Raw genomic sequence first — 72,089 nt, 5'->3', positions numbered from 1 at the left:
AAGAAAAAGTGGTCCATGTACACAATGGAATATGACTCCAATAAAAAAATATAAATTCAATTTATAAAACTAACATAAGTAAGGACACATCAGGTTTTGGGGTCACATTCCACTCTAATATATAACCGAGGAACACCACTGTCAGGAGGGTCTGTTTCCGTAGTTACCAGATTGGGAAAAGCAGAAATGCTGACGCCCTCTGGCCATTACCTGCAACAGCAGCTTTAAAACGTGTGCTGAGGGTCACTTCTTATGCACCAGTACTGGAGGTCTGTAAATGAAACCTGCCCTCAAAATATCTTGAGGGAGGTAATGGCCAAAATATTTCTAAATGTCACACCTACTTCACGAAAACAATTTGGAGAGGTAAGCTGTACTCACAGTTTGAAGCAAAAAAGGACATGCCAGAAAGCTGAATTTCAAGTGATTATGAGACGCATGCAAATCCAACCACAAAGTGGTATCAGCTCACATTAGTCAGAATAAACATCAGCAAAAAAAATCTACAAACAGTAAATGCTGAGGGTGTTGTGGAGAAGTGCATACCATCAACTTTAAGTGTGACATAACCTGGTAAGAGCCACTAATGAGAACAGAATGGAGGTGCCTCTATAAGGTCAACATTTTGCTACCATATGATCCAGCAGGCCCACTCCTGGGCCTATAACCTAAGAAGACAGAATTGCAAAGACACAGGCAGGCAAATGTGCATTGCCGCAGCATTACAATAGCCATGACATGGAAGCAACCAAAAAGTCCATCAACAGATGAGTGGACAAAGAAGAACTGGTACATGTACAGACGGAATATTAGCCAAGGAAAGAAAGGACACAATGCCATGTGCAGCACCATAGATGAGTCTAGAGGTAATCACATGACTTGTAGTAAGTCAGAAAAAGAAAGACACATATCATATGATATCACTTAGAGGTGTTACATAAAAATTGATACCAGTGAAGATACTTCCACAGAGAAGGGCAATCACAGATTCATTAAACAAACTTATGGTTCACCAATGGAAAGGTGTGAGGATTGGATACATTAGGATATTGGCGTTAAGAGACATATACAAACACAGGTGACATATATAATCACCAAGACCTACGAAATACCAAGAGAAGACTACTCAACATTCTGTCATAAGGTACGTGGGAAAAGGATCCCAGGAAGAACAGACATAGGTATATGTGTAAAGGAACCATATCTTGCACACCTACAACAAGCCAAACATTTTACTCAAACTTGCTGTGATATAAAAATAAAAATTAAATTTAAAGAAAGAACAAGAATAGTGAGACAAACATAAGGGGCTTTCTCCTGGCACATTCCCTTCTAAATTACAACCTAGAACACGACTTCCACTGAGGCTCTGTTGCCCTAGTAACCAGATTTGGTAAAGGAGAACTGCTGCCACCTTGTGGCCGTTTCACACAACAGCAGCTTTAATCCCAGCGCTAATGGTCAGTGGATATTCAAAATAATTGCAGGCCTGTAAATGACACCTGCTCTGAAAACAAATCCTGGGGTCGTATATCGACCAAAAATTTCAAAAGACGTCCACATTTCAAAACGACAGTTTCAAGAGACATATTTTATGCACATGTGTGTTCTGCATCTTTTTCTTTCTTTCTTTTTTTGTTAAAACAACGGGAATGGAAAAAGGCAACCCTCAGAATGGGAGAAAATATTTGCAAACGAATCAATGGACAAAGGTTTAATCTCCAATATATATAAACAGCTCATGCAGCTTAATATTAAAAAAACAAACAACCCGATACAAAAATGGGTAGAACATCTAAATTGACCTTTCTTCAAAGAAGACACAGAGATGGCCAAGATGCACAGGAAAAGCTGCTCAACATCACTACTTATTAGAGAAATGCAAATCCAAACTACAATGAGGTATCACCTCACACCTGTTAGAATGGGCATCATCAGAAAATCTAGAAACAACAAATGCTGGGGAGGGTGTGGACAAAAGGAACCCTCTTCCACTATTGGTGGGAATGTAAATTGATACAGTCACTGTGGAGAACAGTATGGAGGTTCCTTAAAAAACGAAAAATAGAATTACCATATGATCCAGCAATCCCACTTCTGGGCACATACCCAGAGAAAACCATAAATCAAAAAGACACATTCACCACAATGTTCATTGCAGCACTATTTACAATAGCCAGGTAATGGAAGCAACCTAAATGCCCACAGACAGAGGAATGGATAAAGATGTGGTACATATATAAAATGGAATATTACTCAGCCATAAAAAGGAGTGAAACTGGATCATTTGTAGAGACGTCGATGGACCTAGAGACTGTCATACAGAGTGAAGTAAGTCAGAAAGAGAAAAACAAATATTGTATATTAATGCATATATGTGGAACCTAGAGAAATGGTACAGATGAACAGGTTTGCAGGGCAGAAATAGAGACACAGAGGTAGAGAACAAACCTATGGACATCAAGGAGGGGAAGCCATGGGGTGGTGGTGGTGGGATGAGTTGGGAGACTGAGATTGACCTGTATACATGTATATGTATAATATAGATAACTAATAATAACCTGCTATATAAAAAATAAAATAAAATATCAAAAATTTTTAAAATAAATAAAATTTAAAAATAAAACAGAAAAATGTTCTTCCCTTCACAAAGATGTATTTATATGAATGAATAATTTCCATGCTTATATCTATAAATACATTAAAGAGGAATAAAATCTACCTTGAACCAAAAAAGAAAAAAAAAAAAACAGACACCACCAGTTATACAGAGGAAAATCCTATCAGGGCACTTGCTCCAGTGGTCAACAATTCTGAACATCTGCCATGCAGCCAGCAGCCCCCCGCAAGGAGCGTCCTCATTGCAAAGCTGGGGGACCGTGCCGAGGCGTCTGTGAGTAAACGTGAGTTGAGCCCCAGGCCAGCTGCTGCTGAACTGTTCCCACCCTTCCCAGGTAAAACAGCTGAATATGTACAAGGACTTGAAAGCCTAGAGGAAGGGCCCTGGAGCCACACCAGCGACAGCACGCAGGCCGACTTGGTGCCTGCAGTCCAGCCACGATGGTCCTGGCCCCGGGCGCTCTTCTGGAAGCTTTCCATTTCCTTGCCTGAGATACCCCTCCTGTCCCGGCCCCCACTGCTTTTTTTCCTTCCTCACCTCTGCCCGGGGAGCAATTCCAGCGATAGGTATGGGTGACACATCCTCTTCTTTAGCAGATGGCAGCCTGGCAACTCCTGCAGAAAGTCCAGCAGAGCCCCACTGACACCGGGCCTCCCACAAAGCTGTGGCCCCTCGCTCACTCCCACCAGCACAGCCCCGAGACTGCTGACGGGGCAGAGAATATGGCGTCAGGCACAGCTGCAGGGGCTCTTGCTGCCTGGAGCGGTGTTTATATTGACCTCAACCCAGGCACACCTGGGGAGGGCTGGCCGGCAGGGTCAGGCTGCCCAGGTCAGCCAATCCTCACCCCTCAGGGGCTCACATTGCCGAAAATGGACCTCGCTGAACCGGCCACGTCCAAGGAACAGGTGTGGGCTCCTGAGAGTCACGATACACAAGGGGCTGCAGCTCCGGCTTGTTTTCTAATCATTTTATCTGGCCCATGAGTGGGAGACAACTTCAAGAAGACCCTCTCCTAATGAGAGGAACTCAGGAGTCAGGGAGAGGAGGGGTGATGGGTGGAGACAGAGGCTTGGTGCCCCGGCTGCAGTGGAAGTCTCTGGAAGACCAGGCAGAGTGAAGCCACACAGAGTGATGCCCAGGGTCACAGACATGTCAGAGCTGCTGTTTGTTAGTTCAAGTCTGCTCTGAGGTGCTCTGTGTCAGCTCTGAGTGACAGGCGATCTGGGGTGCTCTGCAATGAGGGCTATGTGCATGGTTCCTGTGTGCCAAGCCCTGCCGGGGTACCTGCCAAGGGGAGCTCCGTATCCTGGGAAGGGCCTGACTATGAGAGCCCCATAGGCTGCTGGGTAGATGCACAGGTGAGCTCCATAACCTGGGAGTGCCCTGACCATGAGAGCCCCGTTGGCTGCTGGGGACCTGCCCCGGTGAGCTCCATATCCTGGGAGGTGCCTGACCACGAGAGCCCCATGGGCTGCTGGGTAGATGCACAGGTGAGCTCCATAACCTGGGAGTGGCCTGACCATGAGAGCCCCGTGGGCTGCTGGGGACATGCCCAGGTTAGGCCCATATCCTGGAAGGGGCCTGACTACGAGAGCCCCATTTGCTGCTGGGTAGTTGTGCAGGTGAACTCCATAACCTGGGAGTGCCCTGAGCATGAGAGCCCCGTGGGCAGCTAGGGACCTGGTAAAGGATGTCAGGACAGTCAGTGAAGCCACCGAGGATATACATCCAGTAGTTCCTAATTCCTACACCCTGCTGCTCATTCTACCATCCACCAGGACATGGTATTCTGTATTAGAATTCAATGATGCCTTCTTCTGTATTCCATTGGTCCCAGAAAGGCTCTGCTGCCCTAGTAACCAGATTTGGGAATGGAGAAATGCTGCCGCCTTGTGGCCGTTTCCCACAACAGCAGCTTTAAACCCAGTGCTAATGGTCACTAAATATTCACACTCATTGCAGGCCTGTAAATGACACCTGCCCTCCAAAACAATCCTGGCGTCGAAAATTGACCACAAAATTCAACAGAGGGCAACCATCCAAGAAGACAATTTCAAGAGGTTAATTGTACTCTCCGTTTTTTTCTGTTTTTCTGTAGCAGAAATTTTAAAAGGCGTGGAAAAATGCTGAACATTAGCAATAATTAAAGATATGCAAATCCAAATTACAAAACCCTATCAGCTCATACCAGTCAGAATGGCCATCAGCAAAAATTCTGCAAACAATAAATGCTGAAGGGGTTCTGGAGAAATGCCTACCCTTGGTTCAACGTGGGACATGAGCCAATAATGTAAAGGTAAATACTGAGCTACCATTCAATCAAGCATACCCGCTGCTGGGCCTATCGCCTGAGGGGATGAGAATCAAAAAGACACTGGCTGGGCTTCACTGGTGGCGCAGTGGTTGAGAGTCCGCCTGCCAATGCAGGAGACATGGGTTCATGCCCCGTTTCGGGAAGATCCCACATGCCATGGAGCGGCTGGTCCCGTGAGCTATGGCCGCTGGGCCTGCGCATCTGGAGCCTGTGCTCTGCAATGGGAGGGTCCACAGCAGTGAGAGGCACACGTACGACGCAAAAAAAAAAAAAACAGTAAATAAAGACACAGGCTGGCAATCCTGCACTCCAGCAATATTTACCATAGCCAACACTTGGAAGCTACGAAAATGTCCATCAACAGAGGAATGCACCAAGAAAAAGTGGTCCATGTACACAATGGAATATGACTCCAATAAAAAAATATAAATTCAATTTATAAAACTAACATAAGTAAGGACACATCAGGTTTTGGGGTCACATTCCACTCTAATATATAACCGAGGAACACCACTGTCAGGAGGGTCTGTTTCCGTAGTTACCAGATTGGGAAAAGCAGAAATGCTGACGCCCTCTGGCCATTACCTGCAACAGCAGCTTTAAAACGTGTGCTGAGGGTCACTTCTTATGCACCAGTACTGGAGGTCTGTAAATGAAACCTGCCCTCAAAATATCTTGAGGGAGGTAATGGCCAAAATATTTCTAAATGTCACACCTACTTCACGAAAACAATTTGGAGAGGTAAGCTGTACTCACAGTTTGAAGCAAAAAAGGACATGCCAGAAAGCTGAATTTCAAGTGATTATGAGACGCATGCAAATCCAACCACAAAGTGGTATCAGCTCACATTAGTCAGAATAAACATCAGCAAAAAAAATCTACAAACAGTAAATGCTGAGGGTGTTGTGGAGAAGTGCATACCATCAACTTTAAGTGTGACATAACCTGGTAAGAGCCACTAATGAGAACAGAATGGAGGTGCCTCTATAAGGTCAACATTTTGCTACCATATGATCCAGCAGGCCCACTCCTGGGCCTATAACCTAAGAAGACAGAATTGCAAAGACACAGGCAGGCAAATGTGCATTGCCGCAGCATTACAATAGCCATGACATGGAAGCAACCAAAAAGTCCATCAACAGATGAGTGGACAAAGAAGAACTGGTACATGTACAGACGGAATATTAGCCAAGGAAAGAAAGGACACAATGCCATGTGCAGCACCATAGATGAGTCTAGAGGTAATCACATGACTTGTAGTAAGTCAGAAAAAGAAAGACACATATCATATGATATCACTTAGAGGTGTTACATAAAAATTGATACCAGTGAAGATACTTCCACAGAGAAGGGCAATCACAGATTCATTAAACAAACTTATGGTTCACCAATGGAAAGGTGTGAGGATTGGATACATTAGGATATTGGCGTTAAGAGACATATACAAACACAGGTGACATATATAATCACCAAGACCTACGAAATACCAAGAGAAGACTACTCAACATTCTGTCATAAGGTACGTGGGAAAAGGATCCCAGGAAGAACAGACATAGGTATATGTGTAAAGGAACCATATCTTGCACACCTACAACAAGCCAAACATTTTACTCAAACTTGCTGTGATATAAAAATAAAAATTAAATTTAAAGAAAGAACAAGAATAGTGAGACAAACATAAGGGGCTTTCTCCTGGCACATTCCCTTCTAAATTACAACCTAGAACACGACTTCCACTGAGGCTCTGTTGCCCTAGTAACCAGATTTGGTAAAGGAGAACTGCTGCCACCTTGTGGCCGTTTCACACAACAGCAGCTTTAATCCCAGCGCTAATGGTCAGTGGATATTCAAAATAATTGCAGGCCTGTAAATGACACCTGCTCTGAAAACAAATCCTGGGGTCGTATATCGACCAAAAATTTCAAAAGACGTCCACATTTCAAAACGACAGTTTCAAGAGACATATTTTATGCACATGTGTGTTCTGCATCTTTTTCTTTCTTTCTTTTTTTGTTAAAACAACGGGAATGGAAAAAGGCAACCCTCAGAATGGGAGAAAATATTTGCAAACGAATCAATGGACAAAGGTTTAATCTCCAATATATATAAACAGCTCATGCAGCTTAATATTAAAAAAACAAACAACCCGATACAAAAATGGGTAGAACATCTAAATTGACCTTTCTTCAAAGAAGACACAGAGATGGCCAAGATGCACAGGAAAAGCTGCTCAACATCACTACTTATTAGAGAAATGCAAATCCAAACTACAATGAGGTATCACCTCACACCTGTTAGAATGGGCATCATCAGAAAATCTAGAAACAACAAATGCTGGGGAGGGTGTGGACAAAAGGAACCCTCTTCCACTATTGGTGGGAATGTAAATTGATACAGTCACTGTGGAGAACAGTATGGAGGTTCCTTAAAAAACGAAAAATAGAATTACCATATGATCCAGCAATCCCACTTCTGGGCACATACCCAGAGAAAACCATAAATCAAAAAGACACATTCACCACAATGTTCATTGCAGCACTATTTACAATAGCCAGGTAATGGAAGCAACCTAAATGCCCACAGACAGAGGAATGGATAAAGATGTGGTACATATATAAAATGGAATATTACTCAGCCATAAAAAGGAGTGAAACTGGATCATTTGTAGAGACGTCGATGGACCTAGAGACTGTCATACAGAGTGAAGTAAGTCAGAAAGAGAAAAACAAATATTGTATATTAATGCATATATGTGGAACCTAGAGAAATGGTACAGATGAACAGGTTTGCAGGGCAGAAATAGAGACACAGAGGTAGAGAACAAACCTATGGACATCAAGGAGGGGAAGCCATGGGGTGGTGGTGGTGGGATGAGTTGGGAGACTGAGATTGACCTGTATACATGTATATGTATAATATAGATAACTAATAATAACCTGCTATATAAAAAATAAATAAAATAAAATTTCAAAAATTTTTAAAATAAATAAAATTTAAAAATAAAACAGAAAAATGTTCTTCCCTTCACAAAGATGTATTTATATGAATGAATAATTTCCATGCTTATATCTATAAATACATTAAAGAGGAATAAAATCTACCTTGAACCAAAAAAGAAAAAAAAAAAAAACAGACACCACCAGTTATACAGAGGAAAATCCTATCAGGGCACTTGCTCCAGTGGTCAACAATTCTGAACATCTGCCATGCAGCCAGCAGCCCCCCGCAAGGAGCGTCCTCATTGCAAAGCTGGGGGACCGTGCCGAGGCGTCTGTGAGTAAACGTGAGTTGAGCCCCAGGCCAGCTGCTGCTGAACTGTTCCCACCCTTCCCAGGTAAAACAGCTGAATATGTACAAGGACTTGAAAGCCTAGAGGAAGGGCCCTGGAGCCACACCAGCGACAGCACGCAGGCCGACTTGGTGCCTGCAGTCCAGCCACGATGGTCCTGGCCCCGGGCGCTCTTCTGGAAGCTTTCCATTTCCTTGCCTGAGATACCCCTCCTGTCCCGGCCCCCACTGCTTTTTTTCCTTCCTCACCTCTGCCCGGGGAGCAATTCCAGCGATAGGTATGGGTGACACATCCTCTTCTTTAGCAGATGGCAGCCTGGCAACTCCTGCAGAAAGTCCAGCAGAGCCCCACTGACACCGGGCCTCCCACAAAGCTGTGGCCCCTCGCTCACTCCCACCAGCACAGCCCCGAGACTGCTGACGGGGCAGAGAATATGGCGTCAGGCACAGCTGCAGGGGCTCTTGCTGCCTGGAGCGGTGTTTATATTGACCTCAACCCAGGCACACCTGGGGAGGGCTGGCCGGCAGGGTCAGGCTGCCCAGGTCAGCCAATCCTCACCCCTCAGGGGCTCACATTGCCGAAAATGGACCTCGCTGAACCGGCCACGTCCAAGGAACACGTGTGGGCTCCTGAGAGTCACGATACACAAGGGGCTGCAGCTCCGGCTTGTTTTCTAATCATTTTATCTGGCCCATGAGTGGGAGACAACTTCAAGAAGACCCTCTCCTAATGAGAGGAACTCAGGAGTCAGGGAGAGGAGGGGTGATGGGTGGAGACAGAGGCTTGGTGCCCCGGCTGCAGTGGAAGTCTCTGGAAGACCAGGCAGAGTGAAGCCACACAGAGTGATGCCCAGGGTCACAGACATGTCAGAGCTGCTGTTTGTTAGTTCAAGTCTGCTCTGAGGTGCTCTGTGTCAGCTCTGAGTGACAGGCGATCTGGGGTGCTCTGCAATGAGGGCTATGTGCATGGTTCCTGTGTGCCAAGCCCTGCCGGGGTACCTGCCAAGGGGAGCTCCGTATCCTGGGAAGGGCCTGACTATGAGAGCCCCATAGGCTGCTGGGTAGATGCACAGGTGAGCTCCATAACCTGGGAGTGCCCTGACCATGAGAGCCCCGTTGGCTGCTGGGGACCTGCCCCGGTGAGCTCCATATCCTGGGAGGTGCCTGACCACGAGAGCCCCATGGGCTGCTGGGTAGATGCACAGGTGAGCTCCATAACCTGGGAGTGGCCTGACCATGAGAGCCCCGTGGGCTGCTGGGGACATGCCCAGGTTAGGCCCATATCCTGGAAGGGGCCTGACTACGAGAGCCCCATTTGCTGCTGGGTAGTTGTGCAGGTGAACTCCGTAACCTGGGAGTGCCCTGAGCATGAGAGCCCCGTGGGCAGCTAGGGACCTGGTAAAGGATGTCAGGACAGTCAGTGAAGCCACCGAGGATATACATCCAGTAGTTCCTAATTCCTACACCCTGCTGGTCATTCTACCATCCACCAGGACATGGTATTCTGTATTAGAATTCAATGATGCCTTCTTCTGTATTCCATTGGTCCCAGAAAGGCTCTGCTGCCCTAGTAACCAGATTTGGGAATGGAGAAATGCTGCCGCCTTGTGGCCGTTTCCCACAACAGCAGCTTTAAACCCAGTGCTAATGGTCACTAAATATTCACACTCATTGCAGGCCTGTAAATGACACCTGCCCTCCAAAACAATGCTGGTGTCGAAAATTGACCACAAAATTCAACAGAGGGCAACCATCCAAGAAGACAATTTCAAGAGGTTAATTGTACTCTCCGTTTTTTTCTGTTTTTCTGTAGCAGAAATTTTAAAAGGCGTGGAAAAATGCTGAACATTAGCAATAATTAAAGATATGCAAATCCAAATTACAAAAACCTATCAGCTCATACCAGTCAGAATGGCCATCAGCAAAAATTCTGCAAACAATAAATGCTGAAGGGGTTCTGGAGAAATGCCTACCCTTGGTTCAACGTGGGACGTGAGCCAATAATGTAAAGGTAAATACTGAGCTACCATTCAATCAAGCATACCCACTGCTGGGCCTATCGCCTGAGGGGATGAGAATCAAAAAGACACTGGCTGGGCTTCACTGGTGGCGCAGTGGTTGAGAGTCCGCCTGCCAATGCAGGAGACATGGGTTCATGCCCCGTTTCGGGAAGATCCCACATGCCGTGGAGCGGCTGGTCCCGTGAGCTATGGCCGCTGGGCCTGCGCATCTGGAGCCTGTGCTCTGCAATGGGAGGGTCCACAGCAGTGAGAGGCACACATACGACGCAAAAAAAAAAAAAACAGTAAATAAAGACACAGGCTGGCAATCCTGCACTCCAGCAATATTTACCATAGCCAACACTTGGAAGCTACGAAAATGTCCATCAACAGAGGAATGCACCAAGAAAAAGTGGTCCATGTACACAATGGAATATGACTCCAATAAAAAAATATAAATTCAATTTATAAAACTAACATAAGTAAGGACACATCAGGTTTTGGGGTCACATTCCACTCTAATATATAACCGAGGAACACCACTGTCAGGAGGGTCTGTTTCCGTAGTTACCAGATTGGGAAAAGCAGAAATGCTGACGCCCTCTGGCCATTACCTGCAACAGCAGCTTTAAAACGTGTGCTGAGGGTCACTTCTTATGCACCAGTACTGGAGGTCTGTAAATGAAACCTGCCCTCAAAATATCTTGAGGGAGGTAATGGCCAAAATATTTCTAAATGTCACACCTACTTCACGAAAACAATTTGGAGAGGTAAGCTGTACTCACAGTTTGAAGCAAAAAAGGACATGCCAGAAAGCTGAATTTCAAGTGATTATGAGACGCATGCAAATCCAACCACAAAGTGGTATCAGCTCACATTAGTCAGAATAAACATCAGCAAAAAAAATCTACAAACAGTAAATGCTGAGGGTGTTGTGGAGAAGTGCATACCATCAACTTTAAGTGTGACATAACCTGGTAAGAGCCACTAATGAGAACAGAATGGAGGTGCCTCTATAAGGTCAACATTTTGCTACCATATGATCCAGCAGGCCCACTCCTGGGCCTATAACCTAAGAAGACAGAATTGCAAAGACACAGGCAGGCAAATGTGCATTGCCGCAGCATTACAATAGCCATGACATGGAAGCAACCAAAAAGTCCATCAACAGATGAGTGGACAAAGAAGAACTGGTACATGTACAGACGGAATATTAGCCAAGGAAAGAAAGGACACAATGCCATGTGCAGCACCGTAGATGAGTCTAGAGGTAATCACATGACTTGTAGTAAGTCAGAAGAAGAAAGACACATATCATATGATATCACTTAGAGGTGTTACATAAAAATTGATACCAGTGAAGATACTTCCACAGAGAAGGGCAATCACAGATTCATTAAACAAACTTATGGTTCACCAATGGAAAGGTGTGAGGATTGGATACATTAGGATATTGGCGTTAAGAGACATATACAAACACAGGTGACATATATAATCACCAAGACCTGCGAAATACCAAGAGAAGACTACTCAACATTCTGTCATAAGGTACGTGGGAAAAGGATCCCAGGAAGAACAGACATAGGTATATGTGTAAAAGAACCATATCTTGCACACCTACAACAAGCCAAACATTTTACTCAAACTTGCTGTGATATAAAAATAAAAATTAAATTTAAAGAAAGAACAAGAATAGTGAGACAAACATAAGGGGCTTTCTCCTGGCACATTCCCTTCTAAATTACAACCTAGAACACGACTTCCATTGAGGCTCTGTTGCCCTAGTAACCAGATTTGGTAAAGGAGAACTGCTGCCACCCTGTGGCCGTTTCACACAACAGCAGCTTTAATCCCAGCGCTAATTGTCAGTGGATATTCAAAATAATTGCAGGCCTGTAAATGACACCTGCTCTGAAAACAAATCCTGGGGTCGTATATCGACCAAAAATTTCAAAAGACGTCCACATTTCAAAACGACAGTTTCAAGAGACATATTTTATGCACATGTGTGTTCTGCATCTTTTTCTTTCTTTCTTTTTTTGTTAAAACAACGGGAATGGAAAAAGGCAACCCTCAGAATGGGAGAAAATATTTGCAAACGAATCAATGGACAAAGGTTTAATCTCCAATATATATAAACAGCTCATGCAGCTTAATATTAAAAAAACAAACAACCCGATACAAAAATGGGTAGAACATCTAAATTGACCTTTCTTCAAAGAAGACACAGAGATGGCCAAGATGCACAGGAAAAGCTGCTCAACATCACTACTTATTAGAGAAATGCAAATCCAAACTACAATGAGGTATCACCTCACACCTGTTAGAATGGGCATCATCAGAAAATCTAGAAACAACAAATGCTGGGGAGGGTGTGGACAAAAGGAACCCTCTTCCACTATTGGTGGGAATGTAAATTGATACAGTCACTGTGGAGAACAGTATGGAGGTTCCTTAAAAAACGAAAAATAGAATTACCATATGATCCAGCAATCCCACTTCTGGGCACATACCCAGAGAAAACCATAAATCAAAAAGACACATTCACCACAATGTTCATTGCAGCACTATTTACAATAGCCAGGTAATGGAAGCAACCTAAATGCCCACAGACAGAGGAATGGATAAAGATGTGGTACATATATAAAATGGAATATTACTCAGCCATAAAAAGGAATGAAACTGGATCATTTGTAGAGACGTCGATGGACCTAGAGACTGTCATACAGAGTGAAGTAAGTCAGAAAGAGAAAAACAAATATTGTATATTAATGCATATATGTGGAACCTAGAGAAATGGTACAGATGAACAGGTTTGCAGGGCAGAAATAGAGACACAGAGGTAGAGAACAAACCAATGGACATCAAGGAGGGGAAGCCATGGGGTGGTGGTGGTGGGATGAGTTGGGAGACTGAGATTGACCTGTATACATGTATATGTATAATATAGATAACTAATAATAACCTGCTGTATAAAAAATAAATAAAATAAAATATCAAAAATTTTTAAAATAAATAAAATTTAAAAATAAAACAGAAAAATGTTCTTCCCTTCACAAAGATGTATTTATATGAATGAATAATTTCCATGCTTATATCTATAAATACATTAAAGAGGAATAAAATCTACCTTGAACCAAAAAAGAAAAAAAAAAAAAACAGACACCACCAGTTATACAGAGGAAAATCCTATCAGGGCACTTGCTCCAGTGGTCAACAATTGTGAAGTTGGTCACTGGTGAGGAATCAACTCCCATGCAACCAGCGTCCCCCACCCCCCTGCAAGGAGCGTCCTCATTGCAAAGCTGGGGGACTGTGTCGAGGCGTCTGTGAGTAAACGTGAGTTGAGCCCCAGGCCAGCTGCTGCTGAACTGTCCCCACCCTTCCCAGGTAAAACTGCTGAATATATACAAGGACTTGAAAGTCTAGAGGAAGGGCCGTGGAGCCACACCAGCCACAGCACGCAGCCCGACTAGGTGCCTGAAGGCCAGCCAGGATGGTCTTGGCCCTGGGCGCTCGTCTGGAAGCTTTCCATTTCTCTGCCTGAGATACCCCTCCTGTCCCGACCCCCACTGCTTTTTTCCTTTCTCACCTCTGCCCGGGGAGCAATTCCAGCGGAAGGTATGGGTGACACATCCTCTTCTTTAGCAGATGGCAGCCTGGCAACTCCTGCAGAAAGTTCAGCAGAGCCCCACTGACACCGGGCCTCCCACAAAGCTGTGGCCCCTCGCTCATTCCCACCAGCACAGCCCCGAGACTGCTGACGGGGCAGAGAATATGGCGTCAGGCACAGCTGCAGGGGCTCTTGCTGCCTGGAGCGGTGTTTATATTGACCTCAACCCAGGCACACCTGGGGAGGGCTGGCCGGCAGGGTCAGGCTGCCCAGGTCAGCCAATCCTCACCCCTCAGGGGCTCACATTGCCGAAAATGGACCTCGCTGAACCGGCCATGTCCAAGGAACAGGTGTGGGCTCCTGAGAGTCACGATACACAAGGGGCTGCAGCTCCGGCTTGTTTTCTAATCATTTTATCTGGCCCATGAGTGGGAGACAACTTCAAGAAGACCCTCTCTTAATGAGAGGAACCCAGGTGTCAGGGAGAGGAGGGGTGATGGGTGGAGACAGACGCCTGGTGCCCCGGCTGCAGTGGAAGTCTCTGGAAGATCAGGCAGAGGGAGGCCGCACAGAGTGATGCCCAGTGTCACAGACCTGTCAGAGCTGTTGTTTGTTAGTTCAAGTCCTGCTCTGAGGTGCTCTGTGTCAGCTCTGAGTGACAGGTGATCTGCGGTGCTCTGCAATGGGGGCTATGTGCATGGTTCCTGTGTCCCAACCCTGCTGTGGTACCTGCCCAGGGGAGCTCCGTATCCTGGGAGGGGCCTGACCACGAGAGCCCCATGGGCTACTGGGTAGTTGCATAGGTGAGCTCCATAACCTGGGAGTGCCCTGACCATAAGAGCCCCATTGGCTGCTGGGGACCTGCCCCCGTGAGCTCCATATCCTGGGAGGTGCCTGACCACGAGAGACCCGTGGGCTGCTGGCGACCTGGTAAAGTATGTCAGGATAATCAGGGAAGCCACCGAGTATATACATCCAGTAGTTCCTAATTCCTACACCCTGCTGGTCCTTGTACCATCCACCAGGACATGGTATTCTGTATTAGACTTCAATGATGCCTTCTTCTGTATTCCGTTGGTCCCAGAAAGTCTCTGCTGCCCTAGTAACCAGATTTGGGAATGGAGAAATGCTGCCGCCTTGTGGCCGTTTCCCACAACAGCAGCTTTAATCCCAGTGCTATTGGTCACTAAATATTCACATTCATTGCAGGCCTGTAAATGACACCTGCCCTCAAAAACAATCCTAGGTTCGAAAATTGACCAAAAACTTCAAAAGAGGGCAACCATCCAAGAAGACAATTTCAAGAGGTTAATTGTACTCTCCGTTTTTTTTTCCGTTTCTCTGTACCAGAAATTTAAAAAGACATTGAACAATGCTGAACATTAGGAATAATTAAAGATATGCAAATCCAAATTACAAAAACCTATCAGCTCACACCAGTCAGAATGGCCATCAGCAAAAATTCTGCAAAAAATAAATGCTGAAAGGGTTTTGTAGAAATGCCTACACTTGCTTCAGTGTGGGACATGGTAAGAGCCAGTAATGAAAACAAAAATGAGGTGCCTTGTAAAGGTAAATACGGAGCTACCATTCAATCAAGCATACCCACTGCTGGGCCTATCGCCTGAGAGCATGAGAATCAAAAAGACACAGGCTGGGCTCCACTGGTGGTGCAGTGGTTGAGAGTCCGCCAGCCAATGCAGGGGACACGGGTTCATGCCCCCGTTCGGGAAGATGCCACATGGCACGGAGCAGCTGGTCCCGTGAGCTATGGCTGCTGGGCCTGCGCGTCCGGAGCCTGTGCTCTGCAATGGGAGTGTCCACGGCAGTGAGAGGCCCAAGTAACACACACACACACAAAAAATTTCACAGGTTGGCAATGCTGCACCTCAGCAATATTTACCATAGCCAACACTTGGAAGATACGAAAATGTCCATCAACACAGGAATGCACAAAGAGGTGGTCCATATACACAATGGAATATGACTCCAATAAAAAAATATAAATTCAATTTATAAAAAAAACATAAGTAAGGAGACATCAGCTTTTAAGGGCACATTCCATTCTCATATATAGCCAAGGAACACCACTGTCAGGATGGTCTGTTTCCCTAGTTAACAGATTGGGAAAAGCAGAAATGCTGCCGCCCTCTGGACGTTCCCTGCTACAGCAGCTTTAAAACCTGTGCTAAGGGTCACTTCATATGCACCAGTACTGGAGGGCTGTAAATGAAACCTGCCCTCAAAATGTCTTGAGGGAGGTAATGGCCAAAATATTTCTAAATGTCACACATACTTCATGAAAACAATTTGAAGAGGTAAGTTGTACTCACAGTTTGAAGCAAAAAAGGACATGCCAGAAAGCTCAATTTCAAGGGATTATGAGACGCATGCAGATCCAACCACAAAGTTGTGTCAACTCACACTAGTCAGAATAAACATCAGCAAAAATACTACAAACAATAAACGCTGAAGGTCTTGTGGAGTAGAGCATAACCTCAACTTTAAGATGGATGTAACTTGGTAAGAGCCACCAATGAGAACAGAATGGAGGTGCCTCTACAAGGTAAACAGTTTGCTACCATATGATCCAGCAGGCCCACTCCTGGGCCTATAACATAAAAAGACAGAATTGGAAAGACACAGGCAGGCAAATGTGCATTGCCACAGCATTAAAATAGCCATGACGTGGAAGCAACCAAAAAGTCCATCAACAGATGAGTGGACAAAGAAGAACTGGTACAGGTACAGACAGGATATTAGCCAAAGAAAAAAAGGACACAATGCCATTTGCAGCTGCGTAGATGAGTCTAGAGGTAACCACGTGACTTCTAGTAAGTCAGAAAGAGAAAGACACATATCGTATGATATCACTTATAGGTGTTACATAAAAATTGATACCAGTGAAGATATTTCCACAGAAAAGGGCAATCACAGATTCATTAAACAAACTTATGGTTCACCAATGGAAAGGTGTGAGGATTGGATACATTAGGATATTGGTGTTAACAGACATATACAAACACAGGTGAAATATATAATCAGCAAAGACCTACGGAATACCAAGAGAAGACTACTCAACATTCTGTCATAACGTACATGGGAAAAGGATCCCAGGAAGAACAGACATATGCATATGTGTAAAAGAACCACATCTTGCACACCTACAACAAGCCAAACATTTTACTCAAACTTGCTGTGATAAAAAATAAAAAATTAAATTAAAAAAAGAACAAGAAATAGTGAGACAAACTTAAGGGGCTTTCTCCTGGCACATTCCATTTTAAATTACAACATAGAACACGACTTCCATTGAGTCTCTGTTGCCCTAGTAACCAGATTTGGTAAAGGAGAACTGCTGCCACCTTGTGGCCGTTTCACACAACAGCAGCTTAATCCCAACGCTAATGGTCAGTGGATATTCAAAACAATTGCAGGCCTGTAAATGACACCTGCCCCGAAAACAAATCCTAGGGTCGTATATCGACCAAAAAATTCAAAAGACGTCCACATTTCAAAACGACAGTTTCAAGAGACATATTTTACGCACATTTGTGTTCTGCTTCTTTTTCTTTATTTATTTTTCTTTGTTAAAAACCGGGAATGTAAAAAGGCAACCCTCAGAATGGGAGAAAATATTTGCAAATGAATCAATGGACAAAGGTTTAATCTCCAATATATATAAACAGCTCATGCAGCTTAATATTAAAAAAAAACCAGCAACCCAATACAAAAATGGGTAGAACATCTAAATTGACATTTCTTCAAAGAAGACATAGAGATGGCCAAGATGCACATGAAAAGCTGCTCAACATCACTACTTATTAGAGAAATGCAAATCCAAACTACAATGAGGTATCACCTCACACCTGTTAGAATGGGCATCATCAGAAAATCTAGAAACAACAAATGCTGGGGAGGGTGTGGACAAAAGGAACCCTCTTCCACTATTGGTGGGAATGTAAATTGATACAGTCACTGTGGAGAACAGTATGGAGGTTCCTTAAAAAACGAAAAATAGAATTACCATATGATCCAGCAATCCCACTTCTGGGCACATACCCAGAGAAAACCATAAATCAAAAAGACACATTCACCACAATGTTCATTGCAGCACTATTTACAATAGCCAGGTAATGGAAGCAACCTAAATGCCCACAGACAGAGGAATGGATAAAGATGTGGTACATATATAAAATGGAATATTACTCAGCCATAAAAAGGAATGAAACTGGATCATTTGTAGAGACGTCGATGGACCTAGAGACTGTCATACAGAGTGAAGTAAGTCAGAAAGAGAAAAACAAATATTGTATGTTAATGCATATATGTGGAACCTAGAGAAATGGTACAGAGGAACCAGTTTGCAGGGCAGAAATAGAGACACAGAGGTAGAGAACAAACCTATGGACACCAAGGGGGGGGAGCCATGGGGTGGTGGTGGTGGGATGAGTTGGGAGATTGGTATTGACATGTATACATGTATATGTATAAAACAGATAACTAATAATAACCTGCTGTATAAAAAAATAAATAAAATCAAATTTCAAATTTTTAAAAATAAATAAAATTTAAAAATACAACAGAAGAAAGTTCTTACCTTCACACAGATGTATTTATATGATTGAATTATTTCCATGCTTGTATCTATAAATACATAGAAGAGGAATAAAATCTACCTTGAACCAAAAAAGAAAAAAAAAAAACAGAACCCACCAGTTATACAGTGGAAAACCCTATCAGAGCACTTGCTCCAGTGGTAAACAATTGTGAAGTGTGTCAGAGGTGGGGAATCATCTCCCATGCAGCCAGCAGCTCCCCCCGCAAGATGCGTCCTCATTTCAAAGCTAGGGTATCATGCCGAGGCATCTGTGAGCAAACGTGAGCTGGGCCCCAGGCCAGCTGCTGCTGAACTGTACCCATCCTTCCCAGGTAAAACACCTGAATATGTACAGGGACTTTAAAGCCTAGAGGAAGGGCCGTGGAGCCACACTAGCCACAGCACGCAGGCCGACTTGGTGCCAGCCAGCCAGCTAGGATGGTCCTGGATCCGGGTGCTCTTCTGGAAGCTTTCCATTTCCCTGCCTGAGATACCCCTCCTGTCCCGGCCCCCACTGCTTTTTTCCTTCCTCACCTCTGCCCGAGAAGAAATTCCAGCGGAAGGTGTGGGTGACACAGCCTCTTCTTTAGCAGGTGGCAGCCCGGCAACTCCTGCAGAAAGTCCAGCAGAGCTCCACTGACACCGGGCCTCCCACAAAGCTGTGGCCCCTCACTCACTCCCACCAGCAGAGCCCCGAGACTGCTGACGGGGCAGAGTATATGGCGTCAGGCACAACTGCAGGGGCTCTTGCTGCCTGGAGCGGTGTTTATATTGACCTCAACCCAGGCACACCTGGGGAGGGCTGGCCGGCAGGGTCAGGCTGCCCAGGTCAGCCAATCCTCACCCCTCAGGGGCTCACATTGCAGAAAATGGACCTCGCTGAACCGGCCACATCCAAGGAACAGGTGTGGGCTCCTGAGAGTCCGGATAGAAAAGGGGCTGCAGCTCTGGCTTGTTTTCTAATCATTTTATCTGACCCATGAGTGGGAGACAACTTCAAGAAGACCCTCTCCTAATGAGAGGAACCCAGGTGTCAGGGAGAGGAGGGGTGATGGGTGGAGATAGAGGCTTGGTGCCCCGGCTGCAATGGAAGTCTCTGGAAGACCAGGCAGAGTGAAGCCACACTGAGTGATGCCCAGGGTCACAGACCTGTCAGAGCTGCTGTTTGTTAGTTCAAGTCCTTCTCTGAGGTGCTCTGTGTCAGCTCTGAGTGACAGGCGATCTGGGGTGCTCTGCAAAATGAGGGCTATGTGCATGGTTCCTGTGTGCCCAGCCCTGCCGTGGTACCTGCCCAGGGGAGCTCCGTATCCTGGAAGGGGTCTGACCACGAGAGCCCCATGTGCTGCTGGGTAGTTGCACACATGAGCTCCATAACCGCGGAGCGGCCTGACCATGAGAGCCCCGTGGTCTGCTGGGGACCTTCCCAGGTGAGCCCCATATCCTGGTAGGGGCCTGACCATGAGAGCCCCATGGGCTGCTGGGTAGTTGCGCAGGTGAGCTCCATAACCTAGGAGTGACCTCACCACGAAAGCCCTGTTGGCTGCTGGGGACCTTACCAGGTGAGCTTCATATCCTGTGATTGCCCTGACCACGAGAGCCCTGTGGCCTGCTGGGGACCTGGTAAAGGATGTCAGGACAGTCAGTGAAGCCACCGAGGATATACATCCAGTAGTTCCTAATTCCTACACCCTGCTGGTCATTCTACCATCCACCAGGACATGATATTCTGTAGTAGAGTTCAATGATGCCTTCTTCTGTATTCCATCAGTCCCAGAGTCACAAGAAATTTTGGCTTGTGAGTGGCAGGACTCAACATACAACAAAAACAATAGTGCTGGGCCGTCCTGCCCCTAGGGTTCAAAAATTCCCACACCATCTTTGGTGAAACGTTATCTAAAGACCTAAAAGTTCTACCTATGGAAACGGAAACCCTCCTTCATTATTCAGATGACATTCTGATCTCCAGCCCTACTAAGGAGGCCTCTGAACTACCTAGCCAATAAAGGATAGAAGGTGTCCAAGAAAAAGGCTCAAATATCACAGACTAAGCTGACCTACCTGGGCTTCATTCTCACGGAAGGTCAGAGAAACCCATCCCAGGAAAGGAAAGAAGGCATTTGCAGCCCTACCCCTTCTAAAACTTGAAGACAGCTTACGGGTTCCTGGGGAGGTCGGGGTTTGCTGCATCTGGATCTCTAACTACAGTCTAATAACTGGGCCTCTATATGAAACAGTGAAAGGAAAAATGATGATCCTTTTGAATAGAATCCAGAAGCAGCCTTTAAAGAATGGAAAGAGCAGTCAATTCAGACTCTTGCCCTGGAAGTCCCTAATTTAGCTAAACCCTTTGACCTTTACATTCCCATTCAAAGATGAATCGCTCTTGCAGTATTAGTGCAAAAACTGGGTCCAGTTGAAATGGAAAAACGCAAGAATGCCTTCCAGGTAGGATAAACTACAGTCACCAAGGGCTTGGCCCACTGCCCCATCCGGCCAGGATACTGGGGGTATCTAAAAACCTGGAAATCAGCAGCCCGCAAGGCCAGCTCCCTCCTAAGGGAAAAGGACCCCACGTGGTGATCCTAACCACCCACCATGCCCTGAAGTTGCAGGGGTCGCTCCATGGGCACACAGACCTCGAGAGAGGAGGCCCTCCAACTCCAACCTCCAGAGAGACAACCGGGGGCAACAGGCTCCCATGACGACTCATGTGACCATCAGTTGACCTGGAGCTTCTCTCAGAAAACAACAAGATTGTGCCCCAAAAGAGCAGACTACTGCTTGCAGGACTTACTTCACCCAGAGGGGAGCTTATAAGCTTGGCGGGGGAACCACGTATCACGCTGTCACCATAGAAAAGCCTACAGACACTGCGGTGATGGTGGCCAATAAGACCGGCTGGACTCCTGGCTACTTCAAAAGACCATTGACTCAGTGGCCGCCATGGTCCTGGATCACCACCGACCCCGGACTGTCTGGGAGTTGAGCGGGCAGCGCTCTGACACATGGTGCTGTTTGTACATTAATTCAGGGGCCTAACTGAATAAAGTGCAGACTACTGGTCAGAGCATCTAGGCTGGCAGAAACCGTCAGCCTAAGGTGGCCAAACAAATGTGGGGCGGAGTAAAACCGCCCCCCCCCAGCCTCTCTGCATATCTCTTTTGTGGACCCTTAAAGGTCATTAGAGTCTATAACACTTCCAATGCTGGTGCTCAGGCGGACGAGCAGTGAGGCAGGAGGCCTGGGGACAATCAACCTCACCTGGAGGCTGCTGGGGAGAAGTTCTGCCCCTCCCCTCCCTGGAGTATGAGGACTCCCAACTCAGCATGAAGCACTTACAGAAGAGGGGTCTGCACCCTTAGCACCCCAAGAATGAGGAACGGGACAAAAGGTGGAGGAGGGGTTTGTCACCGGCAAAGCCCATGAAAAATACCTGGGGGATAAAAATAGAATCTGGGCAATAAAATAAAGTCTAAGCATTTTTTCCTTTGTGCTTTGTCTAATTTCACGTGTTCCTAGGGTTCCGCATGCAGAGGTCCCACACCCGGCACTTCAGACCTGATTTCCTAGTGCAGAATGGCTGGGTTGACACCTAAGCTCGCGGGGCCCCTTGCAGACTCCGCGACATAGAGCCTGAGCTGCAGCCAACCTGGCCCTCGAGAGATCTGTCCCCTCCCTCCCGCTGATGATGCCGGGATCCCAACACAGAAGCCCCGTCCACAGCCTGCAGGGGAGCGCAAGCTTTCACCTCTCCATTCTCTGATCAAAATATAAAGTTTCCTTTGCTTCTGAACCAAACTCAGTTTCGGTTTGTTGGCTCCAATGACACTGAGCAGGGGGACCCTTGTTGGGGCTCACTCTGGAGGATCAGTAACAGAAATTGAGAACATTGTAACTTCAATGAACAGATGTGTGAGCCAAAGTGTAATTAACATAGAGCAGTGTATAAGGCTCGGGAAAAATAAGATGTTTCTAACACTTCCATTTGATATTTCCATCACTTTATTATAAGCAAGTTCAGTGAAGAGGTTTGTCTTATTTGTCAGGTCAACATTAGAGAAATGAAGTGATTTCTTTCCAAGGATGTACATCTAATAATCTTGCCTGAAGCTTCAATCTTGGTTTGAATGCTTTTCCATTGAAAATGATACCTCTCTTACAGCTCACCCATTTCTGAGATGCATAAAATCTTATAATTTATTATTACCAAAGGGGAAAGGTGGGAGGAGGGATGAATTAACAGGTTGGGATTAACACATACACACTGCTATGTATAAAATAGATCATCAACAAGGAACTACTGTATAGCACAGGGAACTACACTCAATATTTTGCAATAACATATACGGGGAAATAATCTGAAAAAGAATAGATATTTTTATCGACATCATCTATCAATGACATAAAATGTAACCTAAGGGAAGCCAATGGTGAGCATTTCTGACACTGAAGACTTCAATCATCTAAAGTTCGGACTCTGCCTACTTCCCAAGGCCCTTAATGAATATACGTGTAGCCGTAGCTTAAAAATTCCCCAGTTTGGGGTTCAGGGAGACCCTGATTTGGAAAAATCCCTGGTGTTCTCCTTACATGCACGGGACCCTTCCTACGGCTAAAACATGCCTGTCACACCCAGAGGATGGTACACCATTTGATCGGGAAGAGTTTGGAAAAGGCATCTCATCTCCTCATCTCCTGGTGCTCAGGTTCACCCCTCCAGCGTCTTTCCTTACAGTCTCCCCACTTGGGGATGTCAGCACCGTCAACATCCTGTTGCTCACAGTTTGGAATTTTCCAGAGGATGAAGCAGAAGGATGAGAAACAATGTGAGACAAGTCCTAGGTGTTCAGACAGGCACATGTCACTCTAATTTCCAATCAGGAAGACGAATTGACCAAAGGCTAGGATTGCCCACGGAAACAGAATAGGGCTTGAGGAAATCCCGCTGTTTTGTGGCCAGTTCCCAAAAACACAAGTTGAAAAATGGAACTCAGGGGCACTAAAATTCACGAAACTGCAGAGTTGAAAATACCTATTGTAGCACGGTAACTGAGGACATGGGAAAAGACGTGACCCAAGAGTCGGCTCACCTAACAAGCTGGGTGCGTGAGAATGTTTCAGGACTGCAAGCAGTACTGATCGCTCTGGGCACTGATCCACGCATGTCCTTGGTATAATTGGGAGCGTAAGAAAGTAAGGAGGTGCATTGCTTAGATGTTCAAGGACGACACAGCCTGTGAAAGAATCTTTTTGTTTTGGATAAAACGTAAATAAATATGCTATAGCGGACTGAGGTCTTTGCTGTTTTGCCTGAGCGAGCTGCAGCCCTCTACCACTGTGCTTTAACGCATACATCTCGTGTGTTGGACTCATTTTCGTCCCTGACTGAACAACTACAACATCTGGCGCCCGAACAGGGACCTGAAGTTGAGTACCGGAACCACACGGGACCAGAGGGGATTTTTTTGTACGCCAAATGGAAGAGGCGAAACCTCCGGCAAGGGTAGAGTCATGGGGAATTCCCCCTCAGTAGAAAGTCAATATATTAGGCTCCTGAAATAATTATTACAGAGTTCAGGGGTAAAAGTGAAACAGGAATCATTTAATGAATTATTTACAAAGGTTCGAAAACATTGCTATTGGTTTCAACACATGGGCCGTAATCAATTAAATTTAAAGGTCTGGAAACAGGTTGTACGAGCATTGCGGCGAGCTCATCAATACGGGGATCCTATTTCAGTGCAAGTTTGGTCACTTTGTAATTTAATTTCCTTGGCACTTGAACCGCTGCAATCTGAGACAGAAAGTGAAAGTGAGGTACGGCCTCGAAGGCCAAACTCGGCCCGTGACCATTCTGCTGCTTTTCACACTCTTTTTTGTGAGTTACCTGCGGGGGATTTTCCACCACTTCCCATCTCTGACACTGGGGAAGGTCTCCTTGAATCGAGTGACGAAGATGCTTTTTCTGATGATTATAAAGATAAGGACTGTGTTGATAGTAAGGATTGTGCTATGCCTTCAGGTCAGAATGAATTTTCTGACTTACTCTTTAAAATGAAACATTTAGTAACTAAGCTAGAAGAAACTAAGAATAAAATTGCAACTCCTTCTCATCCGGAGCCTTGTTCAACATTTCCTTCGGCTCCTCCTCTAAAGTTAGCCACATATCCCATCAGTTCATCTCGCCGATTTCAATTCCCTTTACAACCAGAGCTTAATAAACTTATATTAGAGGAAGAAATAAAAAAGGAAGGGAAACAATTATCTGAGCCTTTCCTATTGCTTGTCAAGCTATGCCCGCTAATGACCAATTTCCGCAGGGATATATGAATGTTGAATATACTCATGATTTAAAAATATTTTAAATGTTGAAAGAGGCTATTAACGCTTACGGAATACATTCCACTTATGTGCAAGACTTCTATCTAATTATGCTAATGAAAGTATTTTAATTCCCCAAGATTGGGAATTGCTTGCCAAAACTGTCCTTGAGCCAGGACAATACATGCACTTTAAAACATGGTGGAAGGAGGAGGCAGAGGGTATGGCCTGGAATAATGCAAACAGGAATCCTCCTGGACCAGCAACTGATGAATTAATAGGAGCTGGACCTTATAGTGATTTACAAGCTCAAGCTCAGTTTGATGATTTGCGAATAATTCAAATTCACATGTGCTGTTTATGGGCTTGGCTAAGAGTGGAACCACCTGGAAAAATGGCTCAGTCATTTACTAAATTAATGCAAGGACCAGGTGAGCTTTATAATGATTTTTTATCTCGGTTGCGAGCAGCTATTCAAGGAGCAATGGCCCTTAACACAAGAGAAGCTACAAGCTTTGCATCAATTAGTACAAGAACAGCTAGAAGCTGGACATATTGAACTGTCCACTAGTCCGTGGAATTTCCCGGTTTCTGTAATAAAGAAAAAGTCAGGAAAATGGAGAATGCTTATAGATTTAAGAAAAATTAATGAGGTTATCCAGCCTATGGGAGCATTGCAGCCTGGTATCCCGTCTGCTACTATGCTCCCTCGTAATTGGGAACTTGTAATTATAGATTTAAAAGATTGTTTTTTTACAATACCATTGCAACCACAAGATTGTGAAAAATTTGTATTCACTGTGCCGGCAATATACCAAGAGCAATCAGCACAACGATTTCAATGGAAAGTTCTTCCTCAAGGTATGTTAAATAGTCCCACTATGTGTCAATTTTTTGTTCATCAACCTTTAGAAGAGTTACAGAAGGATTACCCTGATGCATGCATTCTCCATTAAATGGATGATATTTTATTTGCTCACCCCAATTATCAAACATTACAACATATCTTAACACAAGCTGAACATAAATTTAAAGAATGGGGCTTACAAATAGCTCCTGAAAAAATACAGAAACATGCTCCCTGGCAATATCTCGGCCAAGTTATAACGAACACTCAAATTATTCCTCAGAAAGTACAAATTAGGCGAGATGCACTTGTAACCTTAAATGACTTTCAAAAATTACTTGGGGATATCAATTGGCTGCGACCTAGTTTGGGTATTCCTACATATAAATTACAAAATTCATTTTGAACACTAGAAGGTGATCCAGCATTAAATAGCCCTCATCAGTTATCTGCAAAAGCCGAGCAAGAACTTAAATGGATTGAAGAGCATGTTCATAGGGCACAATTGGATAGAATAGAAACACTGGAAGATTTTAAACTCATTGTATTTCACACTCCTCATTCTCCTACTGGTTTGTTACAACAAAAGTCAAATATTATAGAATGGATATTTTTAGCACACAAATCACAAAACAAATTAAAGTCTTATTTACAAAAAATTGCTGACATTGTTATAAAAGGACGATTGAGATTAAGACAATTATGTGGTCAAGATCCACATGAACTCATTGTCCCTTTTTCTAATAAAGAAATACAGGCATTATTCCAATTAGACGATGATTGGCAAATTGCTTGTGTGCTTTCTTAGGAAAAATACATAATCATTACCCCTCAGATAAAAGTTTACAATTTTTAAAGAAAACTTCTTGGATTTTACTGCGAGTGGTCCAATTAAGCCCTGTAACCGGACCAACTTTTTTTACTGATGCTAATAAATTAGAAAAAGCTGGATATACAAATTATCAATGTCAAAAGGTATTACAATCTCCTTACAGCTCAGTACAAAAGGCAGAATTATTTGCTGTCATTTTGTTACTTCAAGATTATGCCACAGCCATCAATATAGTTACTGATCCACAATATGTAGAATTTACAGTTAGACATATTGAAACTGCTATGATTCCACATGATGGATTAGAATTACATCTTTTATTTTTACAACTACAAAAATTACTTAGATCACGTATATCTCCTCTTTATATTACTCATATCAGAGCTCATTCTCATCTGCCAGAACCGATGGCTTTTGGTAATGATCTTATTGATACTCTAGTTGGTTCAATACAGCTTGCTACAGCAGAACATCATAAATATCATACTAATGCTCGAGGACTGAAAAATAAATCTAACATTACCTGGAAACAAACAAAAACTATTCGTCAAACATGTCCTCAATGTGCTGCTATTAATCAACCTTTTTTACCTGTTGGAGTCAATCCTAAAGGTCTACATAATAATGATATCTGTCAATGGATGTAACTCAATATTCTACTTTTGGTAAACTAAAATATATTCATCATTCTGTAGACACTTATTCTTATTTTTCCTGGGCAACCCCCTTATCTTCTGAAAAGGCTGATGCTGTTATTACACATTTATTAGAAACCTTTGCTGTTATGGGAATTCCTACTACTATTAAAACTGATAATGTTTCTGCCTATCATTCACAAAAATGTCAAGCTTTTTTTACAGCACATTCCATACAACATCTTACTGGTCTCCCTGGTAATAGTACAGGACAGACAATTATTTAATGTCAAAATAGAACTCTAAAAGAAATGCTAACAAAACAAAAAGGGGGAGATGAAATGAAAAGTCCTAGAAATAGAATACACATGGCCTTATTTACCCTTAATTTTCTGAATCATGGAGAAGACAACAATAGTGCGGCTGAAAGGCATTGGAAAAGAGTAAAAACACAAGAGCTTAGGCAGCCTGTATTTGTGTTAAATGAGAATACTAATACATGGGACCCAGCCGAAGTTCTTCAGTGGCGCCGGGGATATGCTTATGTCTCTACAGGAACAGAATCTTATTGGATACCTGCAAAGAAGATAAAGCTTCGAGATGGCTGCTAAACGTCCATTTGATGTAACTGGAATGACAGATGAGTTTGCATGAATGGATCTCAAGAGGACGTCCATCTTGTTGCCATTAAATCAAAGCAAAAAAGCACCATTGTTAACATGGGGTCAAATAAAGAAATTTACAGGCACCACTGAAAACCTTGTTATTACACAAGGCAAACTACTTACTAATGTCTATCTCTTTGTGGCTATGTTGGTGATATTGTCAACACAGGTAATGGTTGTGGAGACTTCTGAAGTGAATTGTACTAATCATACATATTGGGCTTATATTCCTAATCCTCCTCTTAATTTAGGGGTAACTTGGTGGGATGCCCCTGTTATTGTATATAAAAATGAGTCTGGATGGTTACCTGGTCCATTCAATAATAGAGGACCCCTGAAACCAGAGGAAGAAGGGAAAATAGTGGAAATTATACTGTTGGGGTCAATGGACCTGCAATTTGTATGGGAAAAGGAGATCATTGTCTTAAAATGAGTTATCAGGCATGGTTGAGTATTGTTAAGAATAATAGTCAGGGCTTTCCTGGTGGTGCAGTGGTTGAGAATCTGCCTGCCAATGCAGGGGACATGGGTTCGAGCCCTGGTCTGGGAAGATCCCACATGCCGCGGAGCAGCTAGCCCCGTGAGCCACAATTACTGAGCCTGCGCGTCTGGAGACTGGGCTCTGCAACAAGAGGGGCCGCGATAATGAGAGGCCAGTGCACCGCGATGAGGAGTGGCCCCCACTTGCCACAACTAGAGAAAGCCCTTGCACAGAAATGAAGACCCAACACAGCCATAAATAAATAAATAAAATTTTTAAAAAAAGCAAAAGAAATCTGAATGAAGTATGGTCTTAAAAAAAAGAATAATAGTCACCATCAAAGTTTGTATCTCTTAAGCACCTATAGTTTTGCCAATCACAGTTTTATTGATAATATTTCAGCACCATATATGCCTCCATGCCATGTGCCTATCATGGATCAACTTTCGTATTGGATCCATTGGACTCAATGTCGAGGTAAAATGGCTCGAGTATTTGTTAATTCTTCCTGGGTAAGCATCATAGATTGGAGCCCTATTGGCTCTGCTCGGGCTAAAAGAACCCTGAAAGATTTATTCTGGCATAAAACAAATTATACTATTTCTACCTATACCACTAATGATACCATAATATGGCATTCTGGAGGATTTTCTCCTCCAGGACCCCATTTAATTGGATATCTCAGTCAGAGGGATTTGTGGAAACTTATGGCAGCTTTGAAGAAAATAAATGCCTGGGTAGGACAAATTACCAATCGGTCAGGAAATTTCAACCTGACTTTTCGTAAAAATGTTACTCACTACAGTCATAGCTGTGTTAAGTTACCTTATGTGTTATTAAAGGGACTGGCTGAATGGAATGAAACTCAAGGTATTATAACCTGTATAAATTGCTCATTGTATACTTGTATAAACTCTAGTATAAACTTCAATATGTCAACAGAAAGTTTATATATCTTGTGGGCTCGCATAGGTCTCTGGCTTCCCGTCAATCTCGGTAGAGAATGGCAGGAATCCCTTCCAATGGCTATTTTACAACATTTAGCTGATGCTCTGAAAAGAACTAAAAGATTTGTAGGAATGCTGGTCACAGCAATCATAGGTATTATTGCAATAACTGTTACTGCCGCAGTGGCTGGAGTTGCTTTGCAACAATCCATTCAAACAGTTGATTATATAAATAATTGGCATAAAATTTCTGAGATGCTTTGGTCCTCTCAATGACAAATTGACTCTGAAATACATTCGGAAATTGCAGACTTGCAGCAAGCTGTTGTTATGTTAGGAGATCAGTTTGTGAATTTACAAAGACAAATGAAGCTGCGTTGTGACTGGAATCAAAGTTCCTTCTGTGTTACATCTGTTCCATACAACCAGTCTGCATTCCCCTGGGATAAGATAAAGAGACATTTATTACATCACAGGAACCTGATGAAAGAGATTGTAAAGTTACAGGGGGAGATTCAACAGATTTTTCAAAAAAGGTTACAACAATTAAACTCCCAAGAAGTCTGGACAGAAATTATCCAAGGACTCAATAATTTAAATCTTATCCCTAAATTGCATGCTTTGTTTGGTTCTACTGTGTGATTAATAATAATAATCATGTTATGTCTAATCTGTTTGATTGTAGTCCACCGAAGGTTGCAAGCCACCCACAACCTAACATCTCAACAAGCTGCTGTGTTCTCCTTGATATTACATAAGCTGCAAAACAAAAAAGGGGGAAATGGAGGCACCACTGAGGGACCTGTGGGAAGTAGTCAGCCTTGAGAGCAGACTATGGACATGCCAGGCATGCCACCGTTGTTCGAAGGGACTGTGCCTACTTGTTCCTCTCACCAGGGCCAAGAGATCAGAAAGAATGTAAAATGAGACAAGCAAAGCTGTCTCCCCCCTTGAACATGCAGGTTATTTTGGATGATTCTTGGCTTATGGGTTTTCTCCCAGGGAAGTTAGCCTTGAAAAACAAAAAAGGGGGAAATGTAGCAGCGTAACTGAGGACATGGGAAAAGACGTGACCCAAGAGTCAGCTCACCTAACAATCTGGGTGCATGAGAAAGTTTCAGGACTGCAAGCAATACTGATTGCTCTGGGCACTGATCCACGTATGTCCTTGGTATAATTGGGAACATAAGAAAGTAAGGAGGTGCATTGCTTAGATGTTCAAGGACGACACAGCCTGTGAAAGAACCTTTTTGTTTTGGATAAAACTTAAATAAATACGCTATAGTGGGCTGAGGGCTTTGCTGTTTTGCCTGAGCAAGCTGCAGCTCTCTACCACTGTGCTTTAACACATACATCTCGTGTGTTGGACTCATTTTCGTCCCTGACTGAACAACTACAACAAATCAATGTGCTTAATAATCTTATTTTACTTTTTAAAAATTTAATGCATAATTATAGTTTCAAACAATTCTGGTAAATGATAAGACACAAACTTGTCTAAATAAGCTGAAAGTGTTAATGGAGGGTCACTGGAATATTTTACACAAAGGAAACATCCCATTCTCAGTTTCCAAATAACATATAAGTAATTTTTGATGACCTTAGTGAAACTACTCATGTGGTGCTTGTCTAGGCTGACCCCTTTGTGAGTTGCTGATTTACTGCCAAAATGTAAAATATAACTTACAATTTCCAGAGAGCATCTTTTTTCCCTCCCTTTTCTTCCTACCACAATTCTCATTTTTCCTTTGTTCACTGAAAACGGTGTCCCTCACTTGCATGCAAATAACTAAATTTCTCAAAGTTATTCTTTGACAATATTTTAACACTTTTTAGAGCTATATGATATTTATTCTGGCATTGGTTTTGGTCATATGAATTTATCAGTGCTAAAAAATATAAACTCCAGTCTAATTTTTCCTTTGGAAAATATGATTTCTTTTATGATCATTAGCTTCACAATGTGGTTTCAAAGAACACTATTGATGACAGTTAAAAATAATTGATGTGGGCTTCCCTGGTGGCGCAGTGGTTGAGAGTCCACCTGTCGATGCAGGGGATACGGGTTTGTGCCCCAGTCCAGGAGGATCCCACATGCTGCAGAGTGGCTGGGCCTGTGAGCCATGGCCGCTGACCCTGCACATCTGGAGCCTGTGCTCCACAACGGGAAAGGCCACAACAGTGAGAGGCCCCCGTACCGCAAAAAAAAAAAAAAAAAAAAAAAAAAAAGAGAGACTTACAGTGCTGGTATTTTTTTTTTTAAATAAGGTTCTATCAATTACAACAGTAAATATGTTAGCCAGGAGCTGCTTGGAAGTCTTGTTCAAATAAATGAGAAATTATTTTATGAAATTGGTAAACTAAAGAGGTCATTTAACCATGTTGATATTATCAATTTTCTTTTGTCGACGACTGCACCACCAGGGAAGCCCCCACTTTTTACTTATTGCAAAGGCCTATTTGAAGTTATGTTTAATGAGTAGATTTTACTGAATTTTACATGTTTCAAAAGTTGCTTACCAATGGACAGATCATCCAAACAGAAAATTAATAAGGAAACACAAGCTTTAAATGATGCAATAGACCAGATAGATTTAATTGAGGTTAATAGGACATTCCATCCAAACACAGCAGATTACACTTTCTTCTCAAGGGCACACTGAACATTCTCCAGGATAGATCACATCTTGGGTCACAAATCAAGACTCAGTAAATTTAAGAAAATTGAAATCATATCAAGCATCTTTTCTGACCACAATGCTATGAGATTAGAAATTAATTACAAGTAAAAAAAATGTAAAACACAAACACACGGAGGCTAAACAATACATTACTAAATAACTAAGAGATCACTGAAGAAATCAAAGAGGAAATCAAAAATACCTAGAGACAAATGAAAATGAAAACACAATGACCAAAAACCTATGGGATGCAGCAAAAGCAGTTCTAAGAGGGAAGTTTATAGCAATACAATCCTACCTCAAGAAACAACAAACATCTCAAATAAACAATCTAACCTTACACCTAAAGGAATTAGAGAAAGAAGAACAAACAAGACCCAAAGTTAGCAGAAGGAAAGAAATCATAAATATCAGAGCAGAAATAAATGAAATAGAAGCAAAGAAAACAATTGCAAAGATCAATAAAATTAAAAGCTGGTTCTTTGAGAAGATAAATAAAATTGATAAAACATTAGCCAGACTCATCAAGAAAAAGAGGGAGAGGACTCAAATTAATAAAATTAGAAATGAAAAAGGAGAAGTTACAACAGACACTGCAGAAATGCAAAGCATCCTAAGAGACTACTACAAGCAACTCTATGTCATATAAAATGGACAACCTGGAAGAAATGGACAAATTCTTAGAAAGGTTTAACTTTCCAAGATTGAACCAGGAAGAAATAGAAAGATGAACAGACAAATCAAAAGTAATAAAATTGAGACTGTGATTAAAAATCTTCCAACAAACAAAAGTCTAGGACCAGATGGCTTCACAGGTGAACTCTATCAGACATTTAGAGAAGAGCTAACACCCATCATTCTCAAACTCTTCCAAAAAATTGCAGAGGAAGAAAAACTCTCAAACTCATTCTATGATGCCACCATCACCCTGATACCAAAACAAGACAAACATACTGCAAAAAAAAGAAAATTAGAGACCAATATCACTGATGAATATAGATGCAAAACTCCTCAACAATATACTAGCAAACATAATCCAACAACACATTCAAAGGATCGTACACCATGATCAAGTGGGATTTATCCCAGAGATGCAATGATTCTTCAATATATGCAAATCAATCAATGTGATATACCATATTAACAAACTGAAGAAGAAAAACCATATGATCATCTCAATAGATACCAAAAAAGCTTTCAAAAAAACTCAACACCCATTTATGATAAAAACTCTCCAGAAAGTGGGCATAGAGGGAACATACTTCAACATCATAAAGGCCATATATGACAAACCCACAGCAAACATCATTCTCAATGGTGAAAACCTGAAAGAATTTCCTCTAAGATCAGGAACAAGACAAGGATGTCCACTTTCATCACTATTATTCAACATAGTTTTGGAAATCCTAGCCACGGCAACCAGAGAAGAAAAAGAAATAAAAGGAATACAACTTGGAAAAGAAGAATTAAAATTGTCACTCTTTGCAGATGACATGATACTATACATAGAGAATCCTAAATATACCACCAGAAAACTACTAGAACTAATCAATGTATTTGGTAAAGTTGCAGGATACAAAATTAATGCCCAGAACTCTCTTGCTTTCCTATACACTAATGATGAAAAATCTGAAAGTGAAATTAAGGAAACACTCCCATTTACCATTGCAACAAAAAGAATAACATACTTAGGAATAAACCTACCTAGGCAGACAAAAGACCTGTATGCAGAAAAGTATAAGACACTGATGATAGAAATTAAAGATCATACAAACAGAGGGAGAGATATACCATGGTATTGGATTGGAAGAACCAATATTCTGAAAATGACTCTACTACCCAAAGCAATCTACATATTCAGTGCAATCCTTATCAAGTTACCAATGGCATATTTTTACAGAACTAGAACAAAAAAATCTTAAAATTTGTATGGAGGCGTAAAAGACTCTGAATAGCCAAAGCAGTCTTGAGGGAAAAAAAACTGAGTTGGAGGAATGAGACTCCCTGACTTCAGACTACACTACAAAGCTACAGTAATCCATATAATATGGTACTGGCCCCAAAACAGAAATATAAATCAATGGAACAGGATAGAAAGCCCAGAAATAAACCCACACACCTATGGTCAACTAATCTATGACAAAGGAGGCAAGGATATACAATGGAGAAAAGACTATCTCTTCAATAAATGGTGCTAGGAAAACTGGACAGCTACATGTAAAAGAATGAAATTAGAACACTCCCTAACACCATACACAAAAATAAACTCAATATGGATTAAAGACCTAAATGTAAGAGCAGACATTATAAAACTCTTGGAGGAAAACATAGGAAGAACACTCTGTGACATAAATCACAGCAAGATCTTTTTGGATCCACCTCCTAGAGTAATGGAAATAAAAACAAAAATAAGCAAATGGGACCTAATGAAACTTAAAAACTTTTGTACAGCAAAGGAAACTACAAACAAGATGAAAAGACAACCCTCAGAATGTGAGAAAATATTTGCAAATGAAGCAACTGACAGAGGATTAATCTCCAAAATTTATAAGCAGCACATGGAGCTCAATTTAGAAAAAAAAAAACAACCCAATCCAAAAATGGGCAGAAGACCTAAATAGACATTTCTCCAAAGAAGATATACAGATTGCCAACAAACACATGAAAGAATGCTCAGCATCATTAATTATTAGAGAAATGCAAATCAAAACTACAATGAGATATCATCTCATACTGGTCAGAATGGCCATCATCCAAAAATCTACAAAGAATAAATGCTGGAGAGGCTGTGGAGAAAAGGGAACCCTCTTGCACTGTTGATGGGAATGTAAATTGATACAGCCACTATGTAGAAGAGTATGGAGGTTCCTTAAAGAACTACAAATAGAACTACCATATGACCCAGCAGTCCTACTACTGGACATATACCCTGATGAAACCATAATTCAAAAAGAGTCATGTACCACAATGTTCATTGTAGCTCTATTTACAATAGCCAAGACATGGAAACCACCTAAGTGTCCATTGACAGGTGAATGGATAAAGAAGATGTGGCACATATATAGAATGGAATATTACTCAGCCATGAAAAGAAACAAAACTGAGTTATTTGTAGTGAGGTGGATGGACATAGAGTGTTTCCTTCAGAGTGAAGTAAGTCAAAAAGAGAAAATCAAATACAGTATGCTAACACATATATATGGAATCTAAAAAAAAGAAAAAAAGAAAAAAAAAGTTCTGAAGAACATAGGGGCAAGACAGGAAAAAAGACCCAGACATAGAGGGTGGACTTGAGGACATGCAGAGGCAGAATGGTAAACTGGGACGAAGTGAGAGTGGCATGGACTTATATGTACTACCAAATGTAAAATAGATAGCTAGTGGGAAGCAGCCACAGAGCACAAGGAGATCAACTCAGTGTTTTGTGACCACCTAGGTGGGATAGAGAGGATGGGAGGGAGATGCAAGAGGGAGGAGATATGGTGATATATGTATATGTATAGCTGATTCACTTTGTTATAATGCAGAAACTAACACACCATTGTAAAGCAATTATACTCCAATAAACATGTTAAAAAAAGAAAAAAAGAATACACTCGATCTTTCAGGTCCCTTTGTGTTCTGTCTCGTTTATTACATTTATAGCCTTTATTCTAATAATATAGGCATCTGGTCATTACTCCATTTATCACATTAGGAAAATTAGGAAGAGGACAGGCCATCATTTCCTTTTTCTAAATAGTGTGGTAGAGTTAAGATAACATAATATTGATACAGCAATTTGGTTATCGCTCTGTTGGCATTCACTTTCCTTCCTTGAAAACTGAGATTAAGTTACAAAAAAAGCATTCTATATTTATACCTTTATATTGTTGTGATTGGTATGATTTTCAGTAATTTTCTTGTGTTTTAAATTGGCCTTTGGTAATTTGGTTTATGATCAGTAATAAACTGCTAAGGTCAACATTTTTTTTCCTGGATTTTGGTAAGGAACGTCTAGATTATTTAATCCTATTAAATGGGTATTTTAGTTTCCATTATTAACAACCCTTTTATTCCTTTACTTACTCATTTGTTTAGCAAATATTTATTTAGCTCTTATAATGTATTGGGCCTTACTTTGGAGAGACAGTGGTGGGAGAGCATAGTTCCTGTGCTCATAGGGCTTACATACCAGCAGGAGAGGTGGACAGAGAGGTATAACAAATGGGAAAGGAACAGGTAGGGGGAAGGATGCTGTGGTAGCACATGAGTCGAGCACTTGATCTTGGAAATTAAGGAAAGTTTTTCTTAAAGATGTGATATCTAAGCCAAGGAGTCAAATTTTGGTTACATGATAGGAACTATCCAAAGGATTTGAGCAGCTTCAGAAAAGTGCTGGTGTTGATATTAATACAGCTAGGGTCATCTGGGGAGTTTCTGAGTCATTGGTGTGAATGGTATGAGGATCTAGTGGGGAGAGAAGAAGTAGGAAGGTAGTATTAGTAAGATCATGAAAATTGGCCTTGTCTTGTGGACAGTGAATGTTCTTTATGGATAAGGAAATAAAAATGTATTGACTGTCCAGTGAAAGTAGGGTACCATAATGAATGTCTTAGGCTAAAAGTTGTTTGTCCAAGTAGTAAGATAACAAAGGCTGGTGTACTGAATTGCTAGAGTTCAAAACAAAACTCTACCATTTAGTGGCTTTTTTAGATTTAATTTTTAAATTTTTTTTTCATTTTATTTTATTTATTTATTTTTAACATCTTTATTGGAGTATACATCTTTATTATCTTTATTGGAGTATAATTGCTTTACAATGGTGTGTTATTTTCTGCTTTATAACAAAGTGAATCAGCTATACATATACATATATCCCCATATCTCCTCCCACTCCCTCTTGTGTCTCCCTCCCACCCTCTCTATCCCAACCCTCTAGGTGGTCACAAAGCACTGAGCTGATCTCCCTGTGCTATGTGGCTGCTTCCCACTAGCTATCTATTTTACATCTGGTAGTACATATATGTAGTGGTTTTTTGTTCTTGGGCAAATTAATCTCTCTGAGCCTCGGTTTCCTTGTTTATATATGAACATAATAATAGTGCCTCTCTAAGGGAGTACTATGTGAAATAAATAAAGTAAAACCTGTAAAATACTTGATACAGAGCCTAACATGTATATCAATAAATAGAAAAATATTATTTTCCACGTTATTTGTTACCCAGGGTCACACAGTTAAGCAATTTTGAGCTACACCTTTAATTCAGTTCTATCTAAATCTAAGGCCTATAAATTTTCACTGCCTTATGTTTAACTACTTTAAAGTTGTGTTCACATATACAAAATGAGGATTAATAAGAAATTATTTTAAGAGGTTATTGGTGAAGATTAAGAGGTTTATATGTGTGAAAGCTCTTTATACATTTTAAAGTGCTAAACAAATGTTTATTATATAACTTATCACTGCATTTGTGGAAGACCTGAGAACTTTCAGATAAGGCTGTGCTACAAGACTGAATAATAAGATGTTTATCTAATCTCATTAGTCTGTGAGATCCTAGACGTGGGGAGGAAACATGCTGTATTCACATAGTGGGCATTTGGCAAATAATTGAAAAATGAATGACTATGTGTAAATCTCCAGATCCCATTTGTTTTCTGTACTAAAGGTATAATTTCTCATATAAACTGCCTTCACGTGAATGCACCCTTTTCATCTGAAAGTAATTTATCCAAATCCCAAATAACTAACTCACCAATGTATTTTCTTAACATGTAAATAGTAGTTGACGGATTTACTATGCCATATTACTTACATAGTATACTCTGGTTAATCCAATTGGTACAAAAGATCAGATAATGTCATATCAGGGAGGTAAGTGTTTTATTTAAAATCCTACTTTTAACAACTCTTTTTATCAATGTTATTTTAGTTAGACATATTATTGTATTAATATGAGCCAATATTAATACTTAAGAATATTTTTCCTGTTTCACGGTATTTTGTTTCATATTTTATTTCACCACCCAGTGTGGCAATGCTTTTATAGTAGTGTTCACGATATTAAAAACATGGATTTTAAAGCAAAATTATCTGTGTTCAATTCCAGTTCCACTTGGGGAAAATTACTTCAATTTTCTTTCATAATAATAATAGTAACAATAATAATAATATGTAGTCCATGAGTTTAAAAGATTGAATATATATGAGCAAAGAGAAAATTGGCCTATGGTCTATAATATATAACTGTTGATTGCTTATTATTATTATTGTTGTTTTGTATCCCATAATAATTCTTATAGTACTTTGAGATAAATGTTTTATTAATTAATGAACTGAATTCTATTTCTTCCATCCTTTAATTTCATTTTTCCAGAAATTAGTAATATTATTAATGGTCATAGCAAATGAAGCCCAGCCATGCCATGTTCCTGAACCGGCCTCTCTTCCCGACTCTAGCATTTGAGTGAGAGAGAAGGTAAAGTTTTGTAAACTACTCCTAACAATAGAACATCTATTGAGGGTTTCAGTAAAAGAGTGACAGTAAGCCCTTTGTACGGGTTGAGTGATTTGTATTTTTCCTAGCATGATGTGTTAAATATGGAGCAAGCACATACATGACCCACTCATTTTCCTTGCAATGTTACTTTAAGGGAAAAACTGTCATATTTTTGGACTTTGAGTATTCACCAATTTTTGTAGACTGGAAGACCTCAATCCCATAAGCTTCCTGGGGTGTGTGTGTGTGTGTGTGTGTGTGTGTGTGTGTGTGTGTGTATGAATGTGAGTTTGACAGGTGTGAGACTATAGCATCAAGTCTGGGGGAAACTGGTTCATGCAGGTCAAGAGTCAACTCCTGTTTATTTTGCCATATATCTATCTGTGTTTGTAGTTGTGGTCATCTGTAACCTCTTTGTATCTGGAATTTGCTCTTGGGAATGATATAGACTAAAATTTGCATTACATTTGGACACCTAAATTTAATGCTGACTCTAGAGTTTTCATGGCTCCCAAGAGTCACTTTGTGGTCTTCTGGAGTTGAACACTATAGCTTAGTTTTTCTCTGGTCCCAATGACTTAGCCATAAATTTCGATGTTGCAGTGTCATCCTGCAGAAGATGTTTTTAATCAGTGTTAAACCATGGACCATTTTGAAAATCAGATGAAATTGTGAACTTTGCCTCCAATTAAATGTGTGTACTCAAACTTACACTAAATTTATCTTGGAATTTCAAAGTTTCAAATATCCCTGAGGTGCATTCAGAGACTATTTCAAATTAAGAGATCCATTGCATTCAATTGGCTTTATTATGCAGGAATCAAAAAATTAAATGTGGCATGGATGTAAAATGTAAGGGAAGAAGATACAGGAGCTGAATCTGTGAAAATCATATTCTCTCTTCACTGAAGGCAGACAACTGGCTAAAGGAGAGTGTGAAGTAGTCATTTGGTTTCAGAAAGACCTATAAAAATGACAGTTTAGGAATTTAGTTCATAATGTGCTAACAGTTCTCATGATATGTAGACATTTATTTAGCTTCCATGATTTGCCTAATGTCTGTATCAAGGAATCTATCACATTAAATATCTAAATTTAAATATTTAAATTCAACATATAGCAAACTGAAATAATTGTCTTCAACTGATATTTACAGAAAGACGCAGTCCTATATATTCTTTTTTATAAGTGATATTATACAGTGATTTTAACTTTGAAATCTAGGTTCATGAGCTTTGAACAAATGTAACTACTGAGATAATGATTATTCTGTTAAAAACAATCATGTAATAATGTATTTTAAATCAATAAAATGGACAATTGCATACTCAATTACTTGTTTTCATGTTGTCTCCATTAATTTTCTCCCTTTGTTTTCAAAAATTTAATGGGTCAAAGATTTATTAACTTATGTTTTTTTTTCTTACCAGAGGTCCTATTAAACATAACTCAGTAATAAAATTTACACATATGCTGATCTTGGGAAATTATAGTTTGTTTTCTGTTTTTTTTGTTTTGTTTTGTTTTTTGTTTTTTGCAAATTAGCCCATATGGAAATAGGCGACATACTAATTAAGCCTTACTATCTGAAATCAAGCAGGTTTGATTTGGTTCCCAGTTTTGAACTTTCTAGCTGTAGTAACTTGCATCTATAGGCTTTTTTTTTTTCATTTGTGAATTCAGGATGGTAATATAATCCATTCCACATGGCTGCTACAGGAATAAACTGAGATAGTTATGTAGTTTTGATAATTTAGTAAGGACTTGAGATGTTAGTTGAAAATAAATTTTAGTATTTACTAATTTTATTTTATCTTTTCTAAAGCATTACAGTTCATGGATTGATCACTTTTTACAACTCATTCACAATATGCTTTCTCACCTGAATCTCATAGCAACCAAAATTATGAGAAAATGAAAGTTCATTGAAAGTAATGACTTGCCTAAGATCACACAATGGAAGAAGCAGCCTTCTCTGATTTAATGCTGTTACCACTATGTCACACTGAGTTGTATTTTAAATCAAAAAGCTACGTGGGAAGCCTTTCATTTCCTTTCAATCTATTCATACCAAAATTAGAGTGCAAGAACACTGTTATGCAATTAAAATGTATTTAAACTCATATCCTATGTACATTGTTCTAAGAAGTTGTATTTTTAAGATAAGAAAAATCATGAGTTTAATACTGTCTTTTACTCCACTGTCTTTGTCTGTGAACAGGAATAAAATAAAACAAATAGATTCTAGGAGTGTTCCAGGTGTTGAAAAAAGTTTGATAAAAAAGTTCCCGATTTTTCTTCATTTTGTAAAATCTGATTATTTTTCATTTCTTGTTGGAAAAGAATCTAGTATATCAATGCTAAGGCACCAGCAAATTAAAGTTATAATTAGCCCATTTTGCCTGCTCCCATAACAGATTTAATTTATCCATCTATACTATTTTAGATTTTATGATTGTTTTGATAAATCCATGAATCTTGTCTATTATTCATTTTGTCTTTTGCTCATTTACCTGTGTTGTCTTCTTTGATGTTTCCTTAGAATTTTTAGACCACAGGTGAAGTAACTTGGACTGTGGTGGTCTCAGGTGTACTCATGATGAATTCTGAGGAAGCTTCTGGAGTAACCACATTGTTCACTATTGGTTCAGTGGTAGGTATAAGTGTAGGCTCAACAGTAGCAATGGTATTGATGATAGGGATGACTGTTTTATCCTGAGTTTTCTTCGGTGGAATGGCAATAAATGATGGACGTGGGTGTGGATGATGTGCCACAGTAGGTGGGTGGATATTTGGCAGGAATTGCCATTGAGGAATTTGGGCATGTGGTCTAAATGCAACTGGCTTTGCATAATATGGGTAACGCATAAATTGGTTATTAATTAGTGCAGCTGGTCTGTGCTGGTAGTAATTGAGTCCATAACTAGGATACCTACTCAGCACATAATGAATTGGGATATATTTTACTGTTTTTTCATTGAACAATCTTTCATCATTCTCACAGTGCTGCAAAAAGAATAAATTATGCAGAATAGTATTATTGTAGGCTAGAATGAAGAGATGTCTTAAATCAGAATTTTTTGAAATACAATGTTACAGTATTTGATGTTAAGTAAGTACAACATTGGACATAGTGAACCCAGCAATCATATTATTTTATGAGATATGGATTTGTACACTTCCCTTCCACTTCTTGATTTTCAACACACGTTAAAAATAATATTAGTTTCAAAAAAATTAGATGAGCTAATCCATAATGTAAATCACATTGACCAGAGCTTGGCATACACAAAAAGTGCTCAGTAAATGCTGTGCATTATAAGTACCACAGCTAGACCAGTCTCATAGAGTGCTTTGACATACAGTATACAAACATACTACACACAGAAAAAAATATGTATATATTTTTCCTTATACGTGTATATATACATTCTCACCACATGTTTGTAATTTTTTTTTTATCTCGGGATTAGGCTGAGGGCACATTTTTTTCTAAACTAATCAGCCACTATGGAGAACAGTATGGAGGTTTCTTAAAAAACTACAAATAGAACTACCATATGACCCAGCAATCCCACTACTGGCATATACCCTGAGAAAACCATAATTCAAAAAGAGACATGTAAGAAAATGTTCATTGCAGCTCTATTTACAATAGCCCGGAGATGGAAACAACCTAAGTGTCCATCAACAGATAAATGGATAAAGAAGATGGGGCACATATATACAATGGAATATTACTCAGCCATAAAAAGAAACAAAATTGAGCTATTTGTAATGAGGTGGATAGACATAGCGTCTGTCATACAGAGTGAAGTAAGTCAGAAAGAGAAAGACAAATACCGTATGCTAACACATATATATGGAATTTAAGAAAAAAAAATGTCATGAAGAACCTAAGGGTAAAACAGGAATAAAGACACAGACCTACTTGAGAATGGACTTGAGGATATGTGGAGGGGGAAGGGTAAGCTGTGACAAAGCGAGAGAGAGGCATGGACATATATACACTACCAAGCGTAAGGTAGATAGCTAGTGGGAAGCAGTCGCATAGCACAAGGAGATCAGCTCGGTGTTTTGTGACCGCCTGGAGCAGTGGGATGGGAAAGGTGGGAGGAAGGGAGAAGCGGGGGGGAGGGGATATGGGAACGGATGTGTGTGTGTGGCTGATTCACTTTGTTATAAAGCAGAAACTAATAAAAAATATTCAATCGTGCAAAAAAACCCAAATACGTCATTAGATCTTTCCATATAAATAGAAACAAATCAACAAAATTACACTGCAAAGCAAGCCTTTCTCATGAAGGGAGACCTATTCATTCAAACAGATTGGGGAAACAAAAGGTAGAAGTAAATATAAATGTATGAGAAGTATTCAAAGAAGGGTCAGAGAGTGATCTTTCCCCAAGTCTTAAAAGTAGACAGGAGAAATATTAAACTTTGCTTTTGCTTTCATTTTTTCCCACTATTAAATTCTGAGAGGGTTTTCTCATATTGCTAAATACACATGAAAATCAAAAGACATGACTTGGCCTACAAAATGATACTGAGATTTTCAGATAAACATTGAGGTTGATTCATATGATTGGTTGTTGAAGTGATGTTTTTTACAAGGATTATTAGATTATTTCATGGAGCTTAAATATTTACTTAGTGTTTAGACAGAGGCATTTTAATATCATTAAACTTTGCATAATATTATACTTTGGAGTACATATCTCTACTGGAAACATTTAAACTTACTGTTGATTGTTCCTGGTTTTGCCCCTCTGCACTCTGGTGAGATTCAGAGAAAGAATGAGAAATAAGAAGTTAAAAAAAAGCAAGACAGAATCTAGATTTTCTTGTGGTTTTAAAAATATCTTTTATATCAAAGACAAAACATTTTTTTGTTTTTATTTTGGTATTGTAAAATATTATAAAGCACTTTCCATGGTTATCTAACCATAGTCTGTGAACCACTCAAGAAGTGACAGAAATATATTAACTAAAATAGTAATAATGAGCTCCATGGTTAAGTTGTCTTTAAAAATCACTGTTTAGGGAGAAAAATAAGGTTGAAAAGAATATGATCATTTGACCCCAATAAATATAATACATGATATTTGCTTAAGTGAAGAACATGAACAACCTATATTCAGTTTGTATTGAATATACATTGTTAAAAATAAGAGGAGCATTGAGCATATTTTTCCTTTTTTGTTCCCCTACTAAGATGATTTATGAGGTTTTCTTGATTAAAAAAATCTAGCAAAACATCAGTATATAAGTGTTGTATAAATAATACCATTTAAAAATCAATTTTTGTGTATTTATAGTGTTTTTCTTAATTCTGGATTACAACATTCATAGGAAATCAGGAGTTAGCAATTTTATGATGCTTTAAAACTCACAAAAGTTTTATAAACTTTTGAGTGAGTTCATAATGGTAAATATTTTTAAAATGACAGCTCTAGTTTAAGACTTCACACATATCACTTGGATATAGAAGACTCTACAAATCTTTTGGAAGTTGTAGGTATAGGAAATCAGAGATTAGAAAAAAAATACTGGTGTGTAATAAGAGACAGAGACTTATTTTTCTCTAAATTTATTAAATCGCTAGTTTAAAATTTAGAAAGTTATATAAATATTGAAAGTTTGCCCACACTCAAAAATCCTGATAATGTAGACATTTAAATATAATACCAATCAATATGTATTATGTATTCCTGGTATATGTTCATTTTAGTATCTTGTATCTTACTTCTTTTAAAAGAGTGTGATCTCTCATAGCATTTTTCCATTATATCATAGTTTTCATACTTACATATTCATAGTTGAAATATAAATAATCAATGATTATGTCATGAAATGTTTGTTCTTTATTGTTAACCATTAAAGCTTTTTTCCAAAACATGTTTTATTTTAAATAGAGAGATTAATAACATCTGGATATCAGTGGCCTTTTAAATAGTTTTAATTGATTTCTTAAGACAGTTTTTCAAAAATGTGATTTTGGGGGGGAAATTCTTCGATAGAAATTATTAAACTGCTGTACAGAAAATTTATGCCAACTTATAATGCCACCAGTAGGATATAAGATTGTGCAGTTCATCTCAAAATTGCTAGTAATAAATTGTATCTTAACTATTTTTATTTTGGAGAGAAGGAATAAATTTAGCACATAAAAGAAGCTACCATATTGCTGTTTTAATTTGTATAATTTTGACTGCTCATAATATTGGATGGTAAAATCTATAAACTTTCACTATTCTTTTGAATTATTTCTTAATGTCTCTGGGGCTTGTAGCTTTGAGAAAACCAGAAGGAGTATTTGGGGGCTAGAGCAGGCTCAAGTAGCTCAAGAAGAGTTTGCTATAGGTCAGGCAGTGGTGGATCACATTCTGATTTAAAATTTAGTCCTTTTCACTCAAAGAGAAAACCCAAGTTCTAAACATGCAGGTGGCCACAATAAAATCAAATTTCAGAGAATAAATGAAAGAAAATAAATGTGAAAGTCATAGTAATTCAAATATTTAAAAATTTGACTCCAAGAATTTACCTAATAAAATTATTTGAGATATTAACTTAAAAGCAAATCTAAATTTAATAATAAATGAATTATGAAACAAGGACTAGCATCCTCCCATATTTTACAATCTAAGAGGAGGTCATAAAACATGAGATGTTTGCCTTCCTGTGCTTGCTATTGGCAAATAAGTGCCTGGGATCCCCAAATGAGCATGAAAATAAAGCAGAGCAATAGGCAAAAGAGTAAGGAAAGCAAGTCGAAAATATTAAAAGAAAAAAAATATTCCAAACATTTTTCTTGTTCCAATAGCCTTAATACACAGCATGTAATTCAAGAAAATACCTGAAAATCATAGAGTTGTTTATGGATACAAGCCCTGAGAAGGAGTCTCAATTGACATAATGGAAAGATTATAACAAAAGTTACAATATGTTTGAATGTTAAAAGTACCTGTCAAGTTATTTGAAATTGGTAAAAAAGCTTAAATGAGCTCCTAATCTTTTAAGAATTTAGTCCCTTAAGAGATTGGAGTCAGCACGAGATAGGAATTTAATTAAAAACATTTCTCATCCTGGTCTATGATTTCTGTATTTATTTTTTGTGAATTTTTAGAGCACATTATAATTTAAAAATATTTTTAGTACTGTTTTTTCCCCAAAAATGTATTTTCTCTATCATAGGAGAATTTTAAAGGTTTTCTATACATGATAAAGTATGATTTCTTGATACCTGGAAACCAGAAGTATATTCAGAAGAACATGATTTTAATTTTATAAGAGAAATAAATGTAAAAATACATTATTATTAGGAAAATATAGTTAGTATGCAGCTGTTTTGTTCCATAAAATATAACTGTATTTAGAAATTTACATAATTAGAGACCTTAAATAAATTTTTAAAAAAGTTTTGATACAAATTGATAAGATGAAATTAACTCACCAAAAAAGGCAGGGTTAATGCCAGGATAGTCACAACTAGGAAAAAACTCTTCATCATTGCACCTAAAAATAATATTTAAAAACATACATTAGGGTTTCCCTGGCGGCGCAGTGGTTGAGAGTCTGCCTGCCGATGCAGGGGACATGCGTTCATGTCCCGGTCTGGGAAGATTCCACATGCCATGGAGCGGTTGGCCCCGTGAGCCATGGCCGCTGAGCCTGCGTGTCCGGAGCCTGTGCTCTGCAACGGGAGAGGCCACAACAGTGAGAAGCCCATGTACCGCAAAACAACAAACAAAAAAAATTACATTAAAAGGATCTGTTACTAATAATTTAAGAGTGACTTGGAACAATGTCCTCTTTGGTTTAAGGTGAAAGAAAAAGTCAGATTTAGGGGTAGATTTAGCCAATGTGGAAAATCTCTTTTATCCAAAGCTTTAGAAAAACCAAACAGTATAAAATGAATGAATTTAATTTTTGATTATATTACTGAAAGTACCATTATAAGGTTAATCATATATTCATTTTACATGCACCAAGAACCTACTAGGAACAAAGCACTGTGTCAAGTGTTGAGATTATCAAGGTGAATTTGTCTTGCCAAGTAACATCAATTTTAGGAAGAGAGTTGCAACACACACACATCACTGTTAGAGGAAAGAAAGTAGAAAATGTCACAAAAGTTGTTTTCTACAGGTAGAAGTTTTCAGTTAAGAAATAAACAGATTATTTCTGTAGGAGATAGTATTATAGGTGGGACTTGCCCATGCAGAGATTAATAGAGTGAAACTTCAAGTAGAGGAGAAAGTCTTGGGAATATCTATGGACATTTGAATGGAGAGAAGGGAAATACAAAGTTGGAAAGAAAGTTGAGGGAAGAAAAAGCAGAGGTCTTAAATGCCAGGTTGAAGAATTAGGCATGCCATTTCTAAACAATGGAAAACAGTTGAGTGGTTTCAGACTAGAGACTTAGGTGACTACACATTCCTTTGGAGAACTGAGTTCTATCTCAGGTTCTATCTCTACTTGTGTAATTTTGGCCAAGTAATTCCCTTTATCTGGGCCTTACTACTGTTACCTATAAACAAAAGTTAGAACTGAAATTCTATAATTCCACGATTAATCTAACAGGAACATGTAAAATGGAGGAGATGGGGGGTATACTGAAACTTCATCTTTCATAATCTCCTTCTCCATTAATCAAAAATGATGTGATTAACTTGAGCATTTTAATGAAAAAATGTAAGATATGACAATTACAGGTCTCTGGCTGAAATATTTGAAGAAATAAATTAGCCTTACATTTGTAAAGGAGTATAGGGTAGTTACACATATTTATTTGATTTAAAAAAAAATAAATTGCCTTTTTAGAAAGATACATATAACACTTCAAACTTTTAATATTTAAATATGTATTGTATTTATGAAGTAAATACTAACTACGTCTTGTTGCAGCTATTGTTATTGCTATACTTGTATAGACTTGAAACCTACAAACTGAGTTTTACAAAAGAGGGTCACAGAGTTAAAGTTCAGGCTTGGTAAAGAGAGCACACACCAGACACCATTCACCTTTGGTTTTCAGCTAAGAATGATTAGAAATGCTGTCTACTAAACTGACTTCAGAACCTCTGATGGGATATCATTGGATGGAAAAGAACTCATGTGTGATCAAATTTGAACAACCTACAGCATAGGTTGTTTCCTCTCAAGTTTCACTGAGAAGAATGGAGTTCCTTATTAATTCTTTACTTGCCAGTTAACTTTTTCTTAATTGAAATAGATTTGATACATAATATTGTGTAAATTTAAGGTGTACAACATGTAGATTTGATGTATTTGTATAATTGTAGTATGATTGCCATTGTAGTGATAATTAACACTTCTGTCATGTCACATAATTATCAGTTCTTTTTTGTGGTTGGAATAATTAAGATCTAGTCCCTTAGCAAGCTTGATGATTATAATACAGTATAGTGAATATAGAAAACAATATTGTACAATAATCACTGTTTAACTTTTAAGACTGTAGACTGAACAATAATATTTCCATGGTGAATCACAGACTTTACAATTCACGCAAAATTGAAACACAAACATACTCACACAAAAACAATCTGTAAAATAATAGTAGTTCCTCCCTTTTTAGCATAAACAGAAATCAGAAAGGTAAAACCATACTTCACTTGTCGGTTAGTTAAACCAATGAGTACTTGAATTTGCCTTCATCACTTGGTAAGAGAGAAAAAATTGTGAAGCACAAAAACTATTCAGCTTTCATTAGGATATGTAAGTCATTTTTTAAAGCTATATTATAACATAAAATTATAACCTTTAGATATAAATAAAAATTAGAAATTAATTAAGGGATCAATCTGGATTATTATGCATTTTCATCTTCCTAAGAAGTTAGCCCTCCACATTTGTCTGTAGGAATAGGTTCATTGTCTTGAACAATAAACCTTTTTTTAGAATTTACATTGTCTTCAGTAGTTTAGCCAGTATCAAACCTTGACTTTAACCCAAAGTGAAGTTAAAAATAAATTTGATAGCATTATACAGAATCTAAAGTTTAGGTTAGAAACTAATATCAAAATAATGCCAGGGCATATTCAAGCTTAACAATAAAGCTAAAAGGAAGAAAATGTGCTTCTAAAATAACATTGGTGGTGTTATTACTAACTACTGTGAAAAAGAATCATTTTCTCTGGACTTTTTAATATGATTACCTTTCCTTGTGCCCGTCAGGTCTTGCTTGGCAGTAGGTTGAGTTGGCCTCTCAACTGTAGGGAAGACCCAAGGTAAATAAATGGAGACTAATTAAAGGGTGTTAGTGCCTTGCGTCATGCGATTTATCTTCCTTCTACATTGCACCCAATAGGAAGATGACAGAAAGGAAAGATTTGACGATAGCAGGACCATCTATGCGTCTATCTCAGTTAATGCAATGCAGATGGGGAAATAGAGTTGTCATTCATGAGGTTTGGAAAGAGATTATTCACACTTTTTAAAGAATGAATTTTTATATTTTATGAAAAGATATGGAGAAGTTTAAAAAATATTAACTGCATTCTTAATCAACTAACTATACCTATTTGAATTTAAAGCTGTTATTAAAATGAAAAATAGCTAACCACAGCACTGTTGCATTTCAAATGTTTCTTTTTAATTTAAGACCTTGGATATCAAGTGACCCTATATATATTATGGGCTGTGGTTGGTCATATTCTTCCAGAATTACAACCATCAATATTTAAAAACTAGAAAACTGACCATCTCTCATATACTCAAGAACAACTTCTTACAGGTTATATCTAAATATAAAATAGTTTAATCAATATAAAGTAGGGAGCCATTTGCATTTTATTCTTCAGTAAGTCCATGGTATAAGCATGCAATAAGCACCTGTTGATTGATTAACCTCTTATGAATCAAAGTTGCACTTAGATTCTTAAATTTCAATAATACAGGTGAACCATTCTTGATGTATAAAATTAAATTATTGAATTCAGAATAATTGTTCTGTTTCAAAGACAGCTCATCCTGACTTACAAAATATATATCATAAAACCACCAATATGAGGAATATTTTGGTAAAATACAGCTAACCAAATAATTTGCCTAGATAATTCAGGGAAGAATATTTTCTTTTGCTTACATTTATCTGGAAAAAACATTAACTGTGACTTCACTTTACCTGTGAAGTACTGGCCAGACTGAGGTATTTATAGGAATCAATGTAGGACTGCCAGAATACAAACAAGAAATAATACCAGCATTGTGTTGTGTTCCTCTTTTTCTTAGAAGTATTTCATGTCTGAGAAAGTTAAGAAAGATGTTCACAGCCCTGAAATGCTTATTCAGTTTGTATAGAGTAAGTTGAGATTTTCTGTTTCTCAAAATAGTTGATTTCTGCAGTTCAGAGAAAGATGGCAGAGTTTCAAAACTGCTAAAACAGGCTGCTAAAGTAGTAAGACCAGCCAATCTATTTGGACTGTTCAGTTACATCATTTTCCTTTGGTCATCTGGGTCAAGTGATGGCTGGAAGATTATGTTCTGGTCAGTCCTCAAATTATGAAAGATTCTGTTCCACATGGTAATTTCTTTGCAATTGATGTAGAGCCATAATATGATACTGATTTTCAGTTGAGAGTCTACTTATTTAATTCACAAGTACCAGAGACTCAGACTACCTTCAATGACATTGTGTTGTCAGGATAATATATTTCACCTGGGAATGCTAGGAATCCTTCTCCCTACTAAAAGAAAAAACATTTCTACATTTCTTCTGGGCCCTTTGGGAACTTTGTAAAACTAGATATTATTCTTTTAGCACTTAAATTATTTCAGGTACTGTTCCAGTCATTAAGGATATATTAGTAGCCAAAGCAGGCAAAGATTGTTGCCCTTGTGGAGCTGATAGTCTAACATTTACTTGAATACTAGTGACATTGAACATTCCCCATATCATATATATCCACCTCGGGCAATCTAAGAGAGCTAAAGAGTTTTGAGTGATTGCTGTAGACAAATTAGGTGATTTTTTTTTCTGGAGCTATTCAGATACCCTAGTGTTTTCCAAAGAAAAGCTCTTAGAAGAAGAATCAGATCTCCTACAAAATGAAATCTCCCAGGGTGTCAGTATGATGCTGAACAGTCTCCAAACTTATTGTGTTTGTGATCTAGAACTGATTCACCAGCCTTGATCTAGTCATATATTCATCTGAGGGGCCATGATGGACTCCTGAAACATCCCTGGAATATGGGAGGAGCACCAGCAGGGCTTCTCAGTCAAGCTACAGCTTCCTTGTGTTTAGATCCTGGTAAACAGTGTCCATTTATATAACTCTGACACACTGAAGCTGTTGTATTTTGTAAGAAGTTCAAATTTCCAGCACTATGAAATAAACATTTTGTGATAAGTAGAAAGATGATTATTGACTCGTATGTATTCTTTTACCCATAGCAGCTTCCTCTTATTCTGTTAGTGTTACTTACATCTGTTATGTACTTTATTTCTATTTTCTCTTCTTTTGGTGGTATTAACTTGCATGTGGTTTCATTATTATTTTTTCTGTCTCATTTTATTTTTTAGCAACTTCATTACTACCAGGCTGATCTCAATACCATGTGCTTGAAGTACAACAATGTTTGAGATAGTAGTCACAATGTAAATAACTAACATAACTTTCTGTATTATTAATTCTTAAGACATCAGAAAAGTAACATTTTAGTGTAGAAATTTGTATGCTTCAGAAACCATTGCCATTGTGTAAAAACCATGAGAAAATAGCATAAAATGCTCTTAAAATTGTTTAACTCTAACAAAGTGGAATATCACAATTTTGCTCTCCTGTAGATCATTCATTCCAATAAATAAAATGCACAGACATATATAGTTCTTGTTTAAAAAAATAAGGCACTTTGGGGAATAGAGTAGATAGTCATGATCTCTACTTGCAGGGAGCATCTAAAGATAACATGTTTTCAGCTGGATATTGATAGGAAGACTGTGAGGAGACATTGGATGTCATCTGGAGCCCAGAATGGGGTGTCATTCTGACATTAGCATTAATGCACACATAAATTCATGCTTTAGCGACTTTCCAGGGTTTCTGGGTCCCATTTAAACACACAGATTACAAAATACAAGGGGTAATCAATAAAACTTTTCAGGGCTTCCATGGTGGCACAGTGGTTGAGAGTCCGCCTGCCGATGCAGGGGACACGGGTTCGTGCCCTGGTCCAGAAAGATCTCACATGCTGCAGAGTGGCTGGGCCCGTGAGCCATGGCCACTGGGCCTGTGTGTCCAGAGCCAGTGCTCTGCAATGGGAGAGGGCACAACAGTGAGAGACCCGTGTACCACAAAAAAAAAAAAAAAAAAAAAAAAAATTAACTTTTCATTTCTGTAAAGTGTTAATTAGCCAATGTGGTGTTAGGGCTCTCAATAATTCTGTCCTACATTTACTCCCATAGGTCTTTTATTCCTTTTTGGCCATTCAAAACAGATAGGTCAACTCTGACCTCCATGTGGCCAAATCCATTGCTAACATTTAGATCCTCTGCTTAGTCAATCTCAGCAGGCTTTCGAATGGTGATTGGTCTTTCTGACTTGTAAGATTTCTTTTTCTGTTTTTTTTTTCCTCTCAAATCACTGGCTGCTCTTATTTTCTTTCTTGGTTCCTTTTATTTTCTTCAAACTTTAAAGTTGGGAAAACTTTCAAAGATTCTTCCTGAGTTCACCACTCCTCTACCTTTCCCCCTAGTCTCTATCTTTAATATCATTCTAGTTGACCTACTCCATTCCTATAGCCTTAAATATCATCTACATGCAGTTGACTTAATGAACTACAGATTTAAGTATCTAAGAGTTTTGTAACACCTCTGTTTGTATTTGAATTAGACACCCCAAATTTACCATGAAAAAAACCTAATATTTGATCTGCAAACATATCCCTGTCTCAAATAAGTCCTCCACTAGTCTTTTCCTTTTTTTTTTTTTTTTTTTCTGTTTTTTTTTTGCGGTACGCGGGCCTCTCACTGTTGTGGCCTCTCCCATTGCGGAGCACAGGCTCCAGATGCGCAGGCTCAGCGGCCATGGCTCACGGGCCCAGCCGCTCCGCGGCATGTGGGATCTTCCCGGACCAGGGCATGAACCCGAGTCCCCTGCATCGGCAGGCGGACTCCCAACCACTGCACCACCAGGGAAGCCCAGTCTTTTCCTTTTTAATAAATGGTGATATGATACCCAGTGGCTCAAGAGAAAGCCCTATGGGTCATCTTTTTGCCCACCTCCCTTATGATCCATTACAATGATAAGCCCTGTCTTAATAATATATGCTGAATCTGCCACCACTTTTAGTCTTACCTAGTGAGGCCCAGCTACTGACATTGCACACCTGACTACCCTGACAGTTCCCTGTCTGATCTCACTACTTTCACTCTTGTCATCTTACAATCATTCTTTACATAGCCATAAAAATGTTATTTTTGGACATATATCTAATATGATTATTCTCCTGCTTAAAATTTTCAATAGCTTCCTATAGCACTTAGAATAAGTTCTAAACCTTTTATCAGAGCCTACTAGTCTCTCTTTATTCCTCTTATCTTATCTTCTACTAATCTTTCTCTCAGTACATGCCAGCTTCAACAACCTTTCCGTTCCTAGAAAATACCAAACACTGGGATTTCTGGGAAAATCAGGAACTTTTCACTTGTGTTCATAGTCTCAGAAATGTTCTTACCCCAGTTTTTCTCACTACTGTCTCCCATATATTATTCAGGTTTCAGATTGAATTATCTTCTTCTCAGAGATGCTTTCCTTGGCACTTTTTCTGAGTAGTCATTTCCTTTTCTTCATCACTCTATTATTTTACTTTATAATTTTCTTCATAACTTATCACAAAAAGAAATGATTTGAAAAATTTGTATATGTTTGTTTACTATTCTCTGTCTTCTTCCACAGAGAAGAAAAGGAAATGACTAAAAGGAAAGCTAGGGTATAGCTTTCCCAGTGCATAGACCTTTGTCGGGCACATATGTGACACTCAAATATTTGTTGCAGAAATGATTAATTACATAGACTATTTGTTTAAGTTGCAAATTTTGGCCTCACTCCACACTACTGAGTAAGAATTTTTTTTTTTTTTTGCGGTACGCGGGCCTCTCACTGTTGTGGCCTCTACCGTTGCAGAGCACAGGCTCCGGACGCGCAGGCTCAGTGGCCATGGCTCACAGGCCCAGCCGCTCCGCGGCACGTGGGATCTTCCCGGACTGGGGCACGAACCCGTGTCCCCTGCATCGGCAGGCGGACTCTCAACCACTGCACCACCAGGGAAGCCCTGAGTAAGAATTTTTAAGTGGAGAAGTGTCCCTGGAAATCTGCACAGTTTGTAAGACTCCAAATAATTTTTTGTTCAAATGGAAATTGGAAATCACTACTTTCTTCTTGAGGAAGTCGAATCTGGTCATGAAGAACTTCTAAAGTGGACAATCATATTATCTGTTTCCCCTGGAATTCTAATTTATTTCACTGAAGAGCTAGTATATGCAGTTAAGTGATGGATTTTTCTGGGATTAATTTTTCTGTGAGAGCATTAGAACTGACTTCTCTCGACTGCTGGGGAAGCTGGGCTCAAGCTGGACTCTCATTTGGAGTGACTGCAGCTGGATTTCAGTTTGGCCCTCTAGATTTTTTCATTCCAGTACCAACGTCTTGGATTGTTCAGGGAAACTGGAGGCTTTCTTAAGCTATGGGAGGGACAGGCACTTCAGTTGTCAATGCCTCACTTTCCACCTTGTTTTGTTGCTGTTAACTGCCTTCATCTACCTTGATTTGATGCAACTTTGGCAGGAAGTTTCAACTCTGCCTGGGTATTAATAAACTGACATAGAAATCTGGGAAAATACTAACTTTCAGATATCTTAGCTAATTGTATATGAAAATAATGCATCAGGTGATATTTGTTTTCTATATTTGTATAATAGAAATGTTATATACTAAACAAGAATATTACTAAGATATTTATTACCTTTCCTTTTCTTTCTCAGGTCAGAGTTTCTTCCTTTTTTTTTAAACATCTTTATTGGAGTATAATTGCTTTACAATGGTGTGTTAATTTCTGCTTTATAACAAAGTGAATCAGCTATACATATACATATATCCCCATATCTCCTCCCTCTTGCGTCTCCCTCCCATCCTCCCTATCCCACCCTTATAGGTGGTCACAAAGCACCGAGCTGATCTCCCTGTGCTATGTGGCTGCTTCCCACTAGCTAACTATTTTACATTTGGTAGTGTATATATGTCCATGCCACTCTCTCACTTCGTCCCAGTTGACCTTTCCCCCTCCCCATGTCCTCAAGTCCATTATCAATGTCTGGGTCTTTTTTCCTGTCCTGCCCCTACGTTCTTCAAAACCATTTATTTTCTTTTTCTTTTTAGATTCCATATATATGTGTTAGAATACAGTATTTGTTTTTCTCTTTCTGACTTAGTTCACTCTGTATGACAAACTCTAAGTCCATCCACTTCACTACAAATAACTCAACTTCATTTCTTTTATGGCTGAGTAATATTCCATTGTATATATGTGCCACATCTTCTTTATCCATTCATCTGTTGATGGACACTTAGGTGGATTCCATGTCCTGGCTTTTGGAAATAGAGCTGCAATGAAAATTGTGGTACATGACTCTTTTTCTTTTCACAGGGTATATGCCGAGTAGTGGGGTTGCTGGGTCGTATGGTACTTCTATTTTTAGTTTTTTAAGGAACATCCATATTGTTCTCCACAGTGGCTGTATCAATTTACATTGCCACCGACAGTGCAACAGGGTTCCCTTTTCTCCACACCCTCTCCAGCATTTATTCTTTGTAGTGTTCTTGATGATGGCCATTCTGAATGCTTTGAGATGTCTCATTGTAGTTTTGATTTGCATTTCTCTAATGATTAATGATGTTGAACATTCTTTCATGTGTTTATCAGCAATATGTATATATTCTTTGGAGAAAGGTCTATTTAGTTCTTCCACCCATATTTGTATTGGTTTTTTTGTTTTTTTGATATTGAGATGCATGAGCCACTTGTAGGTTTTGGAGATAAATACTTTGTCAGTTGCTTCATCTGCAAATATTTTCTCCCATTCTGAGGGTTGTCTTTTCGTCTTGTTTATGCTTTCCTTTGCTGTGCAAAAGCTTTGAAGTTTCATTAAGTCCCATTTGTTTATTTTTGTTTTTATTTCCATTTCTCTAGGAGGTGCATTAAAAAGGATCTTGCTGTGATTTATGTCATAGAGTGTTCTGCCTATGTTTTCCTCTAAAAGTTTCATGGTGTCTGGCCTTACATTTAGGTCTTTAATCCATTTTGAGTTTATTTTTGTGTATGGTGTTAGGGAGTGTTCTAATTTCATTTTTTTTTTTACATGTAGCTGTCCAGTTTTCTCAGCACCATTTATTGAAGATGCTGTCTTTTCTCCATTGTATATTCTTGCCTCCTTTATCAAACATAAGGTGACCATATGTGTATGAGTTTATCACTGGGCTTTCTATACATTTCCATTGATCTGTATTTCTGTTTTTGTGCCAGTACCATACAGTCATGATTACTGTAGCTTTGTAGTATAGTCTGAAAACTGGGAGCCTGATTCCTGTAGCTCCATTTTTCTTTCTCAAGATTGCTTTGGCTATTTGGGGTCTTTTGTGTTTCCATACAAATTGTGAAATTTTTTGTTCTACTTCTGTGAAAATTGCCAGTCGTAGCTTGACAGGGATTGCACTGAATCTGTAGATTGCTTTGGGTAGTATATTCATTTTCACAATGTTGATGATTCCAATCCAAGAACATGGTATATCTCTCCATCTGTTGGTACGTCTTTAATTTCTTTTATCAGTGCACTGTAGTTTTCTGCATACAGCTGTTTTGTTTCTTTTGGTAGGTTTATTCCTAAGTATTTTATTCTTTGTGTTACAATGGTAAATGGGAGAGTTTCCTTAATTTCTCTTTCAGATATTTCATCATTAGTGTATAGGAATGCAAGAGATTTCTGTGAATTAATTTTTTATCCTGCTACTTTACCAAATTCATTGATTAGTTCTAGTAGTTTTCTGGTAGCATCTTTAGTATTCTCTATGTATAGTATCATGTCATCTGCAAACAGTGACAGCTTTACTTCTTTTCTACTTTGGATTCCTTTTATTTATTTTTCTTCTCTGATTACTGTGGCTAAAACTTCCAATACTTTGTTAAATAACAGTGGTGAGAGTGAGCAACCTTGTCTTGTTCCTGATCTTAGTGGAAATGGTTTCAGTTTTTCACCATTGAGGTTGATGTTAGCTGTGGGCTTGTCACATATGGCCTTTATTATGATCAGGTAACTTCCCTTTATGTATACTTTCTAGAAAGTTTTTATAATAAATGGGTGTTGAATTTTGTTGAGAGCTTTTTCTGCAACTATTGAGATGATCATATGGTTTTTAGTCTTCAATTTGTTAATGTGATGTATCATATTGATTGATTTGCGTATATTTAAGAATCCTTGCATTCCTGCAATAAATGCCACTTGACCATGGTGTATGATCCTTTTAATATGTTGTTGGATTCTGTTTGGTAGTATTTTGTTGAGGATTTTTGCATCCATGTTTGTCAGTGATATTGGCCTGTAGTTTTCTTCCTTTGTGACATCTTTGTCTGATTTTGGTTTCAGAGTGATGGTGGACTCATAGAATGAGTGTGGGAGTGTTCCTCCCTCTGTTATATTTTGGAAGAGTTTGAGAAGGATAGGTGTTAACTCTTCTCTAAATGTTTGATAGAATTCACCTGTGAAGCCATCTGGTCCTGGGCTTTTATTTGTTGGAAGATTTTAAATCACAGTTTCAATTTCAGTGCTTGTGATTGGTCTGTTTTTATTTTCTATTTCTTCCTGGTTCAGTCTTGGAAGGTTGTGCTTTTCTAAGATTTTGTCCACTTCTTCCAGGTTGTCCATTTTACTGGCATATAGTTGCTTGTAGTAATCTCTCATGATCCTGAGTATTGCCGCAGTGTCAGTTTTTATTACTCCTTTTTCATTTCTAATTCTATTGATTTGAGTCTTCTCCCTTTTTTTCTGGATAAGTCTTGCTAATGGTTTATCAATTTTGTTTATCTTCTCAAGGAACCGGCTTTTAGTTTTATTGATCTTTGCTATCGTTTCCTTCATTTCTTTTTCATTTATTTCCGATCTGATCTTTATGATTTCTTTCCTTCTGCTAACTTTTTTTTTCTTCTTTCTCGAATTGCTGTAGGTGTAAAGTTAGGTTGTTTATTTGAGATGTTTCTTGTTTCTTAAGTTAGGATTTATTGCTATAAACTTCCCTCTTAGAACTGCTTTTTCTGCATCCCATAGGTTTTTGGTCATCGTGTTTCCATTGTCATTTTTTTGTAGGTATTTTTTGATTTCCTCTTTGATTTCTTCAGTGATCACTTGGTTATTAAGTAGTACATTGTTTAGCTTCCATGTGTTTTTATTTTTTATAGATTTTTTCCTGTGATTGATATCTAGTCTCATAGTGTTGAGGTCAGAAAAGATACTTGATACAATTTCAATTTTCTTAAATTTATCAGGGTTTGATTTGTGACCCAAGATATGATTTATCCTGGAGAATTTTCCATGAGCACTTGAGAAGAATGTGTATTCTGTTGTTTTTGGATAGAATATTCTATATATCAATTAAGTCCATCTTGTTTAATGTATCATTTAAAGCTTGTCTTTCCTTACTTATTTTCACTTTGGATGATCTGTCCATTGGTGAAAGTGGGGTGTTAAATTCCCCTACTATGATTTTGTTACCATTGATTTCCCCTTTTATGGCTGTTAGAATTTACCTTATGTATTGAGGTGCTCCTAGGTTGGGTGCATAAATATTTACAATTGACATGTCTTCTCCTCGGATTGATCCCTTGATCATTATGTAGTGTCCTTCTTTGTCTCTTGTAATAGTCTTTGTTTTAAAGTCTATTTTGTCTGATATGAGAATTGCTACTCCAGCTTTCTTTTGATTTCCATTTTCCTGGAATATCTTTTTTCATCCCCTCACTTTCAGTCTGTATGTGTCCCTAGGTCTGAAGTGGGTCTCTTGTAGACAGCATATACATGGGTCTTGTTTTTGTATCCATTCAGCCAGTCTATGTCTTTTGTTTTGAGCATTTAATCCATTTACATTTAAGGTAATTATCAATATGTATGTTCCTATTACCATTTTCTTAATTGTTTTGGTTTTGTTATTGTAGGTCTTTTCCTTCTCTTGTACTTCCTGCTTAGAGAAGTTCCTTTAGCATTTGTTGTAAAGTTGGTTTGGTGTTGCTCAATTTTCTTAGCTTTTGGTTGTCTGTAAAGGTTTTAACTTCTCTGTTTAATCTGCATGAGATCCTTGCTGGGTAGATTAGTCTTGTTTGTAGGTTTTTCCCTTTCATCCCTTTAAATATGTCCTGCCACTCCTTTCTTGCTTGCAGAGTCCCTGCTGAAAGATCAGCTGTTAACCTTATGGGGATTCCCTTGTATGTTATTTGTTGTTTTTCCCTTGCTTTCTTTAAAATTTTTTCTTCATATTAAATTTTGATAGTTTTATTAATGTGTGTCTTGGCATGTTTCTCCTTGGATTTATCCTGTATGGGACTCTCTATGCTTCCTGGACTTGATTAACTATGTCCTTTCCCATATTAGGGAAATTTTGAACTATAAACTCTTCAAATATTTTCTCAGTCCCTTTCTTTTTCTCTTCTTCTTCTGGAACCCTTATAATTCGACTGTTGGTGTGTTTAATGTTGCCCCAGAAGTCTCTGAGACAGTCCTCAATTCTTTTTGTTCCTTTTTCTTTATTCTTCTCTGCAGTGTTAGTATTTCCACTATTTTATCTTCCAGGTCACTTATCCATTCTTCTGCCTCAGTTATTCTGTTACTGATTCCTTCTAGAAAATTTTAAATTTCATTTATTGTGTTGTTCATCATTTTTTTGTTTGCTCTTTAGTTCTTCTAGGTCCCTGTTAAAAGTTTTATATATTTTCTGCATTCCATTTCCAACATTTTGAATCATCTTCACTATCATTACTCTGAATATTTTTTCAGGTAGGCTGCCTATTTCCTCTTCTTTTATTTGGTCTGGTGGGTTTTTGCCTCGCTCCTTCATCTGCTGTGTGTTTCTTTGTCTTCTCAGTTTGCTTAACTTACTGTGTTTTAGGGTCTCCTTTTCACAGCCTGCAGGTTTGTAGTTCCCTTTGTTTTTGGTGTCTGCCCCTAGCGTCTAAGATTGGTTTAGAGGGTTTTGTTGGCTTCCTGGTGGAGGGGACTAGTGCCTGTGTTCTGTTGGATGAGGCTGGATTTTGTCTTTCTGGTGGGCAGGTCCACGTCTGGTGGTGTGTTTTGGGGTGTCTGTGACCTTATTATGATTTTAGGCAGCCTCTCTGCTAATGGATGGTGTTGTGTTCCTGTCTTGCTAGTTGTTTGGCAAAGGGTGCTCACCACTGTAACTTGCTGGTCGTTGAATGGAGCTGGGTCTTGGTGTTGAGATGGAGATCTCTGGGAGATTTTTGCTGTTTGATATTATGTGGAGCTGGGAGGTCTCTTGTGGCCCAATGTCCTGAACTCGGCTCTCCCTCTTCATAGGCAGAGGTATGATGCCCAGCCAGAGCACCAAGACCCTGTCATCCACACGGCTCAGAATAAAATAGAGAAAGAAAGAAAGAAAGAAAGAAAGAAAGAAAGAAAGAAAGAAAGAAAATAAATTTATTAAAATAAAAAATAATTATTAACAATAAAAAAGTTTGTTTAGAGTAATAAAAAAAGAAAGAAAGAAGAGAGCAACCAAACCAAAAAAACAAAAAAACAAAAAAACACAAATCCACCAGTGATAACAAGTGCTAAATACTATACTATACTAAAAAAAGAAAAAAATGGACAAAGAGAACCCAGGACAAATGGTAAAAGCCAAGCTATACAGACAAAATCACACCCAGAAGCATACACATACACACTCACAAGAAGAGAAAAAGGGAAATATATATATATATATATATATATATATATATATATATATATATATATATATATATATATATATATATATATATAGTTGCTCCCAAAGTCCACTGCCTCAATTTGGGATGATTCATTGCCTATTAAGTTATTCCACAGATGCAAGTTACACCAAGTTGACTGTGGAGATTTAATCCGCTGCTCCTGAGTCTGCTGAGAGAGATTTCCCTTTCTCTTCTTTGTTCTCACAGCTCCTGGGGTTCAGCTTTGGATTTGGACCCGCCTCTGCATGAAGGTCATCTGAGGGCATCTGTTCCTTTTGGGAGGTCTGAGTTCTTCTTCCAGCATTCAGTAGGTGTTCTGTAGGGGTTGTTCCACATGTAGATGTATTTCTGATGTATTTGTGGGAAGGAAGGTGATCGCCATTTCTTACTCTTCTGCCATCTTGAAGCCCTTCCAGTGTTTATTTCTAAGATTAAGAGAACTTTATATACTCATTTGTATATTTGTTAGAAATAGCTTCTAAATTATTTTATTTCTAATTTTTCCCTTTTTTATTTTGCTGGTTGAAGCTAAATGTTGTTAAAAATACCAATTTGAGTATTGAATTTGTCCATCTGTTAATCATCTGTTGAGAATCTGATTTGTGCTTATCTAATTGTCAATAACCTATTTATCCATTAAGGTTCAGCTCAAAGCCACCAGTGGGACCTTTCCTAATTTCTGTAGGCAGAACTAATTTTCCCTTTGCTTAAAACAAGGAAATGAACAAACACACAAAACTCTATGAATACCTTATTGGAACACTTATTACATTTATTGAAATTGTGTACATGTGTATTTCCCCCTCACTAGTCTGTAGGATCCTTAAAGGTGAAAAAAAAAATCCTTTGTACAAATCCCAGCATTTAGCACAACAATTGATGTAAAAAAATATTTAGTTTTTTAGTGAATGAATGAAATTTGAAAGATTAGATGGGGGATATGTGAGTCCTCTCCCTAAGGAAGTAACAGGATAGTGCAGTTTAATTTATCTCTTTCTTTACTTTTGCAGGGAAGACTCTTTCAATAATTAGTATGTTAACTCCACATGAATGTGATACCAAGTGTCTCTATAGTTGATTACATTTTAAAATGGTATAGTGTATTCAGGGACACACTGAATTTGCCAACTGTTTTAGATGAGATGAGGATCATTCTATGGTCAACATACTTTGGAAAATGTAGTTAAGCAAAATGATTTTTTAAACTGACATTTTCAAGAATATTACCATGTGTATGTATACCATAAATTTGCAAGAGATATTTTGAGGATAAGTATTTATTTGGGGGGCCATCTAGTGAGATTAATGCTTCAAGAAATACACATAGGTAAACAGTGTTTTAGTGGATCCTCTCTCCATTAACCAACATTGGATTACAAAAGAAAGTGGGGGTTTGATTGACAGGTTTACTGGGAAATTATCCCACCAACTACAATAATCAAAACTATCAGGACCAGGAATGATGTTGCCCAAATCCACTGCGAGAATAACTGATTCATTTTAATAAGATATATTTGCATCACAAACCTAGTAGTTAAAAGTAGATGACAATGTATTTTTCCCAGAAGGTTACAGTAATGTAATTTGAGGTGAATAAAGTAAAAATTCTATCCCAAGAGTTAAGGACTATATCAAAGACTTAAAAAAATGAGGGAAGATAGTGAATTATTTGTAGAGCTGGCCCTCCTAACCTTCAGAGCAGCCAAGGTTTTCCTTTGGTCCCTCTTCAGGGCTCTGAATTCCTACCTTCTTTATGTCCCTCCATCTTTCTTTCCCATGACTACCTTTCATCAGTCATTCAATGGCATACAATCTTTCAGCTATAAGGTTTGGAAACAATTCCTATAAAGTTAATTTACCCAATTATACTGAGGACTGTTTGGTCCTCTGTCACTCACATAGTTTTAACTGGGAACACTGACTTTAATACCAAAGAATGAATGTTTAATGTTTGATGAACTTCTAATCCCTGAAAATGCCCAAGGGAGACAGCAGTTTCCCTGCTCAAGCCATGCCAAGAGGCTCATTAGGCTGACCTTGATATGTAGCCAGCTTATGGATCATAGCAGAATTTCACGCACTGATGCTAAGGGTCTCAGTGATGATTTAAACTTGGGGTGGAGAGATGTAATCTTTGCTCAAGGAGAGTTCTTCTGATTTCCTGATAATTTACCTGTGGGACAAAGGCTGCCACTGTGACACAATGAAAGGCTTATTGTGCAAGTAGAATCTTGTTGGATGACTTCTGTCTTATACTAAAGGAAAGTTTCTTTTCCTTGACAACTGCTACTTTTTTTTTTCCTTCAGGGGTTTGTTTCTAGAGTTTTCATCATGGGATTTATGGGAACTGATGATTAGGACAAGTTGTTCCTCAATAAAAGTCACAAACCTTTGCTATATGCACTTACTTTGTATGGAAGAGAAGATATATTTGATAAACTGAAAGCCTCTGAGCTTGGTTTTCCCATAGTTGATGAAATGTTAAATGCTTTAAGACATTGTGTGTGTGTGTGTGTGTGATGCTTGTATTTTCTTGTGACAGATATTTTTATTCATGACTTGACATTTTATGGGCCCTACAAATCTCATTAGCAAAGTATGTGAAGGCCAATTAAGAGAGAACTATTATCATTTAAATATTGATTTTAAGAAGTTTATTTTCCTCTCACAAGAAGGAATCTTTTGCTAACTTAGATGGTGATATAGGTCAGAGATATGAAAAAGCTCTTTTTTTGAAAATTTGGAATTTGAAACTTTTATTAACATATTCCATTTATCAAACATTCAATGAGTACTCTCTACTATGCTAAGTACTGGGGAATAGTTATATTATTGTGATACTCCAGGAACTTACAATCTCTTCAAGAAGGAAAAGAAGTGGAAATGATTTATTTTATTAGAGGGCAAAGTATAATAAGATTCATAAAAAAGTGGAAAAAATGCAGTGGGAGAGGGGTCAAAATGGTAAGTGATTCATTCTGTTTGGAGAGACAGGAGAAAGTTTTCAGGCAGGTCATAATATTGGATTTGGACCTTGAGAGATAAATTGGGATTAAACAGTGATACAGAGGAATGGACATTCCATGAAGACAGAGCATAATAAACAAAGTCACAGTTGAGTGTGACATCCACTGGTGGGGAATGGCAGTGGCCTGGTGTGACAGTAGAGGATGCAAGGGAGGCTGGTGGGGGGGGTGCCCTGGGGGATTTGAAAAGAAGCTGGAGGTTAGTATGTAGAGGCCTTGAATTCCATGTGGGGGAAGATGGACTTTTTATTGTAGGCAATAAGAACCCTTACAGGCATTTGAGCAAAACAGAAATATAGGTCATTGTATGTTTTTTTTTTTTTTTTTTTTTTTTTTTTTTTTTGCGGTATGCGGGCCTCTCACTGTTGTGGCCTCCCCCGTTGCGGAGCACAGGCTCCGGATGCACAGGCCCAGCGGCCATGGCTCACGGGCCCAGCCGCTCCGCGGCATATGGGATCCTCCCAGACCGGGGCACGAACCCGTATCCCCTGCATCGGCAGGCGGACTCTCAACCACTGCGCCACCAGGGAGGCCCCATTGTATGTTTTTTGAAGCTAAGTCTAGTGGCAGTTTGGCAGCTAGATTAACACAGGAGGGGCTGAGGTCACTTACCCTTATTAGCATGAATTTAATTTTTCTTCCTGAAACAAAGTGAAAAGAGATGGACTTAACTAGTCTTTGGTACTGTCATTGTGGAGTCCTGGACACAGAATTTATTTTACTAGATATACTGCTGAAACAAATGCATAAGAGTTGGACACTGGGTTTTACTTCTTTTCTGCCACATACTAGGTCTATGACCATGTAGGACATAGGACTTTCATGATCTTCAATTTCCCCACATAAAAAATGTGATTATTGTACTGAGATTATGTGGATATTTGGTGACAGAATGATTTGAAAAAGAACTCTAACCTATAAGCATGATATAAACGATTTTTTTAGGATCCCATCCACTATCCATTTTTTTTCGAAGTTAGAGACTGTACTTTGTTTGTTTTGTTATCCTTTACCAATACATCAAGCATAATATGCTACAGCATATAAATTTCAGACTCAGATGAGTAATTGAGTAATTCAGACTCCATTAAACATGTTTTTGAATTAAATTAAGTCATCTTCTAGTCTCACTGATACAAGCAGTGGAACCACACAGCAAAAGTTGCTGAATAGATTTTCAGTCAAGGTAATTCCAGGGCTGGTGGATTTTGGTTACTTCCATTCCAGTACTTACCCTAGAATAGTTAGTCATCAGGAAGTGTATATTAAAATCTGTTAAAATGTATATTGTATTCCTACTGACAATGCAAATTTAGAAAATGGGAAACCAAGATCTTCTCTTTCATGTTTACTAAAGAGGACGGCAAAAGATATTAACCAGAAAACACTGAATGCTACTTCAATCACATTTATTTTTCTTTGCTTAACAAGAATATTGATTCTTCAAAGAAGTGGCTCACGTTCAATTTTACAGTGACCTGAAATAAATCACAGGCATAAAGTTATCAATCTCAATGGGTCATTTGCTTGAGAACATGTAAACTTTTTGTTTTTAATTATAAATATTGCCTGAAAAGTATATCTAGTTCAAGGACTGGGAAACATTCTGCTCAAGAAGACTGAGTAGATGCAGGAAAGAAAGCAGAGGCTTTTAGTGGGTGGTATTAGATGAAAATTTTTGTCCTCTGGGTCCTAATATAGTCTTTAGTATAGTCTACATTTCCTCAATTCATTGGTAATTATCAGACTATCCATTTGTTTTTGAGATGATGAGATGATAGGGACCTCTATTTTAGATGGAGCATTCAGCCTTTAGGAGTTTATTTCAAAGTGATAATTAGAAGTTAAGTTTGGGGTTTTAATACTAATTAGAAAAATGGATGATTTTCTAAGGAATAGGTTGAAGTCTACCTTAGACACTAGATTCACAAGTTCATCAATTATGTTCTTTACTTTGGTTAAAGTTTTGTCTTCTTTAGTGCTCTGATTCAGTACTTAAATGCACCGTTGTTTTTATTTTATTTTATTTTTTTAATATCTTTATTGGAGTATAATTGCTTTACAATGGTGTGTTAGTTTCTGCTTTATAACAAAGTGAATCAGCTATACATATACATAAGCACCCTTGTTGATGATAGTAGAAATGTTAAAAAATATTTTGTAAAAATGTTTTAATAAGAAAGAGTTTATTTCTATTACATTATGGTAAGTGAGGGATTTAACCTGCTGTGTTGGTTGGATCATGGAAGTAGACACATTTGTACCTCTGAGTAGAGACGCTAACAATTTCTACCAGAGAAAAATATTGAAATAAATTGTAACTTAATGGGGCTAAGTGAAAACCCTGTAACATTTTTTTCATGGAATGATGTATTCCGATCCACAGACAACAAAGTTAAAAAGCACATGCTGGGGACTTCCCTAGCAGTCCAGTGGTTAAGACCCTGTGCTACCAGTGCAGGGGGGTAACTAGGATCCTGCAAGCCAAAATCCCCCCAAAAAACAAACAAACAAACAAAAAAACATGCTTTGTACTCTGTATACTTACCACCTATTTCATCTTAAATTGCACTGGGGCTTTCTTGTTTAATGCTTATTAAGAGGGGTAGTTGTAGAGACAGACGCAGGTACTGGAATAGGAGGATAAAAATAGGCCCACCATGGATATAGGAATGGTGGATATGGGTGAAATGGATGTTGGTAAGGGGGTAAAAAAAACTGCGAAGGTAGTTCATCACTCCCACTGACCTGTTGAGAGAAAGAAATTAAATGAACATGTAGGTCTTAATTTTAAGTAGATGTTATAGAATCTGTGAAATCATTTACAATTTCTGTGTAAACTATGAAGAGGGATTTGATTAATTTGCATAATTTTAGAAAATTTTAGAAAATTACTTAGAGATAACAATGTTCTTGTGCCTTTCTACTCATAGCCAAATTTTCCTGATAATTGCTTCTGTAAATATAAAGTCAAGGGGAGGGTTTTGATGAGGAGGCATCAGATTTCTCTCTTTACATTTATACAAAGTCTTTATCCAAAAACTTTTAGACATAATCTCTCCTATTTCTTTTATTCCTTCCCTCTTTCCCTCTCTACCTTCCATCCATATTCCTATCAATTTCTGTATCCTTAATACTCTATAGTTTTGGCTTCAAAATCATGCTTCTTTTCAGATAATAAGATTTATCTGAGTATAAACGAGTTCCTAAACAAGACATTCCCATTTCAAATTTTATTTTCTTAAACATTTTTTTATTAACTGTTTAGGCAAAAAATAAGCCTTTAGTGAATTACCACTGGTGGGGTCATCAAAGCAGTCCCATATCTCCTAATTCTAAAGATTTTGTTATTATTATTATTATTATCATTATTATTATTTTTAATGTTGAGCCTTCTTTTAATTTATTTATTTTTATTTTTGGCTGTGTTGGGTCTTCGTTTCTGTGCAAGGGCTTTCTCTAGTTGTGGCAAGCGGGGGCCACTCTTCATCGCGGTGCACGGGCCTCTCACTGTCGTGGCCTCTCTTGTTGTGGAGCACAGGCTCCAGACACGCAGGCTCAGTAGTTGTGGCTCACGGGCCTAGTTGCTCCGCGGCATGTGGGATCTTCCCAGACCAGGGCTCGAACCCATGTCCCCTGCATTAGCAGGCAGATTCTCAACCACTTCACCACCAAGGAAGCCCTGAAGATTTTGTTATTATTATTATTGTTACCTTCTCTGGACTGGGTTTTGTAGAGTTAAAGTAGAGTGAAGGCATGAGTGATTATGCACCTTTAATAGGCTAGATAATTTTAGTAAAAAATATTATAATCCAATTCATCATAAAGTGATTCAAGTTTCAATTTGGTCCCACTTTTTAAGGTGCTGAGATAATTCTCTTTCTAACAAGCAGGGGTCAAATACCTGAAGGCTTAACCTCTGTTGAGTCTAATACCCAAACGCTTTAAGGATTTCTCTAGAGTTTGAAGCTTGGGTAAAGAAATACCTTTAACCACAGTTATGGATATTTCACATGGAAATCTTACATGTTAAAAAGAGAAAGTGTAACTTACACTTCGTTCTTCTCTTTCCTTGTCTTGAGAGACCTAAAGATCAAATAGTGAAGGTAATTCATCTCATGCTAATAAAACACAAAAACTGAAAAACATACATATGCATGAAAGAAAGAATTTGACTATCCACTACCTAATATTGTTTCATAGTATCCTTTTTTTAAATCTAGAATTTTATCTTCCAGAAAATATTGTAGAAATTATTTTTTCTGCAAAGTGTTAATATTTATTCTAAATACCTCAAATTCACCACTGCACCAAGGCTATGTGGAATTAATCTACACACTGAACAGTATATGATTTATAAATTGTATAGATTACAATGCTAAAAAGCCAAATATTAGACATGATTAAAATAGAAAAAATTTCTAGGATTCATGAATCAACATGAACCAACCTCCCACCACAAAAAACAAAAAAACCCAAAAAACAAAAAACAAAACAATAAATACTCTGGAATGTAGAACTACTCACCGGGAAACCAATGGTTACTGCCAAGATGGCTGTGAGCAGAAGGAGAACTTTCATTGTATTCAGAAGTTTTCTCGGAGTAGTAGAAAGACCTATTTGCAAACACAAATTTAGAAGATCTAGTTGTAGTACAAATTATGTTACTAATAGCTCTTTGACATTGGACCAGTTACTTAACAATCTTAGGGCATCAACCTATTTGGAGAACATTATTTTTTATGTAGAATCAGATGTATTTTGCAATTTTGATGTTGCATCAATTCTTTTAAAAACAAATATTCACATATTATTTAAGAATAATACTTCTCTGTACATGGTAATAAGAGTAGCTTCTGGAAATAAATATGGCCTTGGTTTATACAGAGACTATTAGTGTGGGGATAAGCAGTTACTTAGTGATCTCAATAAGTTCAAAACAACATTCCATATAATAATGACCATGAAATTAATTTAGGTGACAGATTATTTGCATTGGTTCCCAAGCAGCTCCCCAAAATTCCATGCTGTTTGAAGGGATCTATTTTTGACATTTGGTAAAGGACATTTCCAAAGCATTTTGTTCTACTTTAATATCTATTGTAGGCTCCTTATCTTTTGATACACATTGTTATAGTATGTATAGTATGTCAGGTATAATTGTTAATAAATGTTTGAGAAATCTTAGCTAAATTAAATATTTAACTAATGATCATATTATATAATAGAGAAGTAGACAAGAAAACATAGAAACTTGCATTTAAAAATATTTTGTCATGAATATAATACACATGTGTATAATATTTGACTTCAAACACGAACGGGCAGTTTTCCCTATGGGATGGTATCATTAGTTGTTAGTTCTCTTCTTTGTCATGGTGTAGATGCAGGCAACACTAGAGAACATAGAAGGGGTCTGGGAAAGGCAATCAGATTGGAAAGTGGGGTTGGCTAGGGGGCTTTTCTTCACGTTGCCCTCATATTTATTCAGTTATTTATTCATAAAGTATTTCTTGATGACTGATTGTCAAACACTATTCTAGGTATTGGGTATAGATGGCAGTTGAGAAAGTCCCTGCTTTCATGGACCTTACTAAGCACAATATTATAGGTCAATACATTACAAAGATTATTTAATTAATTTTACATTGAGGAAAATGCCAATTGCCCATATCATTATTATTATTTGAGGGTGGCTTTGAGGCGATTAATGGAGATTCTAGGAGGATTTCACCACCTCTTGATATTTTCTAAATATCTATGAGACAGAAAAATAAAGTGTAAAAGAAAAAATACACTCAAATTTTGAACTTTGTCTTTACTTTTTGTCATATTAATCAAAATTCAAAATGGGTTTAAAAAAATACCAGATGTTATTACTATTGTGAAAAGACAGGAATTTAAAATTCCAGTCAAGTTCAGAATTCTATAGGAAGATGGGTAGTATAGGTAACTAACAGTAAAAGATTTACACACACACACACATACTTCTCACAAACACACATACACACACATAGTATAACTTCTAAGTGCAAATCATTGTGCTAACTGCTTTTCAGGGACATAATTTCTGCCCTCTGGCAGCTAGTAAGCAAAGACAGATAATTTTTATAATGTAAGGCAAGTTGTGATAAATACTATACCTAGAAATTACAAAATACTGAGAACATATAGAATAAAACAGAGACAAATCAAGGAAACAGTTTTCGAGAGGGTAAAATTCAAGCTGAACATATGCAATAGGGAGACTATAAACTGATTTCAAGGATTATTTAAAACCACCTTAAACAATGAGGTAAATAAACCATATCACAGACCCTTCCAGACCATATCCTTTAGTCAGGACCTAGCATAATTGCCAACTACCACATTTTATTTTTCTACTTCTCAAGCTGTGGTACCCATAACAGTATATTGCCATATGCTGGGGAATACATACTATGTCTCTGCATAAATTAGATGCATCTTCCTGGAGCATCAGTTTCATTCAAGGATTTATAGGAAAACCCAAATAATTTTTATGTTAAAGTCAACATGATATATTATAGAATGAAATGTAAATATAGCAAATTTTAAAGATAAAACAGGAGGCTACAAATAATTTGGCACCTGTTCATACTTTAGAGAATATCTGGTAGTGCATTTTCCCTTTTTTTTGCTGACTTAGACCCATAAAATTAAAACTGATGAGCCTGAGACTCTTGTTTACAGCCTCAGTGTGCCACCAGCACTCCAGCCCTGCAAAGATTTATTTATGGTCCTTGTAAAATATTCACTTACTATAGCTGGGTGGTGATTTTAAGAAAAATCAAATAAGTATACCCCAAATGATTGTTTAATTACTTAAAGTTTACAAATTCAAGCAACCTTTACATGACAGTCTCGATAATTTTAATTTTGACAGTTTCCTGGATACATGTATATATCTCTATCTAGATAATATATATTATATAAAGGTATATAATTTATCTTGATATATTAAGATGAATGATACTTAAGATCTCTCTTACCTCAAACTTCCCAGTCAGTTCCTTCTCTTGGATGCTGTTATAAGAAATGGAAAGTGACTGGCCCTGGAATATCACAGCTATTTTATATACTCAGAAGTGAATGGAATGAAGAAGTCTGTGGTTTGAGGGCCTCTCCCTGGGATCAGTTATTTGTTGAATCATCAACTCTCACAATGTGTTGAAATTAGGGAATAATTGACATTTACCATTTCATTGAAACTTTGGCTGAGTGACTACCAAATGCAAATATTTGTGGTTTCTTTTCAAATTTGTATGATTTGTGTATGCAAAGGTTGTCACTTCACGTAATGTTGCTCTGTGCTCTTATTTAATTTTTTTCTTTAACTTTTATGCTTAAAAAATTATTTTCTCAGCATCCTATTGGTATTGGTTATAATCTATTGGAAAGTTTTTTGGTAGTGTTGTTATTTTAAGAAAAGAAATAATCTTAAAAATGTTAAGTATGGGTTTGAAACCTTTTGCATGATTCTACTTTCAGCTCTTTGATTTTATTGAGTAGGGTTAGAGTTTCATGGACTATATTTGGAAGCATCAAAGCATCTTGGTTACCTTATGAAACATGATACTCTGTTTTTCAATTAAAGATGCACTTAACACAACAGAAGGTGTACAACCATCAAACGTAGGACTAAAAACTAGATCCCTCAAAAAATTCAAGAATCACTTTAAATGTGTATGCATAAAACTTAGGCTTTTTATCACATTTATTTAAGAGCCCTCAAAAATATTGCATACTTGCATTCAATTTCTATTTCAGCAGAGTTTTATATGAACCAAATTGTAGCAATGCATCAATGTCCCTTCTTTTCCTTTTATTCTTTCTAGAATTAGTTCTCAAGAGAATTCAGAAAAATAGTAACAGCTAACATTTCTTGAGGACTTTAAGTGCTCAAGCACAAATTTAAGCACTTTGTATGTATTATAACACTTAATCCTCAAAACAACCAACTCCAAAAGCAAAGTACTATTAACAACATCATCCCCATTTTACAGATAAAGAGACTGAGCAGTAATAACAGGTCTAAGGTATCATAACTAGTACTCTGGCAGAGATGGTATTGAATACCAGCAATTTGGTTCTAAAACCCACACTCTTAACTAGTGCTTTGTACTGTCACTGTAGCAGAAGATTAGAAAAATCAGTGCAAAACCAGAGAAACATTAAACTTTCTTTGCCTATAATTGAACATTCAATCTAATCTCACCGATTTAAAGAAAACTGCTTCGGTTAGAAACCTAATTTATTAAAGCTAGTATGTTGTTGGATATCATTTTTCATTTTAAACAAGCTGGGGTTAGAGTCAGTTTCCCCAGGACTAGGATAACAGGTTGTGTGTGTGTGCGTGTGTGTGTGCACATGCAAGTGTATGTATGTATTTGTATACACGTGTGTATAACATACTATTCACTTCCTTATCTTATGACTGTGTTTCAATTTCTTACACCTATCTGAAATTGTTCTGACCAAAGCTGCCAGCTGCCTCTTAATTGTGGAAATAATAAATGCTTTTCTGACCTCACGTTATGGACATTTTTTTGGTATTTAATAGTGATGAATATTCCCTCTCAGAAAACTAGTTTTCTCTCCCTGGGTTTCTTAAAACCACTTCTCTTGTTCCTTTTCAGCTTTTTTGATAACACCCTTAAGACTTTGCTGATTCTTTTTTCCTCAGTTCATTGTACATGACCACTTAT

The 72,089-nt window shown here is 38.5% G+C and overlaps 1 protein-coding gene and 1 long non-coding RNA gene across 3 annotated transcripts; both read right to left on the bottom strand.

The window, feature by feature from the left end:
• Positions 1-40,680: 40,680 nt before the first annotated feature.
• On the bottom strand, positions 40,681-45,839 carry LOC309795530 (kappa-casein; the record flags this gene model as incomplete). Its single annotated transcript, XM_082607935.1, has 3 exons — positions 40,681-41,335; positions 43,073-43,105; positions 45,783-45,839. The coding sequence occupies 3 exons, from the start codon at positions 45,837-45,839 to the stop codon at positions 40,877-40,879; spliced, it is 549 nt and encodes a 182-aa protein (XP_082464061.1). The 3' UTR covers positions 40,681-40,876.
• Positions 45,840-64,755: 18,916 nt separating this feature from the next.
• On the bottom strand, positions 64,756-70,448 carry LOC309795526. Of its 2 annotated transcripts, XR_014292270.1 has the most exons (5): positions 70,374-70,448; positions 67,891-67,979; positions 67,417-67,449; positions 65,912-66,111; positions 64,756-64,841 (listed from the first exon to the last, which is right to left on the bottom strand). It is a non-coding gene; the product is annotated as an uncharacterized lncRNA (long non-coding RNA). The 2 variants fall into 2 exon arrangements; XR_014292271.1 differs by lacking the exon at positions 70,374-70,448 and having other exon boundaries at positions 67,891-67,992.
• Between the last annotated feature and the right edge of the window lie 1,641 nt (positions 70,449-72,089).

This window comes from Mesoplodon mirus, assembly GCF_964341445.2.
Source record: "Mesoplodon mirus genome assembly, chromosome: 2".
NCBI classification, from domain to species: domain Eukaryota; kingdom Metazoa; phylum Chordata; class Mammalia; order Artiodactyla; family Ziphiidae; genus Mesoplodon; species Mesoplodon mirus.
The sequence above is the reverse complement of the archived record's forward strand: the minus strand, read 5'-3'. Positions and strand labels throughout refer to the sequence as shown.